This window comes from Eurytemora carolleeae, unplaced genomic scaffold (genome assembly GCF_000591075.1).
Source record: "Eurytemora carolleeae unplaced genomic scaffold, Eaff_2.0 scaffold994, whole genome shotgun sequence".
NCBI classification, from domain to species: domain Eukaryota; kingdom Metazoa; phylum Arthropoda; class Copepoda; order Calanoida; family Temoridae; genus Eurytemora; species Eurytemora carolleeae.
The window spans coordinates 60,676-132,764 of NW_019396907.1; the positions used below are offsets into that span (position 1 = coordinate 60,676).

The following is a 72,089-nucleotide window of genomic DNA, read 5'->3' on the forward strand; positions in this document are numbered from 1 at the left end:
GATTTTTTTGTAAAGGCAACACCAAGCACTTCAGCTAAATTAGAATAAATAATTTTAATAGACTTGTCAGCCAATGTTGATTATTCTATTCTTTGAAAGCAAATACTCTTATCTTTTTCACTTTTAACTAAATCTTGTCAAAACATTCACTTAAATAACTTAAATAACTGCGTAATTTGGGTAAACATATTATTAAAAGGGCGTAAAACATATGCAGTTTATTTATTTGGAAATTATATGTTTTAGTTGAACAAATTGCTAAAAGAACTCAACATTGCCCCAAGCTTAAATTTTCTAGTCTTTATATTTGCAACTTTTGTATTTTAAACTATGGTTTCTGCTATAGATCAAAAAGGGAAAGTTTTTTGAAATATGAAAGGTTTAAACACAGGTCAGTGGCAAGTGATTAGTTCCATGGCGTGATGTTTTGAAATTAAAAAAGTATGCCATATTTTTGGCTTTAAATAAAATGAAGTGTCCAATAGATAAAGGGGGGGGGGGGGTCCTTAAAGGGAGAAAACAGTGCTTAGAATTCATTTTATCTTGATGCGGATCCGACCTGTAAAAAAGGAACATTTCATTAATATTTACTTTTAAAACTTTTATACAAAAACTTGATGAAACATTTAAAAACAAGAAAGTTTTAAAATATGCTTTTCAAGAAAATAACACAATTCAAGGGAGTCTAAAACGAGTTTTAAAAGGGGGAACCACTGTCCACCCCCCCCCCTCCATTTCCCCACTCTTCCCCCTCTTTCTCCCCCCTCAGCTAATGAATCAAAATGTTTCCATGATAAATGATTAAAGTTAAAGATAGATTGTCAAGAATAGTGTTCTTTTCAGCTTAGAAATGAAATATCTAAAAATATGAAAAGTTTTTCTGACAATTCTCTCCAGAAGTCGAATATATTTGATCACTGCTAAAGTGCCCGCCGTTGCCCGTGGAATTTAAAAATCATATTGTGAAGAAAAAAAATTGGAATTTTTACTTTAAAAAAAGTTCGATCGAAAAAAAATTCATTTCCATTTGAAACAGAAAAAAAATCGAATTTTGTTTATTCTATGTCACTCCAGGGATACTTAAGGGTTCCATCAAAAAAAATTCAGCCCCTTCGGTCTAGCCGTAATTGGACAGCTAAAGCTGACTTATATAAATACATCTTTACAACCAAATGTATTTGAGCGAAGAGCTTTATTATATAGATATCTTACTTTTTTATTAGATAACACATTGATATTTATAGAGTATCGTCGGTTTGGAAAAGTTTATTGAAAGGGTTGTTTTTCGTTCATAAATTAGGGAAAACTTGGAAACTGAATCGAAAGCAAAACTTCGTTTCGATTTTTTTAAACACGCACATTATATTTTAACTTTAAATTTATTTTAATTTTTCGATTTCTTAGAAATGTAGATTTAAAAAAATCGTGGTTGGCAACTTTCCATCTTAAAGTTATTAATTAATCATTCTTTTCCTTCAAAACTTTTATTTATTTCGGTTCTAATCAAACTAAAGAAAGAAAATTAAAAAGCAATCTTTTAAGTTTTTCCTTGCATTTCCGTTTGTTTTCTATAACACAACTTTGATTACTATATCTTTGCAACCCGATGTCGTTGAGCTTTAATATGTCAAACAATTAATTAGCTTTTAAAACCTCCTCATTAAAGGGAGTGACTGGCAATGTATGTTAGTTGAACTGAGAATGTAGTATTGTGGACAAATTTGTTTAGATTTATTTGAGATAAATGAAACATTTTAATGATGTATAATAACTTAGTTTGAGCGCGAAGTCGACTTGTAAATCATCCATTTGGGTGGTTACGTTTTGAGAATCGATTTTTTAAAAGTTATTAAAGAACGACGACAAAAACTGTAACACAAATTCTACAGTAAACTAATTAGTTGTTGAGGAACAGGTTGTGAAATTAAAAGATTAACTTTTTTCATCGAAAATAAATAATCTTATTCAATTATTAGTTTCTGTAATCTCTCTTAGTTCACAAACATTTTCTGTAGAGTTTCTAAAATTTGTATTGAAAGACGAGATTTGAAGAATTTCTAGAAAGCTGGGAATAAATTCGTAAAGACAAAGAAATTCATTAAATGATGAAAAAAGATTATTGAATTTAACATTGATTTATTGACATATTTAAATTTGTTCCTTAACTTCTAATTAATGAACTCTCGAATATTTGATACTTTTTGTGTCATCGTTATTTAATAATTAAAAAAAACGATTCTCAAAACGTAATTAGCCAAATGGATGATTTTGAAAATTGACTTTGTACTCAAACACAGTAATTTTACATCATTAACACGTGCCATATGTCTCAAATGAATCCTAAAAAATTCTGTTTAGATGTGTGAAGATGGAGGGTGAGGGACCTGAGGACAAAGTTGGTAAATATTTGATTTATAGAATTTATTACTAACTCTGAAAGGTCCAAGATATAAAACAAAACAAACATGGTGGATTCCTCCAAATAAGGGTAAATGCAAATAGATTGTTGAAGTTGGCAAATCTTCAAAAGGCTCACTGTATATAAAACTTATTTTTATATCATCATTTATTCACAAAAACTCTTATTCACATATTCAGCCTCCGGAACGTTCTATATAAAATCATATGTTGATAAATTGAACTAGAAACAATCAAAATAAAAAGATTAAGACAGTAAATAAACTAATTGACAATTTGTTGTTTAAATATGTCAATAGACTCAATAGTTATTTGTTTAATAATCATAGTCAATTAAGATAATTTATCAACTCTTAGACCTAATGTTTGGAACTATACGGGTTACTTTGTTGTGAGCCAGGACTAGAAACCTTATAGTAACTCAAATGAACCTTTACTTCAAAAGGAATACTATATGTACAGGAAAAATCTCTACATAACATAATTTTTCCTGTACCATGGATACACTTTACTGTTCTTGAGAAGAATTTTTATCCCTGACTGGACAGTAGGCAGGTGTATAAAATACTGTCTAGTCTAAGCCATGGGTGCAATACAGGTTGCTTCAGAAATATTAAGAAATCTTCTGTATATGCACAGTCCAAACATTCCTAGTGTTGGTTTTTACTGGTTGTATTGACTAAACCAAGTTTATGTGAATGGTTGTGTTCATTTACTCAAGAATTGTAATGGGTTCTGTTCAATAAATCAAGAATTGTGTTTGGTTGTGTTCACTAGTATACAATTGGTTGTGTTCAATAATCCAAAGTATATGATTGGTTGTGTTCCACAAACCAAGTTTTATGATTGGTTGTGTCCATATAATCTAGAATCGTGATTGGTTGTGTTCATATAATCAAGAATCGTGATTGGTTGTGTTCATATAATCAAGAATTGTGATTGGTTCTGTTAATATAATTAAGAATTTTGATTGGTTGTGTTTATATAATCAAGAATTGTGATGGGGTGTGTTCATATAATCAATAATTATGATTGCTTGTGTTCATATAATCAAGAATTGTGATTGGTTGTGTTCATTCAATCAAGAATTGTGTTTGGTTGTGTTCAAAAACCTAATAATTATGAATGGTTGCATTCAGTGGCAATTATTATCTTTTCAATTATTCTATAATTAATTATAATTGGTTATTGTACAGAAAATAGTTAAATGTATTTTGTATATACATATTTTGTTACTGTCCTTTGGAATGTTTATTCGATTTAAATCAATTTTTAATTTTCTCAGTTCTACTATCTTTACAACCAGATCCGTGAAACTATGAATTCTGTTACACTAAATAGTCCAGGATTGAAATATCAAAGGTTTCAGGTTGCAAGGATTTAATGATTACAAAGCAAGTGTTTGTAGCAAGTAATCCTTTAAGTGACCCATCATCATGTTATTAGCGAAAGGGTTTATATTAATAATGTAAACCTCTTGTAAGCTAAATATAATAAAGTAAAAACAATAAATTGTTTTTTTTCTATTTCAGGATATCGATATCTAGTTTAATGCGATCAAAAAATATTGCGAAAGAAACCACTTAAGGACAAATTATTTAGTTTCTCTTCAACGTCCCTGACGTTTTATAAGCACAGGAATAGAAATAAATAAATAAAATTGTTTTGCCAAATAAACGATTTTTGTAAAAAAAATTTAGTTTCTTTTTAACCGTTCTTTAGATTTTATGAGCAAAGGGATGGATATTTTCTTATAAAATCATTTCCTTTTTGAAAATTAATGTTTTCCCCAATTGCTGTGCATTTCTTTAGGTTTTTAATCGGAGGTAAATAAATAATTGTCAAATAATTGTATATAAAAAACCTGCTCTATAACGTGATATTGCTCTATAAAAACCCTGCTCAATAACTAGATATTGGTCTATAAAAAGCCTGCTCAATAACGTGATATTGCTCTATAAAAAACCTGCTCTATAACTTGATATTGCTCTATAAAAAACCTGCTCTATAACTTGATATTGCTCTATAAAAAAACCTACTCTATAACTTGATATTGCTCTATAAAAAAACCTGCTCTATAACTTGATATTGCTCTATAAAAAACCTGCTCAACAACTTGATATTGCTCTTTAAAAAAACCTGCTCAATAACGTGATATTGGTCTAAAAAAAACCTGCTCAATAACATGATATTGGTCTATAAAAAAACCTGCTCTATAACTTGATATTGGTCTATAAAAAACCTGCTCTATAACTTGATATTGCTCTATAAAAAACCTACTCTATAACTTGATATTGCTCTATAAAAAACATGCTCTATAACATGATATTGCTCTATAAAAAACCTGCTCTATAACTTGATATTGGTCTATAAAAAACCTGCTCAGTAACGTGATATTGGTCTATAAAAAACCTGCTCTATAACGTGATATTGCTCTATAAAAAACCTGCTCTATAACTTGATATTGGTCTATAAAAATCCTGCTCTATAACTTGATATTGGTCTATAAAAAACCTGCTCTATAACGTGATATTGCTCTATAAAAACCCTGCTCTATAACTTGATATTGCTCTATAAAAAAACCTGCTCTATAACTTGATATTGCTCTATAAAAAAGAAACGTATAAAGATTGTCTCAATTAAATCAAATGACATTAAAATAATCTATATTTTGTTTTTCAAAATTTTTACCAAACAAACTTAATAGTTTTCCATATTTGTAGATAATATTAATTTTATTATATTTTTACTGAACCACTGTGAGACACCCTGTTTATTTATTTCATACAGTAGTTGATAAATATTATAGTCACTGATCATTGATCAGTGCATATACCATTAGCGTAAATCAATTCTGTCAATAAATCACAATTTTATGTTAAATATTTAAAACCTTCATTAATGGGACAGTTTACTTGATGGTCTATAAATATTTTATGCATGGGGGGTTTACATTTTTCATAATTCATAATTTCCATGCAGTTTATGGGGGCGGGGGGGGGGCAAGAATTGTTATGTTTATTCTAAAAAGTCATTAATATTCATCACAAAATCATTTATTTACCCCAAAACAAAAATATGGAGAAAAATAATCGTTGACATCTTAAGGAGGGGGGAGAGGGGGGTGATGGTATTGATTCATTTTTATCTAGAACATCCCTTAAAGATCAGAGTACACTGCATGTATAATTTTTTAGTTACATTTGTGTATTAAGGATTGAATGCCTGCAAGATGACCTGCGGAGAGTTTGGTATGGTTTGGCCTAGACCGGTCAGCATGGTTCACTCCAAACAGCTGATTAATTTTCTACCTGAAGATCTCACATTTGTCTCCAACTCCAGTAACAGTGAGGCAGTCTCCAACATGGTGAACAAGTTCAGCGAAGTGTTCAAGGAGTACCTGTTCATGAAGAGCCCGGAGTACGCTGGCAACTTTATCAACCCCTTCTCCAGCAAGCCATTCTTATCCAACTCAGAGATTAAGGTAAAAATTACTTGCATTTGCGAATTACTATATCATTTAAAACTTTGTTTGATCTAGCAGAAATCATAGTTTTAACATCAAATTGGTTTTAAAGATATAAAAATTATTTAATCAGAGTTTGTGGCGAGTTATCAGTTCCAATACAACATTTTACATTTTTTTTATTTCATAAATTCATTTTTTTCTTCCCTTTTTTCCCCTGCTGGTTACTTCTATCCGTATTTACTTATTATCATCCTGAAACCATTTCTTTTCTCACTCTTATTTTCACCTCTTTCTATCATTCTCTTTTTGTTTTCACGTCTATTGAAAGCACCGTAAATTATAGGTCATGGCTTAAAAGTCAGGAGTTTTAACTTTAGAACCCTTTTTATCCATTTATAAAAGATTTTTTTATTAATTTTTTTCTTTTTTTGTTGAATTTTTACTTTTTTACTTTTAACAGTATGTTAATAGAACTGAAAGTATACTTTTAAGTGACACTCCACGTACAGAGGGAAATGTCCGATTTACAATGGTACCTTTTAAACCTTTGATTGAAAACGAGGGTTATCTCTAAAATGGCGTTAAAATTGCTGTAAAACAGCAGTAAAAGCTAGAGTACAGTGTAAATTCAGCACAGCTGCCATTCCAAATAATCCTCGAAAATCCAGAATATTTTTATGCCCAGAACGGTTTTCAAAAATTTGAATGTATATTCATTTCTGCGAACCCTACAACGTAAATAAATTAATATTTTTTGTGCTTAAAACAATTAACAGTTTAAAAACAAAGTGTACAACAATTTAACGCGTTTCTGTAAATTTATATAAGGACAGTCCGACATCCTTGTTCAGTCAAAGGTTTTAAGGGTACTGTTGTGAATCGGACTCTACGGTTGCAGGATCACTTGAATATATAGTCACCATAAACTAGATATATATTAAAACCTTTTTTGACGGATTTTGAATGAGAAATCGAAACATGACAGATTTTGTTCCATAAATCAAGGATGTACCCATCTCCAGTTGTGCTTTTGTATTCTTATCTCTTTGTTTAGCCTTTTCTTGTGGAAAGTCCACTATTTTTGGCCTGTCCCTCCATCGTTAGTCCACCTGGTTATTTCCATGCATATATTTTGCTCCTTATCTTATTATTCAGAACTGTCTCTCTCTATTTATCATCATATTGGTTCTAGGTATTGTATATTGTATAATGTTTATTTACTGACCGAGATAGGTATTGTTTTCTAACCAGTATCCAATATACAGGAGTATATTCAGCTGGTTTTCCAATCTGTATCCAATATCCATGGAGTATATTCAGCTGGGTTTCCAATATCCAGGAGTATATTCAGCTGGTTTTCTAACCGGTATCCAATAAACAGTAGTATATTCAGTTGGTTTTCTAACCAGTATCCAATATACAGGTGTATATTCAGCTGGCTTTCCAATTTGTATCCAATATCCAGGAGTATATTCAGCTGGTTTTCCAACCGGTATCCAATAAACAGGAGTATATTCAGTTGGTTTTCTAACCAGTATCCAATAAACAGGAGTATATTCAGTTGGTTTTTTATTAACCAGTATCCAATATACAGGAGTATATTCAGTTTTTTTTTTAACCAGTATCCAATATACAGGAGTATATTCAGTTGGTTTTCTAACCAGTATCCAATAAACAGGAGTATATTCAGTTGGTTTTTTAACCAGTATCCAATATACAGGAGTATATTCAGTTGGTTTTCTAACCGGTATCCAATATACAGGAGTATACTCAGCTGGTTTTCCAACCTGTATCCAATATCCAGGACTATATTCAGCTGGTTTTTCGACCTGTATCCAATTTCCAGGAGTATATTCAGCTGGTTTTCCAATCTGTATCCAATATCCAGGAGTATATTCAGCTAGTTTTCCAACCTTTATCCAACATCCAGGAGTATATTCAGCTAGTTTTCAACCTATATCCAACATCCAGGAGTATATTCAGCTGGTTTTCCAATCTGTATCCAATATCCAGTAGTATATTCAGCTGGCTTTCCAATCTGTATCCAATATCCAGGAGTATATTCAGCTAGTTTCCAACCTGTATCCAATATCCAGTAGTATATTCAGCTAGTATAGTTGAGATTACTGTAGATTAGTAACAGGAAGTCCAGGGTGTACCACTAAACAAGACAAGTATAAAACGTCCTAAAAATATTAAAATTTGGTTTCTTTAAAAAAAAGGGAAATCTGAACGGTAATTATGAAAGCATTAAAACATTTTTGAAATGCAATAAAATGTATTCTAAGATGATTGATTTAAGAATTTGTAAAATTAGACATGAATGAATACTGAGACATATTTCAAGAATACAAAAGTTCTGTATCTACCTAGCATGGTTATTGAGACACCCTGTGTGTATTGTAAATAAATATAGATGATAATTAAAAATAATCCTATAATTACTTCAGTAAATAAATGAATTATTTATGTTTACAATAATCAATCTACATAATCTATTAATCTCCACTCTCTAGTAGGGTTGTTCGTAGATTTACAGGTTTAAATTATATTCATAGATTTACAGGTTTAGCTTAGAAATTCACAGTATTACAGACTTAGAGTAAAACATTTACAGAATTTAGCATAGAAAATCATACATTTTTATATATAGCATAGAAAATCATGCATTTTCAGGTTTAGGTTAGAAATCCATAGAATTACAGGTTTAGGTTAGAAATTCATACATTTTCAGGTTTAGATTAGAGATCCATAGAATTACAGGTTTAGGTTAGAAATTCATACATTTTCAGGTTTAGGTTAGAAATCCATAGAATTACAGGTCTAGGTTAGAAATTTATACATTTTCAGGTTTAGCATAGAAGTTTATTAATTTTTAGGCTAAGGTTAGAAATTTTTGGATTTTAAAGTTAGGATAGAAACTTAAAGATTTGCATGATTAGATTACAGATTATATAGTTTAGGTTACAGATTAAACTGTTTAGGTTACAGATTAAACTGTTTAGGTTACAGATTAAACTGTTTAGATTACTGATTAAACTGTTTAGGTTACAGATTTAACTGTTTAGGTTACATATTAAACTGTTTTGGTTACAGATTAAACTGTTTGATTACAGATTAAACTGTTTAGGTGACAGATTAGACTGTTTAGGTGACAGATTAGACTGTTTAGGTGACAGATTAAACTGTTTAGATTACAGATTAAACTGTTTAGATTACAGATTAAACTGTTTAGGTTACAGATTTAACTGTTTAGGTTACAGATTAAACTGTTTAAGTTACAGATTAAACTGTTTAGGTTACAGATTAAACTGTTTAGGTTACAGATTAAACTGTTTAGGTTACAGATTAAACTGTTTAGGTCAAAGTTTAAACTGTCTATGTTACAGATTAAACTGTTTAGGTTACAGATTAAACTGTTTAGGTGACAGATTAAACTTTTGAGATGACAGATTAAACTGTTTATGTTACAGATTAAACTGTTTATGTTACAGATGAATCTGTTTAGGTTACAGATTAAACTGTTTAGGTTTCAGATTAAACTGTTTAGGTTACAGTAGAAGTAGAATCTGCAGATGTAAGTTTTACAACTGAGACTGATGAGAGCTATTCTGTAGAGATAAAACGTGTAACTGGGAAGAGAGATATGGAATCTCTAATTGTGAGGTGAATATTTGAATATGTGTAGCTGCTTTTCTTTACTAGGTAGGAATTTAAACGAAACAATCCTCCCATTGGTCTTAAAAGGCACAATATTTTTAGGAATCTGTTTATTTTTAGCATATTTTAAAATTAAATATCACGTAAAGTTAAGTTCAGTTTTTTAATAGTTGTATAAACGTACTTAATGGAATCGAGTTTGCCACTTTGTCAAATTTTCTAATCCCTATATCATTGCAACCTAATGGTGTAAACCTTGGATATTTCAAACTTAGATTATTTGATCTAGTAGAATTCGTAGTATGAAATAGTTTGTTTCAAAAACTCATTTCGTCTATCTCTTAGAATATTTCCTTGTATGTGTACTCCGTGTTATAACCTATACAAAAAAAAGTATTAAAATCCTGTTTTAAGATTTCACTTTTTCTAATCTGATTTCTTGATTCTTTAACTTTCTACATTGGAAACCAGTTTTGTAAGTAATGTCTATCATCTTGTCTTCTATATTAATTCTGCTTGTTTGTTCTAAATGTCAAAACGTCAAAACCAACCAAATCCAGTTTTTCGTGGTATTTCCCATGAACCGAGAGCAAGTTTATGGCCGTCGAATTCTAAAAACTTTTGCAAAGAAAAATGTAAATTTTCCAAAAATCCCTAAAAAGTTTTGTTTTGTGATGTTCTCAGAAAAAATGTAAGCTCAAATAGTTGCATTTAAAAGCTGAAATTGTAAATTGAAAATTTTAAATAAAAATTGCCATAGGCCGGCGGTAAATTACAAAGAGTGGCGTGAAGCACTCTGGATATATCTTTGTCTGATACCTGATAAAATAAAAAGTTGTATGTAGAAAGTGAAGAATGTAGACAATATGTCTTGAATAATGTAAAAGAAAGAAAACTAAGGAAACCCAATATATAAATAATTATTGTGGTAACATTGTCCATTCCACACTACTTAGACCCAAAGCAAATATCGGACCACATTACTTTACATTAAGCTATATTTACAGTTTACACATGCACTTAGATACATTTTTACATTTTGCACATGCACTTAGATACATTTTTACATTTTTCACATGCACTTAGATACATTTTTACATTTTGCAAATGCACTTAGATACATTTTATATTTTGCACATGCACTTAGATACATTTTACATTTTACACATGCACTTAGATACATAAACAGGAGTATATTCAGTTNTATATTTTACACATGCACTTAGATACATTTTTATATTTTACTCATGTACTTAGATACATGTTTATATTTTACACATGCACTTAGATGCATTTTTACATTTTACACATGCACTTAGATACATTTTTTAATCTTACACATGCACTTAGATACATTTGTACATTTTACACATGCATTTAGATACATTTTTAAAATCAAGCGTTTTAAAGTTTTTTTTTGTAGATTTTTTTCTTCCGTAGATGTCCCAATTTTTTTGCTCAGCCATCGCAATGGTTTATAAGTAACGTTGTGAACTGATATTACCACTTCTGGTTGAAGGATCCCTTTAAATTTGAAACTACGTTGACACAACCTTCTGGTTGAAGGATCCCTTTAAATTTGAAGTTACGTTGACACAACTTTTTTAGTGTAAAGGGTAAAACCTACTACGGAGCACGTCATGGATTAGAAACGCTTTCTCAAATGATCAGTTTTGATGATAACACAGAAACTCTTCAGATCTACTCTTCAGCAATGGTAAGAAGAACATATTTTTTTTAAATGAATTTTATTCTTGAACTTGCTTCATCATTCCCAAGATGTAAGGCTAACATGTATACCAATTGATGCGACCTCATGGGAATATTTTGAAATTGTGATAATAAATTACTCTTTTCAGATTTTATACTTTTTCATTTCACACTTTTTAAATCTTAATATTATATTTAATTAACAGGTTGAGGATAAGCCATCTTTCCGCCACCGTGGTTTGCTGGTAGACACCTCCAGGAACTATATCAAGAAGAGCACCCTCATGAAGATTATCTCTGGGATGTCTTATGACAAGCTCAACGTGTTCCACTGGCATATCACAGGAATACATTCAATTATAACTTGAAATATGGACAGAACAATAGTTCAGATTCATATAATCAAAGTTGATAATGAAATGAGTTAAAGTTAGAATTGAATACTATCAGATACCCACAGTTTCCCGATGTACTCGCGCAGCGTTCCGCAACTCACTCTCTACGGAGCCTACAGCTCAAGGGACAATGTCGTCTTTTATATTTCAAAAACTTTTGACTTTTTATCGGCATGTTTCCTCAGCAACTAATTAAAAGTTTATAAGAAGTTTAGAAAAGAAATTACTCATTTGATTTGATAATTAAAAAGTGGGAACTGTGGGAAAGGAAATTCCTGGATAGAAATTTTAAGAAAGATGTTTATAATATAAAGCTTAATTAATAAACAAGCTTTACAAATAAATACCAAAAGAACGCCCAAAAGATCGTTATGAGATATTTGTTCTAGCCAAAATAAAGGTTTTAAATATTCAAATATGAACCTTCAATAAAAATTAGCTTTTTACCGATTACTAAAGAAGTTAATTATGGTAAAATCCAAACGTCATTTAGTTTCGCAGTTTAGTGCATGCAAGTAATACAAAAATTGAAGGATCCCTTCAAATTTGAAAATACGTTGACATAACATTAAAAATGATGAATTCTTTGTGTTTGAAATTCGTTTTATTTTTATTTTTTATTGAGTAACATAGAACATAAATCGGAATTTCATTTCTCAAAGATCCAATTTTGATCTTAACTTATCAAATTTTCTTCTCTTTTCTTTTTGTTAATCTCAGAAAAGAAATTATATTTATTTTTCAAATATAAAGCTTGACATAAACTGACGGAAAGTTTGTGGAAAGCAAATGAATAATGAACGAAGGGATAGAGGAGGATGGAAGATTAAGTTTAGACTTTCATTAAACAGACAAACAATTAATTATCTAGTTGGATCAAGTAGTTTTCTGCAATTAGCTCCAGTCCAACCATATCTTCAGAATAGTTAAACTCAACCTTCAAGGATCTAATTAGAACTGTGCCTTATTTTAAAGGGGCTCATTATGATCCAATTTTGTTTCTTAATTTTTATGATTGAAAAAAAGTAGTCATGAATTTCTACTTTCAACAGCAATACTTAGAAAGAAAATTACACAAAAAAATGCTATTTTCTTTGCTATTGTTTCACAGTTAAGCGTTGTGAATCGTGGAAGAAACTTATGTATTGCAGACTTGCAGGATAAATTTAATTTTTGTAAGCAACACATTTAAGTTTTGTTAGGTTAGGTTTGGTTTGGTTTGGTTTGGTTTGGTTGTTCTAGTTTTGTTTGGTTTGGTTTGGTTGTTCTAAGGCGTATTCTTTAACAACGACTCCCTCAGGAAATTTTCCAGAGTACTTTTACCCTGGGAAAAAATAAATTGGCCTCGGCACGCAAAGTTTAATTTTCTTTCAAGGATAAATAAATATGGAAATAGATAGTTAAATCAAGGGGTTAAGATCACAGATTATAAAATCAAGGATTAAGATAGTATCAAGGATAAAGATGGTTAAATCATGGGGGATCGTAGATTATAAAATCAAAGATTAAGATAGTTAAATCAATGGATGTATATTGAAGATTAGATTGTTAAATTATAGGGTTAAGATCTGAGATTATAAAATCAAGGATTAAGATAGTTAAATAAAGGGATGTATATTGTAAATTATAAAATCAAGGATAATGATAGTTAAATCATGGGGTTAAGATCGTAGAATATAAAATCAAGGATTAAGATAGTTAAATAAAGGGATGTATCTTGTGGATTATAAATTCAAAGATTGAGATATTTAAATAAAGGGATTTATATTTTAGATTATAAAATCAAGGACAAAGATAGTTAAATAAAGGGATGTATATTGTGGGATATAAAATCAAGGATAAAGATTGTTAAATAAAGGGATGTATATTGTAAATTATAAAATCAAGGATAAAGATTGTTAAATAAAGGGATGTATATTGTAAATTATAAAATCAAGGATAAAGATTCTTAAATAAAGGGATGTATATTGTAGATTATAAAATCAATGATTAAGATAGTTAAATAAAGGGATGTATATTGTAGATTATAAAATCAAGGATAAAGATAGTAAAATCAAGGGATGTATATTGTAGATCAAGTATTAAGATGGTTAAATCAAGAAATGTGTATTGTAGATTATAAAATCAAGGAGAAAGATGGTTAAATCATGCAGATCATAGATTATAAAATCAAGGATTAAGATAGTTAAATCAAGGGATGTATATTGTAGATTATAAAAACAAATAATTAAGATGGTTAAATCAAAAAATGTGTATTGTAGATTATAAAATCAAGGAGAAAGATGGTTAAATCATAGGGTTAAGATCGTAGATTATAAAATCAAGGATTAAGATAGGTAAATAAAGGGATGTATATTGTAGATTATAAAATCAAGGATAAAGATAGTTAAATAAATGGATGTATATTGTGGAATGTAAAATCAAGGATTAAGATAGTTAAATAAAGGAATGTATATTGTAAATTATAAAATCAAGGATAAAGATAGTTAAATAAAGGGATGTATATTGTGGAATATAAAATCAAGGATAAAGATAGTTAAATAAAGGGATGTATATTGTGGAATATAAAATCAAGGATAAAGATAGTTAAATAAAGGGATGTATATTGTGGAATGTAAAATCAAGGATTAAGATAGTTAAATAAAGGGATGTATATTGTGGAATATCAATTCAAGGATAAAGATAGTTTAATAAAGGGATGTATATTGTAGATTATAAAATCAAGGATAATGATAGTTAAATCTTGATTCTTGGGGTTAAGCTTGAGATTATAAAATTAAGGATAAACAAGGGTTTAATCAAGGGATGAATATTGTGGATTTTAAAATCAAGGATGGTTAATTCTTGGAATGTAGATTGTAGATTGTATAATCAAGGATAAAGATGGTGAAATCGTGGGATTTCGATAATAGGAATAACTAAATAAATAGAAATAATGATTTGAAATGAGAAAATTGTTATATCGTACAGATTTGGCCTGTTTTATCAGATATTCTGTTTTTTCTCTATTCCTCTGACAAGGCATAAATTGATTTCATTGTGTCTGCAGGAAGATCTATAGTCCTCAAGATATCAAGGAGATAGTGGAATATGCTAAACTTAGAGGAGTTAGAGTTCTTCCAGAGTTTGATGCTCCGGCTCACGTTGGCAACGGTTGGCAGTTCGGAGAGAAAGAAGGTAATCAGACAACGGTTGGCTGTTAAAGGAAGGTAACTAGACAATGGTTCGTTGTTCAGGGGGAAGGAAAGAAGGTATCTAGACAATGATTGGTGGTTCCTTGGGAAGGAAGGTAACTATAGTTCAGAGGAAAGGTTGGCAGCTAGACAATGGTTGGTAGTTCAGGGGGAAGGAAGGAAGGTAACTATACAATGGTTGGTTAATCAGTGGGAAGGAAGGTAACTATAGTTCAGAGGAAAGGTTGGCAGCTAGACAATGGTTGGTAGTTCAGGGGTAAGGAAGGAAGATAACTATACAATGGTTGGTAGTACAGGGGGAAGGAAGGAAGGTAACTATACAATGGTTGGTAGTTCAGTGGGAAGGAAGGTAACTAGACATTAGACAATGGTTGGTAGTTCAGGGGAAAGGAAGGAAGGTAACTATACAATGGTTGGTAGTTCAGAGGGGGGAAGGAAGGTAACTATACAATGGTTGGTAGTTCAGTGGGAAGGAAGGTAACTAGACAATGGTTGGTAGTTCAGGGGGAAGGAAGGTAACTATTCAATGGTTGGTAGTACAGGGGGAAGGAAGGTTACTATACAATGGTTGGAAGTTCAGTGGGAAGGAAGGTAAATAGACAATGGTTGGAAGTTCAGGGGGAAGGAAGGTAACTAGACAATGGTTGGAAGTTCAGGGGGAAGGACAGAAGATAACTAGACATGGTNTGGAAGTTCAGGGGGAAGGACGGAAGATAACTAGACATGGTTGGTAGTTCAGGGGGAAGGAAGGAAGGTAACTATACAATGGTTGGTAGTTAGTGGGAAGAAAGGTAACTAGACAATGGTTGGTAGTTCAGGGGGAAGGACGGGAGATAACTAGACAATGGATGGTAGTTCAGGGGGGAAGGACGGGAGATAACTATACGATGATTGGTAGTTCAGGGGGAAGGAAGGTAACTATACCTCAGATATTTCAAACTATGTTATATCAAATAATCTGAATATCAAAGGTTTACACCATCAGGCTGCAAAGACATAGAAATTAGAAAATTCGAGTTTGTGGCAAATTCCTTTTCCTGAGTTGAATTTTTTCCCGGACACTTTATAAACTGTAATGAAAGAATTGAGAAAGTAAAGAAAACTCTCTGAGGATTTTCTTAGATTAACTGTAAATTACAAACTTCTTTAAAACAAAATAAGAAAAATATTGAAGTACAATAAAAATTATATGAAGTACATACAGCAAAAAATTTGACGTAAAACTAAAGTAATATATTAAACAAAAGGAATTATATTTAGTACAATAATGATAATGTTATGTACATTGTACATTATAAAATATATATACAGGTAAAGGAAGACTGGCTGTATGTGTTAATCAGGAACCCTGGCAAGAGTTTTGTGTTGAACCCCCTTGTGGACAGCTAAACCCAGTAAACCCCAATGTGTACACTACCCTCGGTAAGTAAACCCTAATGTGTACACTACCCTGGGTAAGTAAACCCTAATGTGTTCACTACCCCGGGTAAGTAAAACCTAATGTGTACACTACCCTGGGTAAGTAAACCCTAATGTGTACGCTACCCTGGTTTAAGTAAATCCTAATGTGCACACTACCCTGGGTAAGTAAACCCTAATGTGTACACTACCCTGGGTAAGTAAACCCTAATGTGTACACTACCCTGGTTTAAGTAAACCCTAATGTGCACACTACCCTTGGTAAGTAAACCCTAATGTGTACACTACCCTGGGTAAGTAAACCCTAATGTGTACACTACCCTGGCTATGTAAAAAAGGCGGACCTTTAGAATATGGGAAGTAGTAGTACACTATTATGGTGTGTTCAGATTTCATGATCAAAAACGTTATTAGGTTATTGTAGTTAAAATTTCAGCACAAAGTTTTCATGGAGGGAACCCACAGTTGTTTACTTTCTCTAAATAAAAATGTTTGCATAAACTGTCCCAGAAAATTAGATTTTGAGGAAAGTGTTCAGTTTGCTTCGTGGATTTTAACAATCTTTCCGCACATTTTTTGTAAATAAATTCAACTTATTATTCTACTATCGTATACATTTCTTAAGACTGAGAACGTCACAATTATACTCAAAAATTGGTAAACTTTTCTTTAAAATATGGTAATCAAAACATTTTATTTAGGTAAACTGTATGAAGATTTCTTTGAGATGTTTGATACTGACATTTTCCATATGGGGGGAGACGAGGTGAATCTAAACTGCTGGAATACATCGCAAGAAATTAGGAAATTATCAATCAGTTTTTAGACTTATTCTTATTATTTTTAACCAAATCAATAAAATCGAAGTAGACCAAAGTAAGTTTAAGATTTGTGTTTTATTTATAACTAGTTGAAGGGCCTGGCGTTGCCCGTAAAGAAATTTGAAAAAATATATATTTTGAAAAAAATTCTAATTTTTTGTTTAGTTTAGCCTATAACACCCCCCGGCCACCCATGAGTGTCCGCAAATAATTTCAGCTCATTCGGTCCAGCCGTTTGGCCGGCTATTGGGAACATATAATACGAATGTCTTGTTTTATTATATATATATATTTTTAAGCTTTTTTGTTATTTTAACTAAGAATTATGATTATGAGAAATCCCTACGTCTTTTCATTATATTCTGCCTACACAGGTCTGAATGTTATGAAAAGGGAAAAAAGGGAATACAAACCAAATACAATGTCAAAAAGTCATCCTAGAAGACTGCTGAAAACTGGAAAAAATATTTAATATTAAATATTATTCTTAATTTATTGATTGATTGGTTCAGAGACTATTTGGAGGAACGGGGTGAGGTTGGAACTGAAGAGGAACTTGTGGAATTATGGAACGTATTCCAAACACAGGTTATTTTCTAACCCCCCCCCCCCAGCTCTTTAACATAAATAAATTTATTACTTATTGCTATGTAAATTTTTAATAAACCATTAGCGCAAATTCCTCTTTTTTATAAAAATCCTCTAAAATTCAGGCAGCTGAGAAAGTGTACACTGCAGCAGGGAAGAGCCTCCCCCTGGTATTATGGACCTCCAGACTAACAGAGAACGGGGAAGTTGAGAAGTATCTCAGTAAAGATGATTATATCATTCAAATCTGGACTGCAGGTGTGAATTGAAGACCTGAAATGAGTTAAAGATTTTACACAAGAGATATCGAACATTGTTGTCCGAATTGTAAGATGTTTAAGAGAGTGATAGTAATAATGAAACCACTACTTTCAGAATCTAAGGTTCCCGATATAAAAAAGCATGAACACTAAAATTTATAATTATAGTAAGAAGGATATAAATGATGACACTGATTTTGATTATGTTTCGATAATCTTTAATTGGTAATCTTTTTGGATCCAGTTGTACTTATTTTCTGTACAGTTGTCGGCGTTCATACCAGTAAATTAAAAAACGCCTTTTATAAATAAGTTCTGATTTTCATCATGCTTTTTTCAAATTTAAATTTACAAGTAAACCAAAAGAATCTCCTAATTGACAGCTTCTCTTTGTTTTCTTGTTTTTATGTATCATGTTGTTTGAAAGCGTGATAGAATTCATAATGGAAATAGAAAGTCGTCTTTAATGCATTGATATATACGACGACTGTAAGTCCGTGATAAAATGTTCATGTTATCAATATTGTTAAGGAGACGATGCTGTGATCTCTGAGCTGATAAACAAGGGGTACAGGGTGATATTCTCCAACTCTGACGCCTGGTACATGGACTGCGGGTACAGCAGCTGGGTGGGAGAAGGGAATAACTGGTGCAGTCCGTACAAGGGTTGGCAGATTGTTTACGAAAACTCACCTAGGAAAATTTACAGGTTGGATATTTTTTATAGAATTTTTATAGGTTTCTACGATTTTACCAAAAAATACTACATGAAAGATCGAGGTTAGAGGATAAACAATAATAAAATCATGAATCGACCAATACTAGTTTTATTTAATGTTTTTATATTGAGAATTTAAAATGAATTCTTCTCCACAGTCCCATAAACGCAGAGAAAGAATTAGTTCATTATATGACCATTGTTCNAATGCCAATGTTCAAATAAATAAACAGCAAAATGCCAATGTTCAAATAAATAAACAGCAAAATGCCAATGTTCAAATAAATAAACAGCAAAATGCCAATGTTAAAATAAATACACAGCAAAATGTCAATGTTAAAATAAATACACAGCAAAATGTCAATGTTAAAATAAATACACAGCAAAATGTCAATGTTCAAATAGATTTACCTTTAATAACAGAATATTCACACGAGACTGTTAATATGGATTAGTTAAAAACATAGATAGATAGATATAAAATAGAATAGATTTAATCTAATATTTTTCTCTGTTTAGAGCCCAGGGTGGGAATGCGGAGAATGAACATCTTATATTAGGCGGAGAGGCAGCTATGTGGACCGAACAGGTGGACGGTGAGGCAGTTGTTCACAAGCTTTGGCCCAGAGCCTCCGCCCTGGCGGAGAGACTCTGGTCTGATCTGGAAACTGATTGGAAGCAAGCGGAGATCCGGTAACAATTTTCTTAATACATTTAATATCAAACTTTTAGTAATCTTAACCGAGGTTGGAACTATCTCCATGATTGTGCAAATCTATGAATTAATTTAATTCCTTTTTGATATCCGTTGATGAGTATACCCTGCAGGGAAAACTTTAATCAAGGTATTAAACATTGATCCTCAAAAGTGCCAACATTGATATCGATATCAAGCGTTCAAGAATATAACAATAACTAAAGTTCCGATCTGTGATCTCTGGTCAGAATTAATTTTACTTTTTTAAGTTGTGAAGAATCGGCAGCATTAGAGTTTTTGTAAATTTAGTCGATTTGGTGTTAAAGAAACGAAAAGAAAAGACAAAAATATAAATATTATAAAACTATCCGTTCTGCTACCTACAGTAAGTAACAGAAAATTCTGAAATAGGAAGACGACTTTATAGCAATACTTAATATGTATTTGTTGTTGTTAAAGAGCAAATAGTTTTAACTAGACGCTTATTATATCACTAATTAAGTAAAATGGGGGTGTTTACACTGCATCCTTGCTGTGTACCAAGCTTATTGGACTATTTAATGTCACAACTTGAGTCTAAAGTCGTCTTCCTATTTCAGAGTTTTCTGGTTATAACTGTATCTTTTAGTAAAAAAACAGCACTAAATTCATGCCATTCATTAATAATATTTTTTTAGAATGGTTACTCATCGTGAAGACCTTGTTGCCCGAGGTATCCAGGCAGATGCCCTACAGCCTGAGTGGTGTAATCAGAACGAGGGTCTCTGCTACCTCAAGATTGATTAAATTCATTATTCTCTACATTAGAGCATTTGATTGTAAAGGGACTGTAGAAGGAATTTTTCAAGTGACTCGATACTTGTAGACTGTAGAGTGGCATGTCTGATTTACAACAGTACTCTTTAAACATTTGTCTGAGGAAGGAGGACGAAAATATCGATATTATTTAAGTAAATTGAGTTTTGGAAGATTTTTGAGATCAGTGTACTCTCTCGGTTTACAGTCACCGAAATAATATTATTTTCCTTGATCAGACAAAGGTTGAGAGGGTACCTTTGTTAATCGAACATGTCACCTCATACATGGAGAATTACTTAAAATTATTTCTATAGTACCTTCAATAAGTATTAATTTTTTAGTCGAATACTAAAAATCTTATTTTGATCAAAAATCTTATTTTGATTCATATGATTTTTTTTAAAATTTGACCATGGTTCTTGCCTATAAGGATACCCGTGTTATAATTTGATTCAATTGAATTTTTTATGTTGTGTTTTATTTCCGATTGAAGAAGGTGCAGGAGGTGTTTTATTTTCATTTCAGTTTTTTGTCTTTGACCTTGAACCGTGATAACTTTCATCCAGTATTCAGGAATATAACGCTTAATTAAATTTAGAAAATAGTTTTAAACCTTTCTAAGCTGAAAAAAGTGAAATTATATTTGAAGACTTATTTATTTTTATTTTTCTGATTATTCTATTTAATAGATATATGTGTTTTAACTTTATGTGATGTTAATAACTGCATAATAATTCAATAAAATGATTAAAATTAGACATTTTTTATCGTGGTAGAATTTTCAGATTACAACAATGTTTTTTTTTACTTCAAAATTAATGATTTTGCAAGTCTACAAACTGTGGGAGTGATTCACCGACAAAGAGTCAAACGACCTAGGGTAAAATGCCATAGGGTCAAACGACCTAGGGTCAAATGCCATAGGGTCAAACGACATAGGGTCAAACGACTAACTGTCAAAAACGCTACAAAGGGTAAAACGACATAGGATCAAAAAGGGCGACAAACGGTCAAAATTTCATTTAGTCTATTTTATTTTTGGTTAATTTCAAGCTATCTTTATGTTAATGAACCATTTAATCATTGTTACTCGTCTTCTTTTTACATAAAATCCTTTTGTGAATGCAATATGTCCAATTTCTTATTCATGTCACCATAGGTAAAACTATAGGTCGTATCTATCTATCTACACTGCTCTGGTAAAGCGTAACCAATGTGTGACTATGGTAGAACGTCTAAGAAATCGGGCAATAATAACTAGAATTCTAAAATATGACAATGGTCTCCTTGTCTCGGATCTACAAAATGTGGTCTGCAATTAGTGCTTATTTTTACCATACAAGATATAAGAAATTTGTCTAAAATCAGGCATAAGAATAAACAAATAATTAAATGTAAACCCAAATAGAAGTGTTTTAAGACCACATTTTGTAAGAGTTGTTTGATGTATTGTAGAAACTAGGTTAACCTACAAAATTGGTCCTTTCACATTGTACATTTAACTGAATTTAGTTATACTCTGTTAAAATATATATATTATTATTTATAGAGATTTAGCATTATGGGATATTTAACCCTATCCGCTGATAATTGTTTACAAAATTACCTACTTTTTTTCTTGAGGGAGATTACAACAAAAAGTATTTTTAAATGGTTCAGATAATAATATACTATAACTGGAACAAGCAGCTCAAAAATGTCAATGAGAAATCTCAAAATTTAATTCTAAATCCCCCCCCCCCCCCCCCATTATACACTTCAAGATTAAGTATAAATTCATTAATTTTTTATCTTGACAAAGCAGAAGACGACATTCAATTCTGATCTTAATGGAATTAAAAATGAACGGGACATTGATGTTGGCCATGATTTAAATTAAGAGGGATTTATTCGCAAAACGTAATTAACTTATTGGATTTTATGTTTTTTTGTCAGACTGAACTTTTTTTTACATTTAGTCTTTTTTTGGTAATTTTCCGGACATTTTTTTAATGAATTCTTAGAGTACAAACCTTTCCCACTTAATATAAAAATGTAGAAACTACCATGAATGATATTAAATAAAAACAAGCCCAATAAACAATAAACAATAAACAGATTCTTTCAAATGAGAATACTTTTTTTATGATATAGCTTTAATTGAAAAAAAACGTTAACTGTTGTTCAATTTTAGCCATTTCGATCGTGTGTTGCCAAAGGTACAGGGTGTCCCACGAAACATGACAGTATGCAAGAGGCCTTGAATGTCGTCTTGATTTTTGATATAATTTGCTGCGTTCATTTGTCAACCTAATTTTAGAAGTAAATTTCTAGAGATAATAATCACAAAATTCCCCTAGTCCTGCCATTTCCAAGATGTGGTCTGCATTTTTTGTGCTTTCAATATTGCCCGAGATATGAACAATTTCGTTTAGATTTCGACAATTTTGCTTTTATTTAACAAAATTGAAATCTGAACCAAATTCTTTATATCTCCGGTAATATTGAAAGCACAAAAAACGCAGACCACTTTTTGGAAATGCCAGGGCTAGGAGAATTATGTGATAATTGTTTCAAGAATCATACATGTTAAAGTAGATAGAAGACTAAATGTCACAAATAAATTCAAATATCAAAGACGACTTTCAAGTCGTCTTGCTATTGTCATGTTTCGTGGGACACCCTGTATGTAGCACAAAAATTGAGGATGTAATGACATTATGAGTTCAAATCAAGTTTGCCACTTTGGCCAGGTTGAAAATTGATTTCGAGATTAAAAAAAAGTTATCTTTTCATATTTGTGTTTTGATGTTCGATTAGAAGATGCCAAATGTAGAAAAAGGATTTGAAATTTTAAATTTGGTGATGGTGATAAATTAAATAAAGTAAATTTTAGTTTCACATTTTATTGAAATAACTATTTATAACTCTTATTTGGTACGCAGTGTTATAAAGTTTTTGGACAGAAATTTTCTCTTTATCGATATTTAATTTTGTCTTATTTCAATGGCTATTTCTAGATCAAATAAGCTTTGAAACAAAGCGGAAGTCAAAATATAAAGTTGAATTCAATTTATTTTGAGTTTATTTGAAAAAATTATTTTGGAAATGAATTAATTTTTTTGGAGAAAATCCGGGAACCAATCAAAACTTTATTGCACAGATGCTATAAGGTATAAGCTAATTTGACTTTATAGCACGTTCATTATGAAATTTACGATGAAGTGAGGAAGAATGATAAAGTACACAATAGTTTCATAAAATATATTTCGGTCTGGATTGACCCTCGTCAGATTGTTTCTGTCATGAAGAGTAAAAAAATTGATTTGAATTAATTTCACTTTGTTATTTTTATCATAATTTTATTATAAATGGTCTTTATTGTTTACGATATCTTTCGCAGCTGTTATACCCAGTATCACATTTTTGCAATGAATGTCCACATCAGCTTTATCAATTTATAGAATTTCAAATTTTTTGTAAGGATTTTTTTTTATGAAATACATAACGAATTCAACTAAGCCAAAATGGCAGAATTCAAACTGTCATAAACCCGCAATAAATGCTTAAATTTGTGTGCTAATACCTCTAGTTCAACCATAATGGTAATGGTAATGGTAATGGTAATGGTAATGGTAATGGTAATGGTAATGGTAATGATCACTGTAAATCTGAGATTTTACACTCGAGATCCCTTCCGCTTAAGTTAAGAGCCGAGTGTAAGTTCAATGGTGGGAGACAACCCTATGGCGATCTGCCATCGACACTTTTATGTATAAAAAAAAACGTTTTTAAAGACACCCTGCATAAATATATGAAAATAATAACGTGAAAATTTAGAAATTCTAGAAAAAGTTTATACAATAATGATTACTTCATGGCATGTCTATGATAAAATTTACCATGAAGTGAATATTAAATGATAAAGCACACAATAGTTTCATAAAATAGCTTGAATGTCCTCTACTCCTGAAAAATAGGTTTAGCGGAAAATGTTCAATAAATATCAGTTTTATAAAATATAGTATTTATTTTGCAAAGTAAAAGTATAAAATCTTCGTAGAATCATAATCAATAAAATCACAGATATATTCTTACTTTATGTAATGCCACATAACATATATATATTGTTTATAAAATGGTTCTTCTTGTGCTTGGGGGGTTTCGGAGCAATTTAGTCTCGCATCATAAATTTTAATATCCTTCAATGGGACTTCCTCATACATTAGATATATATATTTACAATACATTATATTATATAAAGGTTAACGAAGGAGTTATGAAGGATAAGTACAGAAAAGCATCGGGTTAGTTTTACTTCAGGAGCTTGAGCATTTTTGGAGGATTTTAGGAGAAGAAGGAGAATAGGATAAATAAGGAAGGTGAATTTGAGGTTTATGAGGAGATTCTAGTTGAAGGAAAACATATATTGAAGGATCATGATGAAAGGATTTATTGAAGGATCATGAGGAAAGGGTGAATTGAAGGATCATGAATAAAGGGTATATTGCAGGATCATAGAAAGGGTATATTGAAGGATCATGAGGAAAGGGTATATTGAAGGATCATGAGGAAAGGGTAAGATGAATGGGAGGTGTCAACTTTTTTCCCGAGACTAGTGGTTCAAGTCCTTCTCCGGCATAGCTGAGTAGAGGACAGATTTCTGTGAGGACAACCTCGGGTTCGTCCTCAATACTTTCAGAGTTATTGTTTCCTTCACTAGCCGGGCTGGTCATCAGAGGATACTCAGTACCTGGATTAAGTAATGTTAACTTAAGTTAACGCTAATCTAAAACGATTGAATTCCATGTTTACATGAACACTTTTAATTTAAAGCAATTAAGGGCTGAATCAGCTGTCACAAATTTTCGCGATTTCTTATCGACCTGTGGCAATAAAATTAATCCGTAGGAACAAATAAGAAACGGATTAGTTAAATAAAGAGAGAAAAATATTTTTTTTTAAATGGAACAATTACGGATTTTTTCTCTTTCTTTTCTTTTAAGTATAATTGTTAGAAATGTGCTATTTTTCTGAAGGCTTTTATACAATGAAAGATAGGGTTGAGCTCCGCCATTTGCCCTGGTCTATATGGGATCTAGTAATATAATATAAAGATAATAAATAAATATATTAAAACCTGATCCACTAACTATCTGTGCTCCAGCCATTTTTAGCCATTTCTGATGTAGAGAGAGAAGTGCATTTCTAAATAATAAAACATTTATTAAATATTTGGGTTTACAGTCTACATTACATAAACTTGATGACATTATGATATGAGGGAGAGAGAATGCTTTAGAAGGGAGACCAATAAACTAGAAGGGAGTGGATTGTACATGGGAGTAAATGCACGATAAGAAGTGCAATGCAGTGTTGGTAGTATGTGCATTAAAAGGGAGCACAATACACAAGAAGGGAGTAATGTACGAGAAGGGAGTGCAATAGTGATAGGTATTAAATGCATTAAAAGGGAGCACAATACACAAGAAGGGAGTGAAATGCAGTGGCAGGTAGTAGATGCATTAAAAAGAGCACAATAAACAAGAAGGGAGTGGATTGCACATGGGAGTAAATACACGAGAAGGGAGTGCATTGCAGTGGCAGGTAGTATATGCATTTAAAAAGAGCACAATACACAAGAAGTGAGTACATTTCACAGAAAGAGAGTACAATCACAAGTGAATCACAATCACAAGGGAATGAAATGCAATAGTTGGGAGTAATTGGATTAGAAGGGAGTGAAACTAACTAGAATTAAAAGGAAAATAGAGGGGTGTGAATGCAAAAGTATAAACTGAAAGGGAATAATCTATGCTGACCTGCAGTAAGAGGGAGTGAAATCTTTAGCTCCCTCAGCATTCTTGAGGGGAGCAAATTCCTCATCTCGGAGACATTCCCAAACCACGAAATTATTCGCAAACCTGAAATTTATATAATTTGATAAAATGTAATTAATAATTTTTGCGTCATTGTTTGAAGCAATTAAAATATGCAATGCATATATTTGATGCATCACTATTCTTACTTAATTGACGTTTGTACTTTAAACCCAGAAGGAAATAGTACGCGGGTAATCATGCAAGAGTTAAAAACACATTAAACTGGTAAATTTAGTTTCTTTATAAGACTCAGAATGATTGCCTAGTAGAACTGCGTTATAAGTTTTAAAAGAAATTCACAATCGTTCGGTTACTTTTAAGATAGATTTACGAATAGGAATATTTTTAACAATAACACTAATAACAGGGCAGTCCCTTGTTTTCCCGTTCAAAGAAGTTATCAATTTTTCGATCCCGATAACGAGAGTTTTGCTTCTTTATATTTGAAATATAGATATAATTTTGTTATAAAATCAATAGAAAAAAGTTATTTGTACATGCATCTTTTATGAAATTAAAACCGTAAGAATTAGCTGCTGTTAACTTTATTGCTATTTTAAAAAACATCTGTTCGTTCTTTCATAATTTCCATTAGTTTTTTTCCAGAACGGTTAATTTTGTTCATTGATAATTGGAAACTCAACTGTTTCTTAACGGTACGTTGCGCAGCTCAAGGAGTGATTTCAGCGAGGAAAATTATTTCAAGTTTCTTTGATTTGAAATTTAGGACATTAACTCTAATAGTTGGAAATACTAAATTTGTACGTTGATATATATATCTATAATAATTAAGGATCCAAAGCTGCAAATTCATTTATAAAAAAGGCTCGAAAAAATTTAAAAACATGTTTTTTTTCGTTTACTTTTTCCAATTTATACCTGAAGACATCAAAAACAAACTTTTCCATCTTGATTCCGTTTGGAGTTGACGGAGAGACAATCTCCCCAGATTCGTCAACGAACGGAATTTTCTTCTTGGCCACGTGATGCTGAAGAGATTTCTCGTTCTTTGTCACAACTCGTTCTAAACAAATAAATATACCGTTTATTTTTAATGAAACAGGTTGACCGCAAAATAACCAGATAACAAGATGACAGAAGAAAATGAAAAAAGATTATAGAATATTAATCCTATAAAATAAAAATAAAAATAAAATAATAATATATTTCAAGAAAAATCAATAATAATAATTAAGATAATTACACAATAAGATAAAAAATGTGATGGGTAGGGAAGAAATGTGCAGATAGTAAGATAGTTAGACAATTTGATAGTCAGATAACTAGATAGTCAACAACTTATTAGATAGTAAGACAACTAGATAGTATGATAATCAGAAAATAAAATGGACACAAGATGGACACAAGATGGACACAAGATGGACACAAGATGGACACAAGATGGACACAAGATGGACACAAGATGTACAAAAGACAGACACAAGAAAGAAAGATAAGAAACAATGATATTCTTCTGACCTAAGAACTCGAAGGTGAAGAAATGTATGCAGATGTTTGCTGCAGAGTACACCAGACTTCCATCATGGTTCTTTCGCTCCGCAGAACTATTCGTTATCTCAGAGTACTCTACCACCTAGTCAATTTTTTTTATCGATCAATTGAATTGAAAGCAAAGACAATATTAAAATAATTTGATAAAAAAAATCTTCTTTAAAAAATACACGAATTTCATATTTCATATGTTTACATTTACATATTTCAAGATAAAGGTAGACAAAGGAAATAGGATATATGAAAATATAAATGGAGTAAAGAAGGAAATATACAGCACGATATATTAAATACATAATATTAAAGTTATTTAGGAAATAATTGCAAGTAAAGAAAGTGTAAGATGAAAATAACAGAATTTTTTAAGGAATTAAAAAAAACATTAATAAAGATTAAAATTAAGAGGCTGAAATCTCTTTCTGGTACGACAATCTTTCAAGAGGGGAAGGGATGTAAAACTTTAATTTGTAGTGGAGGGGGACGTGCACCCAATTTGTCGGTAAATCAACTAAACTTAAACAAAATGTTGACCTGATAGTGTCCGTCCACTTTACATGTTATACCAACAGCTTCCGTAGGAAACCCTTTCCGTACAACCTTAACATTTATGTTTGGGAGAAATGAAAATATTGTTAATAATGTTTAATGAGATATGAAAATATTGTTAGAAATGTATGGAAGAAATGAAAATGTTGCTAGAAAAGTTTGAGATGAATGAAAATGTTTCATAAGAAATATCAATTTTTGAGTGAAAACTTGAGAAAAAAATGTTTGCAAATGGATGAAAAAACGTGTTTTTGTTTTGTTTAAAAAACAGATAATTCACTAAAAGAATGAAAGATCAGACATTTAACAAAAAAGTGAAAAATAAGTGATTTCTATAAGTTTGAAAGACTAAAACGTAGTTGGAAATATAAAATGTTTAAAAATGTAAAGGAACTTTGTAAGAGATAAAATTTCGTAAAATGTTAAAACGTTTTTTTTAGTGTTACATTTAAGATATTAAAATTATTTTCCTCATGGAAGAATCATCCATATTTGCTAGTCTGCATTAAAAATGTTTGCGAAAAAGTTAATTTACTTTGAATGAAAGGGGTTTTATCAACTGGTAAATATTTTTAGTTGAAAAATATTTAATGATAAGAAGATAATGATTCCACTTTTTTCTGGTCACCACTGTAAATTTATAAAAATTACCTTATTTGCACACTCTGCTCCCTTAGCTAGACAGTATCCCATGAATACTGGATCCCCAACCTTGACAAGGATATTATCTACACAGTACAGCTGGATACTCTTGATACCACGCTTCTTCATATCCTCTAGTACTCCTTGAACCCGGAGAGCACGGTACAGTCCTCCGTTCCCATCAGGAGCTCTGGACAGCTTGTGCTTCTCTGCCAGGAGGATCTTACCTTGGAACGTGAAGCAAGGGAGGGTTCCCTGTTGAAATACAACGATGTTCTCCTGCTTCAGCCCGAAGTAGTTGTTGGAGCTGAAGAAGGCCTGGGTGGGGCCGACAGTAGAGGCTGAGGTCATGATGTACCAGGTGATTTTTCCGTCTTTTCCTGTTCTAGCCGCAGCTAATCTTTCAAGCTTCAGAATACGCTCAGCCTGATACAAAATATGGATAAATTAGTTAGTTTTTAATTTAGCTGGATTTACTGTGCAATTGCAGATTTTTTAAAGAACATTTTGGAGCAAAGTATTTTTTGCATTCTTTTTAATCATATATTATACACTATACACAAAAGAATGAAAATTTTAAAGACGACCTAAACTCCTGCAAGACTATTTCGGGTTCCTGCCATAGTTATAAAATCATTTGGTTGCATATATATTTGATTTACAACTGCAGGGAATCTTAAATATAATAATTTAAAGACTAAATACATTTCGTGCAGTCGTCTTTAACGTCTTATTCTTTGTGGGTAACCATGAACCCCTTGGGTCAGTCCAGAGACCAAACTTAGCTAGAAGTAGTTGAACTTCAAAACTAATTCAAACCACTTCTTAAGAACTTAAACCGGTCATTTAAGAAAAGTGGTTCAACTAAGTCTAAGTAGATCAATTACTTCTAGCTATTCAATTGTATAATTAAAAAATAAGATAAGGAAAAGATCTGAAAACTCTCCCAGCTTGGAGAGCCTAGACCGCCATCATAGAAACATTATTATCATCTGAAGTTGGAGCAATGTTTTCCCTGATGGTAAACCAACATCATACAAACATTATTATCACCTGAAGTTGGAACAATGTTTTCCCTGATGGTAAACCAACATCATACAAACATTATTATCACCTGAAGTTGGAACAATGTTTTCCCTGATGGTAAACCAACATCATACATTCCCTTAGGATAACTAGTTCCCAGTCTAGTTCCTTGTCCTCCTGCCAGCAGTAGGATACCAACACGTCCTTCTCCGATCTCAGACATAGACAAGGACTCATAGTGGTCCAGCTCCTCGTTAGTTGATTTAACCATAGCTCCACATTGGTCCTCATCAAGGGGCTCCATCCTACATAAAAATTACATTTAAAAATCAGGAGAGAAGTTATTCATGGCAATTTTTAAATCCAAACTTTATATAGGCAACAATTGAATCTTCAACACAAACTTTGATGTTCGTTTCCCTGTTTCTTTGCAACGGAATGACATAGACTTTAGATATCTCAAACTATGAATCAAATTATGACAATACGTTCAGGAAAGATAGGAAACAAATATTATCCAATTTTTTTCACAAAAGTTAATATTCCAGGCAGTTAAACTTAATAGTATTTAAAGATTTTTTTATTATAGTCTTATCAGGCAATTAGTTATATTTATTAGAAACAAATATTGATTTTAAGCGAGTCAGGAATATATTCAGGGGAACAAAATTCCATTGAGCGACTATCATTCAAAAAGCCGGCAATAATTTAATTACAATTTATAATCTTAAATCACTTTCCACTAAGTCTTAACTCCCACTAGCTATTTCTTTGGTTAGAGTGCACATCAATGCAGTTCACACCGAAAGCTTAGTTGAGGGTGTTAAGTAGGAAAAAAGATAAATCATAAAAAATTGTCAAAAAAAATAAATTTTTTTGATTATGATAATTTTAAGTTCTCAACTTTTTCTCCCTGATTTTTTATAATCTGAGAGCTAGCGCGCTTTTTATTGCTTCTGGATTATTTTTATTATTTCAAGGTTTATTTTTTTGTGATAAGCTGGGTGAAGATGAATGAATATTTTATGCTGGAATGGAAGAGTCAGGGGGAAGAGGCTGGGGGAGGGGCAATACACCTGTTTGAGATTCTGTGTGTTATAAATTCCGACAAGTTCTTTCAATTGGTTCTGCAGCCAAAATTTAAAGTCATGTTCGAAAAGAAACCAAAAAATAAAACAAGATTTCCATAGCACTGATGTAAATCAAAAATTCAACTGTAAAAAAGGAGAGTTACTTGAAACTACGTCCAGAGTCCCTTTAAGAGTTGATTCAAGTCTAAATCAATAGAAATTTCCACAATTATGAGAACTGGAATCATCATCAGCACATTCAAGGTTACGCTTTAACAATGTTTATAAGATCTATCTGCGGAAATTTGTAACAGGAAAACCAGGTTTTAATATTTGGTCTTAAAAAACATACGTAGCTAATTTATGATAAAGACAGTTTCAAAGATAAATTGAAGAAGTTGTCTTTTCTTAATATTTTAGCTACCTGATGGCGTAAACCACTTCTATTTCAAACTATTTGATCTAACATGATTTATTAAAGGGAGTGTTCGCGAAAAACGAAAGGGGGTATAGGCTTAGTGCGATAAAAAAGCGCTTTTGATCGCTACTAATCTTACTTCTCTCTGTTGCGTCTATAAGGAGAAAATTGTTAAAGACGTCTCATACCGAATAACTTAGCGGCCATACAAATTGAGAAAATTGCAACATACGACTTGGACTGTAAAGAAATCAATTTAATTTGAAACAAATCATTCAAATATTACAACCTAAAGTCATCGATTATCTTTCGCCACATTTGTATACAGTTTATATTTTATAATATTTTTTTAATTAATTTGTTTATTTCTCTTGTCGCTTGCGCAACTATCTAAGAATGCCGCACACCACTCACCAACCATCGATCGAAATCCGTTGAAAACGTTTTTTAAAAAATAAAATATTATAAAATATAAACTATATATAAATGTGGCGAAAGATAATCGATGACTATAGGTTGTAATATCTAAATGATTTGTTTGAAATTAAATTGATTTTTTACAGTCTAAGTAGTATGTTATAATTTTCTCAATTTGTATGGCCGCTTAATTATTCGGTATGAGACGTCTTTAACAATTTTCTCCTTATAGACGCAACAGATAGAAATAAGATTAGTAGCGATCAAAAGCGCTTTTTTATCGCAATAAGCCTATACCCCTTTCATTTTTCGTGAACACTCCCTTTAAGATAGCAATATCAAAGGCGTACGACATTAGAGGTTGCTAGTTTAAAGCTAAGTCTCTATCTAAATCTTTGATACTGAACAGGACCTGACTTGCTGATTTTTTTTAGGGATTTACTGGCTTGATGTAATGGTCAAAACTGAAAAATAGTCCCAACATATCTCAAAGTTCGCACCTTACTGCAAAGACTACTTATTGAGACTACTTATAGCTCTAGGCTAGGGTAATTATTATAAAAAGCACTTCGATCATATACATAGACATTTATTCAAATGTTAGCTATAGCTGGCTAAATGGCTGCACCAAATTTGGCTGACATTTTTTAAGGAAATCATTGGGTTTTTAAACAAGATTTTTTTCTTTCAAAATTTGAATATTTTTTTCAAAATTAAAATTATTTTTTTATCGATAAAATAAAAACATTTCTATAATTTCTCGGGCAACGCCGGGCACTTCCGCTAGTTAGAATATATTTTTAACTAACCTATCATCCAGCTTCTGTCCAGCAGACTCCAGCTCCCCAACAGTTCTGTTGAAGTACTCGTTGAGCTCCTTGAAGTCGAGCTCCTGGAGCTCCTTCATCAGGAGCTTCTTCTCCTCCGTAGAGATAGAATCCCAGTGATTAAGGAGATGCTCCTGACCATGCTTAGCCAACTCAGCTCTCATAGATCCAACCTGGACAACAACACTTCATACAGTACCCCAGGTGTAAAAAAGGCAAAAAGATCTTCAAAAATCTGATTGTTTTAAAACTTGTATTTTTTTTTTATATTTCGAATTCATTTTTCTTCAAATTTCGAAATTTCGAAGTGTTTTCAAAATACAACGGGAAACGCTGGGCACCTCACCCAGTATTTTATAAAATGATATATAGGGAGTGTTCGCGAAAAATGAAAGGGGGTATAGGCTTACGTCGAAAAATATTCGATGGTGATTGCTACTAATCTTACTTCTATCTGTTGCGTCTAGAATGAGAAAATTGTTAAGAACGACTCATACTGAAGAACGTAGCGTTCAAACAAATTCAGAAAGTTGCAATATACGACTCGGATCAATTTAATTCCAAAGAAATTATTCAGATATTGCAACCTATTTTCATTGAGTATTTTTCGACGCATTCGTATATAGTCGATATTTCAATTTCTCCGCTAGGTGTCTCTCTGACGTGGAACCATGCAATGATATGCAGAAACATCGAGAGCAGAGATACCTGGCGGCCAACTAATTAAATTCTATCATATAATTTAACTATTTTAAAGTTTTAAGACACATCATAAACAAAATTTGTAATCGCAAAACTATATTAGAAGAAATCAAAAAAGTTTTGTGTGTTATATCAAAGAACAAAATATATTATCGGAAACTACATAAGATTGAAGATTAGAAGCATTTCATAAATTTTTAAATATTATGTTTTCAAGAACATTTTCTCAAATCAAAATTGAATAATTTCTCATTTATTTTTATAAAAATTGTTCGTAATTTAGAAAGGCAAAATTGTAAAAATTATATACCTTAAAATATCATATTTTTCTAGATTGTAAAAAAACAATGGCCTCCGAAACCCCCCCCCCACCTCCCCTCCCAATCACAATTTTCATGCATTTATCACGCTAAAAAATTGAAAGCTGTGACTAACATATTTTAAAGATGAATTACCTCCATATCTCCTTGCATAGTGAACCCAAGTTAAGACACGACTGAATGCGAATTTCCAATATTTCTTCTCAAATCTAAACAGGGAAAGTTTTATATGTTTTGAAACAGGTCCACCCATGAAAACCGTAATGTGTTTTTACTATTAGTATTATTTTAAATATCTACTCAGTACTCAGCCAAGTATTATAGACATTTGTATGCTCTCATAGAACTCAGTTCTGCCCTTTCTTGTTATGCACGGTATACATCTAATTTGAAGGAGTTCTAAGAACAGATCAAATCAGACTGTAGAACACTAATCTGCCGAAAAAAAATGGATCAAGAAAGTTCGACAGAAAGACATCCTTAGTCTGTATATGTCCAATAATTAAGTAATTTTAAAACTTTTTAGAAAGAAAATTAAATATTTAAATTGTACAGGGTTACCAACAAGGGATGAGACTTCATAGACGACTGTACGGCATATACTAAGTCTATTCTCTTTGGTATTCTAAACCTGTTTTTCTTTGTCAAATGATTAAGTGAATACCTTTAAAGCTATAGCAACGCAGAAACCAAATTTCGACCTTCAGATCGTTATATTTGAGAATTTTAGGTCGGCGTTCAAGTCTCTTCGTTTGTGGTTAAATCTGTATCTTGATAAATGTTGATCAATATATAAATTGATTTTATTATGAAATACAATACTTATCATTTCAAATAAGTAATTACATTACACTCGGATATTATTCCAATTATAATAAATATAGTTAGGCATTATTCTTACATATATTGATAGCTTTTTTTATCTTCGCAAAATGTAGTTTTTTGCATATAAAATTATGCTGAGCACATTTTCAGATAATGCTTGGATTTCAAAATATTTGAACATGGTTTTCAGACAATTATATCATTTCTCAAAATTTATGAAATATTAATTGGTTAAGATAATGATATATTGAACTTTTAATTATTAAATATCAATCTCAGAACCAAATATGACTTTGAATGGCATACCAAGAAACAAGTTTTTAAATTTATATATTTCAAGTTTTCCTTCATAAACGCAAAATATGTTTGACATGGAAAATTCCGCAAAACATTTGATAAATCCACTAACTTAAATTCCTCTATTTCAGCCCCAAATATTCCAATTTTTCAATCTATTTCAGATCATTAAAAAACTATCATTTGCAGTATGTAACATTAAACGTTTATTGTAATTATATATCATATTTTAATCCGTCGTAATAAAGCAAATACTTGTATCTGAAATACAACATAGAACGTTTAAACATTTTTATCTAAAATAAACCTTCAAATATTTTTCTTTGAAGCAACTAAAAACTTTAAACCTTCATTTAAATTACAATTTAAACCTTTATACCTTTTTCTTAGAAGCAGCAAAAATCTTTAAACCTTTTTACATAAACTATAAATTAAACCTTAAAACCTTTTTCTCAGAAGCAACTGGAAACTTTAAACCTTTATCTAAAATACAAATAAAACCTGCTAATCTTTTCTTATATCCAACTGGAATCTTTAACAGTTTTATACAAAATACAAATTAAATCTTCACACCTTATTTTTAAAAGCAATGGGATACTTTTAACCTTTATCTAAATTACACATTAGACCCTAAAACTCTTTTCTTATATCCAACTGGAATCTTTAAACAGTTTTATCTAAATTACACATTAGACCCTAAACTCTTTTCTTATATCCAACTGGAATATTTAAACCTTTATCTAAATTACACATTAGACCCTAAAACTCTTTTCTTATATCCAACTGGAATATTTAAACCTTTATCTAAATTACACATTAGACCCTAAAACTCTTTTCTTATATCCAACTGGAATCTTTAAACAGTTTCATCTAAAATACAAATTAAAGCTTCAGAACTTTTACAGAAAAGCAACCGGAATCTTTAAACCTTTATCTAAAATACAAATTAAACCAATAAACCTTTTTCTTAAAAGCAACGGGATACTTTTAACCTTTTTTAAATTACATATTAAACGTTTTTTTAAAGCAGCCGGAATCCTTAAACCGTTATCTTAGAAATGTAGTAATTAAACATCTTTCTCGATTAAAAACAGAGACAGATCAATCGTTAATTTTAATTTTAATGTTCTATGGTACTTCTAAAATGAGGGAAATAGCCTTCTAAATGATAAAATGAATCATAATGATATTTGAGAACGCAAGACATCCCTGCCTAAATACCGGTATTGTTATAGTGGGTAGAGTAGATACAGTGGATACTTCCTGGGTTAGGGTCAATACACTGAGAGTCAGAAACTTATGGTTGAGATCAAGGTTGTAGTGCAAGGAAAGTTATTTCTGAGGTGTACGCATCTTTTGTACTGCAGTATACTGCCTATGGGCGGTAATGTAAACACAAGACGGATGTCGAAGCCTGACATGGGATCCATCTTTCACATAAAAAATCAATGAAATATTCTGGCCATAGGAAACTATTATGTGAATTATCAAAATTATCAAAATTATCACAATTTAATGATGTTAACCTCCTCGGATACTAAACAAACACTGCATGCATCTATTCTTGTTTACAAATTCTGCCAAGAGAGAACTGGGTTCAATATGTACGCGAGTATACGCAACTGCAATTAACTTTCCTTGCATTACAACCTTGGTTGAGATGCAGTCTTGTAATTTTAAGTGACCCTCCATGGAGCATGTCCGATTGACATAACCTTTACCAAATAACATAGAAAATATCGTGTGCTTTTTTATTTAACAAACTCTTTTATAGTTTCTGCAGCAGAATCCTTTAGTGTAGAGTAAACATTATTAAAAATTATCAATTTTTTTAAAGAACAAAAGCATGCTTTAAAGCATGCCATGCCCTTCAAATTGATCAAGGTCTAAAATATCCTAATTTACGAGTGTAAAAGATGAGGAAAAGACAAGATTTTGAGATTTCAGGAGAGTTAGAAAAGATTTAAATAAAATCTGAATGGTTCAGGGGGGGTTTATGGAACGAGGTTAGTTTGTTAATGTTCCGTCATTAAAAAATGTCCGGTGACCAAATTTAGATAATTGGATAGGTCTCTAAACTACCTACCCCTTGTTCAAATCCCGGATCATCGATTCAAATCCTCAAGAATCTTTAATTTTGAATTTGAGCAGGCAAAGATGGTTCAACCACCTAGCTCAAATTCATTCAATTTGGTCTCTGCTCTAAATGATGTGCCTACTATGTAGCCTAGAAGAGGTTTATATTAAAAAAAGCTGGGCAATTCTGAATTTAATGCAGATTCGTACGTTTAATAGTATTATCTATACGCAAACAAATATTACACATATCTTTAACCTTTGCTATTCATTAAATCAATTTAATATGCATTTTTACCAAAATTTTTAAGAAAAAAAACTTCAAACAATCATTATTTATTCTGAGTAACAAGAGATAAAAGGTTCATTGAAAACTCTAGACATTCAATCATTATTTTAATCAGAAAAATATCGTTTTTTCACAAAGTTTTTAAAAAAATGTATCGATATTTTCAGCACTATAATGGACTAATGTAAAATTAGGTCAGTTAATTAAGGGTCTAATGAAAAAAGAGGGTTGTTTGCTCTTATTATGGAAAATTTTAAAAAGGCCCTAAAGAGGCAATTGAAAAAATATTTTGTTTGTTAACTGCTCAGCACCATTTCATGATATCAACGCAAAGTCTGTAGGTGTTAAAAGCGTGCCAAGGTAAAATATATGTCCAATAATGACGTAAGATTGATTGAACATCTGTGCGTACGGTGACAAATTCCATTCTAGCGTTGACCAAGGTTAAAGCTGGATATATAAACCCGGATTCATTTTACGAAGATAAGGAATTATTTTAAACTTAATAAATTGTCATAAACTCCAATGTTTGATTGGATTAAAATAAATATTTATTAATGTATAGTTCAAATACAAGCAAAGTTTAAAGCCGTGGTGATAACACGATTTAATTATTACTCAAGTATATGTTTCAGAACCAAGGTATAAGTTCTAGAACCAAAGTATAAGTTCTGGAACCAAAGAATACGTTTAAGAACCAAAGTATAAGTTAAAGAACCAAATTATAAGTTCTAGAACCAAATTATAGTTCTAGAACCAAAGTATAAGTTCTAGAACCAAATTATAGTTCTAGAACCAAAGTATAAGTTTAAGAACCAAAGTATAAGGAAAAAAATTAGTCTTATAGGAATTCTTTTTATTTTGGTTCTAAAGTTCTAAAGTCATTGTCTAAACGTATTTCATGCCAGTACATAACCAGAAAACTGTGGCATAATTGTCGTCATCTTATTTCAATTAATTAAGAAATATCGCTTAGAAATTTCTAATTGTTTTATCTGATAAAGGTGTAAAGTGTAAAAACTATTCATAGCACATTTTCTGAAATAAAAAAAAACTATATCCTTATTTGCTATTCATTAATAAAACAAACAATATTCCTTTGTATATGTTAAGAATCCTAAAAACTGGAACCTGAACATATTTCATGATGTTTTTAGTAATCTCAGTCCCAGACTGTGTTTAGTAAAAACATACTTTCTCCTTTCAAAACTTCAGCTTTCTCTGTAGAAGAAAGCTGGTAGGAAAGGAGAAAGCAGTCCAAACCCATGGAGCGATATTAAAACATGTCATCACAAAGAACAAATATTAAAAATTCTTAAGTCGTTTTTTCCGTCGATAGCTTGTGCATGGGTGAAGCAGAGAAATTGGGAAAAATAACTTCAGATGTTTTCAAGAAAGAGAGCCGTGAACAGAGTAGGGTCAAGTCTTATTCCCAGAATCTCGATTTATTATAACATTGTACAAGTAACCATGATCTATAATCTATGTTATTTTTTTAGGAAATAAAGATTTTGTTATCGAATTTCTGTGACGGGGTTACTCTGTTGTGTGTGTATTGTTCGGCCATCGGGAAAGGATTGTCTGGGGATAATAAACACCCCCATCAGAATCCTAACCGGCCTATTATCCGGATTTGTCTAGCGTGTTGCTGTTATCTGTCAACAATGGTATATTTAGACACTAGAAAGAATATAACTGTTAAACAAATATTACACTAGACAAAATATAACTGTCAGGAAAAATATGGAATATAGACATTAGACATAATATAACTGTTTAACGTATATGGTATGTTTAGACACAAGACAGAATATAACTGTTAAACAAATATGAAATATGGACACTAGAAAGAATATAACTGTTAAACAAATATGAAATAAAGACACTAGACAGCATATAACTGTTAGGAAATATATGGAATATAGACATTAGACATAATATAACTGTTTAACATATATGGTATGTTTAGACATTAGACAGAATATAACTGTTAGGAAACATATGGAATATAGACATTAGACATAGTATAACTGTTTAACATATATGGTATATTTAGACACTAGACAGATTATATCTGTTTAACATATATGTAATGTAGACATTAGACACAATATAACTGTTAAACATATATGTAATATTATAGACACTAGACATAATATAACTGTAAAACATATATGTAATATTATGGACACTAGACATAATATAACTGTAGAACATATTTGTAATATTATAGACACTAGACAGAATATAACTGTTAAACATATCTGAAATATAGACACTAGACAGAATATAACTGTTGAACATATATATAATATTATAGACACTAGACAGAATATAAATGTTAAACATTTATGTAATATTATGGACACTAGACATAATATAACTGTAAAACATATATGTAATATTATAAACACTAGACAGAATATAACTGTAAAACATATATGTAATATTATAGACACTAGACAGAATATAACTGTTAGGAGATATATGGAATATAGACATTAGACATAATATAACTGTTTAACATATATGGAATAAAAACACTAGAAAGAATAAAACTGTTAGGAAATATATGGAATATAGACAATAGAAAAAATATAACTGTTTAACATATATGGAATATTATAGACACTAGACACAATATAACTGTAAAACATATATGTAATATTATAGACACTAGACGGAATAGAACGGTTTAAACATATATGTAATATTATAGACACTAGACAGAATATAACTGTTAAACATATATGTAATATTATAGAAACTAGACAGAATATAACTGTTAAACACATCTGAAATATAGACACTAGACAGAATATAACTGTTAAACATATATGTAATATTATAGACACTAGACAGAATATAACTGTAGAACATATATGTAATATTATGGACACTAGACATAATATAACTGTAAAACATATATGTAATATTATAGACACTAGACAGAATAGAACGGTTAAACATATATGGATTATACAGACCATATCCTGTTAAAATCCAATCAACCATTAAAGTGACCTTTCTTAAAACCAAGAAACTATATACAGGAACGTCCAACTCAGACGCATGTTATGTACTGTACACTGTGGGAGGAATGTAAACAAACCCAGTGCCCCCACAGAAGTTGAAGGGAAAGGACTTAAGCTCTGATGTGATATTACAGTCTAACAAAAACAAGTTAATATCAAGTTAGAGCGAATACTTATGCTTTTTGGCTTTCTGATCAATATGGAAAATACAATAGCAATATATTTGTATTCCACCCCTTGGGCCATTTTCCCTCAAAAATGATGAGTTGCCCCTGAATTCTTTGTTTTGATCTCCTCCCACTGCGGTACACAGATTTGACGCATGAGATGTGGTGGTTCCTGGTCTATATATTTCTTGCTCAAAACCATCAAAAATATTGATCTAAAATTAATTTTGGTAAAAAAAATGTAAAATCGTCTTTGATTGTGTTCATTTTATAGTAAATATTATAATTCATGTTTGACTATTATTATTAGCTTAGAGATACCTTTCACTCCTATTAGCTGAGAGTTAAGCAATATATTTGCGTACGCCTGTATTCACGGTAACTGATTACAGTAAACTGAACTATTCAAACCCTCTAACCCAGGGTTATATATATTTTCAAAACATTTTATTTAGAAACTTTATTACCATTAAGATAAGATTAAGCAAATATAATTTGTAATATTGAGTAAATAAAGCATATTTACCCATGATTGAACTTGAAATAAACCCTTCAAGAAATATGAAAAGCGGGAAGCATCATCGATTTGAATATCAGGAAGTATCATAAATGTGGAAAATATGAATAGTAGGCAGTATCATCAACATGGAAAATATGAATTACAGGAAGTATCATCAACTTGGAAAACATGAATAACAGGAAGTATCATCAATTTGAAAAATATGAATAATAAACATTATCATCAACATGGGAAATATGTATAACAGGATTTACAGGAATTATTATCAACTTGGAAAATATTAATAACAGGATTTACAGGAATTATTATCAACTTGGAAAATATGAATAACAGGATTTACAGGAATTATTATCCACTTGGAAAATATGAATAACAGGATTTACAGGAATTATTATCAACTTGGAAAATATTAATAACATGATTTACAGGAATTATTATCAACTTGGAAAATATGAATATCAGGATTTACAGGAATTATTATCAACTTGGAAAATATGAATATCAGGATTTACAGGAATTATCATCAACTTGGAAAATATGAATATCAGGATTTACAGGAATTATTATCAACTTGGAAAATATGAATATTAGGATTTACAGGAATTATTATCAATTTGGAAAATATGAACAACAGGAAGTATTATCAATTTTGTAAATATGTCTCCGGTAATGGATACGAGATATAAAGACCATCACAAAAAAAGCATAAACTTTAGTAAAAAAAGAATTAAAACCCTGATTGTGCATAAATTTCATCATTGGCAAGATGGCTCTCATAAACATATGTGTAAGGATGAACCTGCCAGTACATGTACCCACCATGCCAGTAAATTCGCCCACCATGCCAGTAAATTCGCCCACCATGCCAGTATAACATGTTTCCATTGTGCCAGTACGTGTACCCAAAGTGTCAGAATATGTACCCATTTTGGCAGTACATGTACCCACAGTGCCTGTACTTGTATCCAGATGCCAGAACATTTACCCACCATGCAATTGTACATCAGCCGCAGTTCTAGCACATGTTCTCACCGTTCCAGTACATGTACCGACCATGCGATATATGTACTGATATTCTGTACTCAGTCAAATGCTTCAAAAACTTTATATCACGCTGTAACCTCCGGTTCATTTTAAGTAAAGGGCCGACTTTCAAGGAGCTAGAGCAAGCAGTACGTTACACGGACAGACTATTTAAGGCAAAACGGGACGGTAAGCCAAATGAAGCATTCCCTTTTCGGTAAATTTATGTGATCAGCGCTCGTGCCAGATATGAAGTTTTTTTGTAACTTCCTGGTGTTTATATTCCTTGTTCAAATTCCATAACTTAATCTTAATCCTGATGTACACTGTACAACTACGTGAATTTACTAAGCTGACTTATTTCTTTTATGATTTTTTACAAGGAAATTGTAACTTGATATTTTAGAATTTATTTACAGGGTTATCCACTGAAAACGAAACTTCAGAAATAGAGTGTTTTTATTTGAGGAATGTTTTCTTGCATTTCTGGTTTATATTTTTGATGTGATTTCTTTGCATCATTTATCATTAGCTGTAACATTTTTATCACAAGGTTTCAATTATCTCAATTCATACAGTGATAACCGATAAATAGCACACAAACGATGGTTGTCTCTACTATTTCTGTAAATAAGAAAATACTAAAGAGTTTTGCAATTTGCTTCGCGCCCATCTTCTATTTCAATTGTTAATATTTTCTATTAGTAAACATTGTAAAACAAAAACAAACAAAAAGTTTGCAGATTTTATGAAAAAAACTTCGTCGATTTTCAAAATTTAATGAAAATATAATTTGAGATTTTAATCATCCATAAACCTTCCTTGGGGTCATTTGAGGTCCCACAAAAAGTTTGGACCCGATCGGTTCAGCAGTTTTGACGTTTATTGGATACAAACAAACAGACAAACACCCAGACACCCACCCTAGTATATATATATACTAGGCTTTTATGGCGCTTCACGCCCATCTTCTATTTTAATTGTGAACACGTTCTCTTGTGTACATTGTAGAACAACACAAAAAAATTCGCGGATTTCATAAAAAATTTCGTTCATTTCATAAAAAAATTTCGTGGATTTTCAAAATTTTTGGAAATTTGATTAAAATCAAATTTTGTTGGAGGCAAATTCTTGAAATTTTGATCATTCATAAAATATGGGCCCGATCGGTTCAGGCGTTTTAAAGTTTTTGGATAGAAGATATGGATACGGAGAAATTCTTAATGACGCCCGCCGGTAATATTGACAGCACAAAAAAGGCAGACCACATTTGAAAGCGGCAGGACATGGGAGAATTTTGTAATTATAGTTTCAAGATCCATACATGTAAAAGTCGGTTGACGAATAAATTCCGCAAATAATTTTAAAGGTCAAGAACCGATGAACCTGTTTTGCCCTATAGACATTTACGCGTATATTTTAGTTAAATGCCAATTTTACTAGTTAATAACTTCATCATTTTCACGTATAGTTTAAGAAAATGGTGTTGACATAAATTTTTCATCTTTTTTGCTTCAAGGCACAGGCGGCAGAAATCAAGAAAGCAGATTTTTTACTGTAGTAATAAATAAAAGATCTAACATTGGCGTCATTAATTGTGCTTAATTATCTTAATTGTAGTTATTTCATTCTTCATGAAAATACCAGATGTCGATTATTCCTGATTATTAAAGAAGAAATTGGAAAATTTCTCATAGATTTTTGCTTAAGAGTTTGCATCCCTCTGCACTGTGGACTGGATTGCTTACTGTCAATAAATATATAGACCAGGAACCAGACCAGATATGACGGTTCCTGGTCTATATATTTCATGCTTACTGTTAAGTTGCAGAAAGCAAGCCCGGGTACACTAGACAAGTTGGTACGAGTAAACACTAGACTGGTATCATGCCCGGGTACACTAGACAAGTTGGTACGAGTAAACACTAGACTGGTATCATGCCCGGGTACACTAGACAAGTTGGTACGATTATATAAATGTATCAAATATAGCTGGCTAAATGAGCAACGGCGTGACCTAATCTGTGGGTACCCTGGGGGTAACATTTAGGCTAAATATTTGAAATTCCACGTGCAACACCGGACCCTTCAGCTAAAATCATGATTTAATATGAAGCCCGGGTAAACGGCGGAAGTAACTATGAGTAATAACTAAAAATATTAACATAGGCAAAGCCGGGTTCTCCAGCTGGTATTTACGTTATAGACGTTATATTTATTACATTCAAGACTGATGCAAACGTTTTTTTTTATAAAATTATATCTTTTTAAATCTACATTATATTCCTTGGACGTTGGCCGTTGTGTGTATTAATCAATAATTGTGCTAAAACTACAATTTAAACACAAATTATCTTTTTTTTTCTTTGTTTCACGGTGTTAGTTACCACAAAAAAATTGGACTTTTTTTAGAGATTTTAGACATTTATTAGATACAAACAGACAGACAAGATTAACTAATTTCTTAATATTGAGATTTTAAAAGAACTAAAAGTAAACTGCAATAAGAAATATATTCCCGTGTAACTCTGATTTATAAAACCAAAAGTCTAAAATCTCATACCTTATTGGAAATGCGCCTTTCACAGTATTTACGATTTTAATACAGTGGCAACCAGAAAACAATGGAATAAGAAGACGACATTATAGCAATACTTTATTTGATCGTGTTAAAAGGCAAATAGTTTTACTAAACACCTATGAAATTTGTGAAATGGGGTTGTTTACACTGCACAATTGCTGTTTTTAATGGCTATTAAACTTTTTAAAGTTAAAACTTGATTCTCAAAGTCGTCTTACTATTCCAGAGTTTTCTGGTTATCACTGTATATAAAAAATCTATGATAGAAACACAATCGAATTTAAAGAACTTTGAACAAATTGCAATCTGGATTTTGCAAAGATCTGCTATGACAACTAAACCGATGAAGACGACATCACAAATAAGAGAAACTAAAGCTCAGAATGCCCGGCTAGTAAGAAACAAAAAATGAAAATTCAATCACATTTTGATCATTTCAAAATACATTCATCCAACAACAAAAATTCGAATAAAAATAAAAGAAATTCGAATATTTCTGAGAAAGAAATCTTGACCATTCAGTTTTCCTTTAAATCTTTGGGAGGAAGAGGTGGTTACGGACCTTCCAACCCCATGGGAGAGCTGGGTGAGCACTACCCACCCACCTCTGCCCTCCAACCCTCTGATATTAAATGCAAGATCACCTGACCAAGGTTTGATTGAACCCTCTGTCAGATTCTTCCCTCTGCACTAGACCAGGGTTCAGATTAAACTGTTGAAGGGTAATTGCTTCAGGTTATTCTAAGAGCAGAAAACAAAACCAAAATGTTGCCAAGCATTTTATTTTAATTCAAGGTCATTTTAATCATCCTAACGGATTAAAAGTTTTCTCCGCCTAAAAACAAAAGATTATTTCTTAAAACGTAAATTACAATTTATATTTAAAACCCTTGGAGCAATCGCTCACCCCTGGAAAATTGTGCCCCCTCAAGCATTGGGAGGAGCTACGAAAAATGAAGAGAATATTATGAATTGCCCCTATTATTAAATTACTGTATCCGCCTCTCCCTCCCTCAATCCTCTCCATATAATCACTTCTTGGTTCGATTTTGAAATTTCCATTAAAAGTTTTGATTAAAGATTTAAGAAATATATTGCAAAAGCCTTGGAGGAAAACTGTTAAGAAGAAAATTTTAGAAATATTCATAGATCGGGAACCATTTCACTTTTCTGACAAAGAAAAAACGAAAAAGATCACTTTTTAAATAAAAAAGGAAGGATCCATTTTTCTTTTTTAATTGTCGTCTCGTTAACGATTGTTGGTGGTTTTATTTGTATGTTTGACGATTGCTAACAATCGTTGACTGATAACCGTTAACGGTGAATCTTCGTTAACTTTCCTTTAGTTGTTTTGAAACAGATTTAAAAAATCGTTTCCATCTTCAAATAGATTAAAAACAATCAAGGAGTGGACGTAAAGTGTACTCTAACAAATTATCAAGCAGTTTTCGGGAAAAAATCATGAAGTTTTATACAGTTAAACCCTAAATGAGCCATACATCGAAAGAATTTATCAAATGTCGTCAATATTTCGGAAAAAAAATAAATAGCCATGAATATGCGGGAACAGTTTTAGAGAGCTCTATATAATCATTTAATTAAAAATCTAAATATCTGCAACATTCCATTATCAGAAAGTGAAAATGCGACATTTGATAAGGAATCTAAATACATTAGAGATTTTATGACTGAACTCAGAGGAATGAACAGAAAAAATAATTTTATTTAATTGTAAATTGTAATTCAGTATCATTTTAAAAAAAGTATTGTTTATGTCAAATTCTTTAAAAGGTTTAAATACTCCCTCCTGTAACAAGCCGCACCCCCTCACCCCTCCCCCCGATTTACGTCAAAGTTCGTTAATTTTTTTTTTAAATAATCTTTTTTGTTTGTTTATTTTCTTTTGGTTTTTAACAATTTTATTTTTTTTATTTTATCGATTTTGATGGTTATTATATATGACGAGGGTCAACCCAGACCTAAATATATTTTCAATAAATGTGGAACTAACATTTACTTTTTTACTCTATAGAGGTTTGGTCCATCACCATCACCGAATTTTAGTTCTTTCGATGTATGGCTTATTTAGGGTTTAACTGTAAGTTTAACTCTCATTAGTTTTAATGGATTTATCCACTACAACCACGCTATCCAACACCTAGCTAAACTTATACCTTTTCTGGATATAATACAATAGTAGATCAGTTTCCTATATCATATGAAAGAGCATTCATCAACTTATTAACTACAATACTTTCAATACTTTTTATAATTAAAAAATTCAAATTTTTTCCCACAGTAGTTTTTCATTGTCGTTCTGTTTTTCGTGTTCAAAAGTGCAAAACTAACATGTTGTTAGCTTTAACCCTTCGTTGTGTTTTTTACAAGAAAGGTATGTTTTTAGTATAAAACGTTTATAAAAACTATAAACAACCTTATGCACAAATAGGACAACCGGATATGTGCTTTGTATTTTTTTAGTATCCTTCTGCACTTTTTTAAATAATATATTTCAAAAATATGTTTACGAAATATTGAAGCATTGATTTTATGTATACTTTGCTAGTATATCTGTCTGTATGTTTGTGTGGAATAAACGTCAAAACGATTATACTGATCGGGCCAATAGTTTTTGTGACAATTCACATGACCCCATGGGAAAGGTAAGACAGGAAAAGGAACGGGCAGCCGTTGTACATTTGAGTTTCCGAGCCGTGTCAACCTTTCCGGTCCCAGTTCTACTGTACCTCGCTCTGAAGAGGACTAGCCGCGGTGCAAAAAGATTAACGCGGTCAGACGTTATGCTTCATAGAATTTAATTTTACTGAAGGGCAAAGGTGCGTAAAGGCCAAATTTAATTTATTTTTTATTTATTTATAGTTTTATAGTTTTATTAGTTTTTCTTCTATAAACGAGTGAGTTAGGCTTAGTTGTGATCTTAAGTTCGTAAATTATGGTATTATTATGTTTTTTTTTGTCCTAAATGGTGAACTATCCTTGAAAACAAATAAATCTTTAGAGTACATTGTTCAATAACATTTTTGTCTTTTTATCTGAAACTCAATGTATTTACAAGATAAGATCCTGTATTATAGGCTTTCCCAATTCCAATGATTTTATGTTATAGGACTAGGCAATCAACCAATCATTTAAGGAATGACGTGATTTTCAATGACCCCCCCTATAGAAGAGCCCAATACAAACAGATATCTATCAAACCTTTTTCTCAGCAAAAATAATGAAGAACATTATTGTTTTTTAAATGAGGTTTTATGCAGCAGAACAAGAGAGAGAGATGGACAGGATTAATTTCCTTTGAAGATAGAAAACTACGATATTTTCCTTACTTTTACTCAGACTAGGCTTACCGGGCATCTGCTATTTTAATTGTGAACATTTTTCTTTGTGTACATTGTAGAACAAAAACAAAAAAATTTCGCGGATTTTATAAAAAGATTTCGCGGATTTTCAAAATTTAATAAAAATCGAATTTTGTTGGAGCTAATTTAGGAAATTTTGATCATTATAAACCTTCCCTGTGGGCCCGATCGGTTCAACTGTTTTGACGTTTACTGGATACAAACAAACAAACAAACAAACACCCACCCAGACAATCAAAGTATATAGGTAGATAAAAGTTTTAAAGATGGAGAATTTCTAACCCGCAGAATTAAACTTTAAAAGCATGAATACAAACTCAGTTTGAAAACTTTTTATTCTCCATAAATGTATTTATATTATTAAATTGAAACTTGAAATTTAATTTTTATGCATTTACTAAGCATTTCAAAAATAGTTTAAACTGTGAAAAATAAAGATTTTAAAAAAATGAAACAACTTTGAAATAAAAAAAAATTTATCACAATTAAAAAGGTATCGAGCCCAAGGTACTTATGCAAGGAAAGTTAATTGCGGTCCTGTATACTCTGCGTACATATTGAAACCAGTTCTCTTTTGGCAGAATTTGTAAACAAGAATAGATGCATCAGTGTTCGTCTAGTATCTGAGGAGGTTTAAAGCATATTATTTTGAAAATTTTTATAATTCTACATAATAGTTTCCTATGATCAGAATATTTCATAGATTATTTTCGTGGCAATGGATTCCATGTCAGGCTCTGACATTCGTCTTGTGTTTACTGTTCCGCCCAAAGACAGTACACTGCAGTATAAAAAATGAGTACACCTCTGAAATAACTTTCCTTGCATTATTACCTTGATCGAGCCTAACATATTATGTAAGCTTTGTAAACTTACGAAAAAAATCCTTTTTTTCATCGAATAAAATTTTTTTTATTAATTTTGAATTTAGCGGAAAAAATAAAATTATAATAAATTCCCTGATCTATCTTGAAGAACCCCGGCCTCTAACTCATTTATAACGATTAGAAGGAGTCAGCATTAAATCACTAGATTGGAGCCAAATAATTCAGTTCAAGAAGAAATAAGAAAAAGAATTTCACAGTTTAAATTTTGCTAAATTCAAGACATTAAATTGGCTTTAATAACTTTGGTGGTTAAATAATAAAAATTACATAATGTATTTTTTAAATTTAATATTTTATATCGATATTTCTCGTAAAATAAAGTACATCGAGCAAATAATATCAAAAACAGGATGAGCAAATTATTAACAAAAATCAACCCAAAGTAAAAATTAAAAACATGTTTACGTCACCATATTCTTATTTATTGTGTTGAAATTATATCAATAGGACCTTGTCCTATACTTGAACTATGAAACTGAATACTTGCCCCGTACTCTAATTTTATAATTTTGAGATATCTTTGATGTTTAGAACTTTGATTGTTTGATCAGCAGAAATCAAATGTTTAGGACACGAGGTTGCAAAGATTACAGGATTGAGAAATTATAATTTGAGGCAAGTAATCAGTTCCTTGTAACAAATATAACTTAAATAAATATATGAGTTTGTTTGTTTGTTTGTCCGATCATAACTTAGGAACCTCGTGACTGATTTGCCTATACATTTGATTGACGAACTCGTTTGAAGTGAACCAGAGGAATGTTCTTAGCTCATGGTTAGAAAGTGAGTTGAATATTTTAGAGAAGTTTTAGTTTTAGAAGGTTTTAAGCTAATTCACAAATAGATACAAAGTTCCAGACAGTTTTTTGTTCTTCGTTCATCTAACTCCATTCAACCCTTAATGATTTGTACAGTGCACACTTCAATAATATTCCTTGTTAAAGAACTAGTTTTAGAACCACACCCTTCCTATACAGTCTTTCTTTAAATACCATAACTACGGTAGATAGATTGATTAATAGATGGAATTGGATGGATATATGATGGAAAGATATAATGATAGATAGATAGATAGATAGAAAGGTAGGTAGATAGATAGATAGATAGATAGACAGATAAATAGATAGATAGATTAATAGATTGATAGATAGAGTGCAAAGAATTTGTGTACTAATTAGTAACACCCTCATGCCAACTCTTTAGATATTATATTATACAACCAGAAGATATGAGACCGGTTTAGAAAATTGAGTTTTCCATGCAAACTGTGTTTTTTTTTCTGTTTTACTTATCCTCAATGTAACTGCAGTTTTATTATTTTACTAGCTTGGGAACCCAGTGCTGTCCAGGTTACTTAAAGGGAATTCCGCCGTTTACCCGCACTTGAATGATTTTACCCTGGAAACTAAATTTTCGCAATTAAAGTCGACCCACTCAACTTAGAATCTCAAAACCAAGCTAAGAACATTCCCGTTGGTCTCCCGAGTTAACCAACCAAAATTTGAGGAAAATCGGTCCCGGGGTTCCTGAGTTATGATCGGACAAACAAACAGACAGACACACAAACAGAGATTACAATTAATTTTACATAGATATGTTTGGCCGACCCTGCTTTGTTCTGGGTTTGAGGAATCCTAATACCCGTCAAACATTCGACAGAAAACGACTCCACCACCTAAAACGAACTAGCTGAATGACCTCCTCCACCTAAAACTAACTAGCTGAATGACCTCCTCCACCTAAAACGAACTAGCTGAATGACCTCCTCCACCTAAAACTAACTAGCGAAATGACCTCCTCCACCTAAAACTAAATAGCTGAATGACCTCCTCCACCTTAAACGAACTAGCGGAATGACCTCTTCCACCTAAAACGAACTAGCTGAACGACCTCCTCCACCTAAAACGAATTAGCTGAATGACCTCCTCGACCTAAAACGAACTAGCTGAACGACCTCATCCACCTAAAACGAACTAGCTGAACGACCTCCTCCACCTAAAACGAACTAGCTGAACGACCTCCTCCACCTAAAACGAACTAGCTGAACGACCTTCTCCACCTAAAACGAACTAGCTGAATGACCTCCTCCACCTAAAACGAACTAGCTGAATGACCTCCTCCACCTAAAATGAACTAGCTGAATGACCTCCTCCACCTAAAACGAACTAGCGGAATGACCTCCTCCACCTAAAACGAACTAGCGGAATGACCTCCTCCACCTAAACGAACTAGCGGAATGATCTCCTCCACCTAAAACGGTCTAGCTGAAAGCATATTTTCAACAGAACCTCCATGCATGTGGCGATCCAACATTTCCCAATCCTTAAAACCTTAGTCTCTGATCAAGTAGGAATTAGATAATAGCAATATTAATAATTTTGAAAACGGATTATTTTTATTTGTGGTTTCTCTACAAAAATTGACATTTCTAACTGCAGGAAACATTTAGGAATTATCAAAACAATATGAAAAAATGGCAAGCTTCAATTTTCTGGACGTTTTCAGAAAAGTAAACTTTCCATGGCCGAAAAGTTATTTTTTGTAGAAAAACTTGATATTTGTATTTTCTGTGGTTTATATGTATATTAAACAAAATGTTGTGTATAAAGTTCCTTTTTATTTTGACATAAACAAAGTTGCGAGTTGCACAGGATTATGTATTCTACATTGAGATGCAAAATGATGATGATGCAATATTAATAAATCGATGCAAAGCTTAGTTTAAAGTAAAATTTTCAAAGAATAATTCGGAATATTTTTGTAAATGATGAAAATATATATTTGTCCAAGTTTTCCTTTTAAAATGAAATCCGAAATGTAACTGTATGTATGATTAATAATAAAAACAAATAAAAACTTTATCTGCATTTCCCTTAAAAAAATACTTTTTCGATGATTTTGACAATTATTCATTTCATTAGATCAAATTTTATTTTTGTAATTTTTGTAATTTTCCAATTTAAAAAATTAAATCTCTCAACTTCGGACTAAATGTGAAGACATTTTTAATTTCAATACAATAAATACCAAAAGAAAGCAAAGAATTAAGTCTTTACCACAAACTCTGATGTTTAAAATATCTATATCTGAGCATACCAATGTTGTAGACCTTTAAACAATGAATTCTGTTTTATCAAACAATATAAGTTTGAAATGTCAAAGGTTTACACCATCAAATTGCAAAGATATAGGTATTCAAAAATTCCAGAGTAAAACGGAAAAGAGATGATCATGGGTAAGAAGAAGAGATATTTCTTAACAATATATAAAAAAGGAAAAACACGAAGAATTAATGGAATTAATGACATCATTAGTGAGATCTGGAGCAGCTTAGCAGTTAGAAAAAACATAATATATGTAGTAAATGCCTTTCTCCAATATATTTTCTTAAGTCTGTACTAATCCATGGGTATGACTTGGGTTTCCAGCGAACGAATTGTTTCGCGAAAATTTTCGGTCGCATTTCGCAAACTTTTTCGCAAAAATAAATGAAGTGAAATTTCCATAAAAAAATGTTTGCAAAAATGCGAAAAATATTTTCGCGAAATGCGAAAATTTTGTGAAAACCATGAGTTTTATAGCTGCAACAGTTAATTGCTCAGAAGAACTTGTAGAATTCTCTGCTCTGATAGCTGAATATTTTAAGTTTTATTATGTCATATAAATTATTTCTCTTCCTTTACTTTGGATGTATTAAGTTTTGATTACAAATAGCCTTAAAGGGATTAACTGTGTTATTTCAAGTGATCAACCATTGACACCACTACCCTTCAAATATATATAGGATTAATAGTATCGTTTTTTCATTGTTAATCACGTGCATGTGCCTCTTCTGCATTAAATATATTTTTTAAGGAACAAATGAAAACCTTGGGGTAACATCGGCTTTAAAAAATCGATTTTTTTTACAAATCTTTTTTAACATAACATTTTTTCTATTTCACGGGTAATGCCTGGCAGTACAGCTAGTATTTCATGAATAAATAACAACTTATTTACAAAAAAATCCGCAAGCCCTGTAATAAAGAAGCCTCAGTTGGAAATCATTAATTTTTAAATAGAAAACCCATCATTGAAGCTCGGAGAACGGATTCCGTGCGATGTAAATCAATCATTCTCCCTTTTCAATCGAGTATCAATTGAAGTTATGGTTACTGTCTTTTTCAGTTGATTTATCAATGTGTAGAGAAGTATTAGAAGTATTAATTTTGATAAATTATATCAAGAACTTCTCTGCATATAACAACCATTTATATTCATTCAACAATATGAAACTGAAATGTTGGATAATATTAGATTTATATTTCAAAATTTTATATCAGGTTTAGTTTACTAAAGCATTTGTGGAATAATGGTTTACAAAGTAAATTCAATCTTTTTAGCAATGAAAAATTAATTTTAAGATTAAAATGTAATTGACTTCAATTTTATTGTCAATTGTCACTAAGTTTCTTAATATTAAGCAAATTAGATTCTGATGATCTGTTAGAAAGATAAAAATGTAAAAAATTTAGCATATTTAATTGAATCAAGATCTTCAAGTATCTGAATCAAGGATTAAAAGTATCTGAAACGATGATTAAAAATATCTGAATTATGATTCAAAAGTATCTGAATCAAGATCTAAAAGTATCTGAAACAAGATCTAAAAGGTTCTGAATCAAGATCTAAAAGTATCTGAATCAAGATCTAAAAGTATCAGAATACAAGATCTCTAAAAGGTTCTGAATCAAGATCTAAAAGTATCTGAATCAAGATCTAAAAGTATCTGAATCAAGATCTAAAAGTATCTGGATCAAGACCTAAAAGGTTCTGAATCAAGATCTAAAAGTGTCTGAATCAAGATCTAAAAGGTTCTGAATCAAGATCTAAAAGTATCTGAATCAAGATCTATAAGAGTATCTGAATCAGGATCTAAAAGTATCTGAATCAAGGTATAAAGGTTCTGAATCAAGATCTAAAAGTATCTGAATCAAGGTATAAAAGGTTCTGAATCAACATCTAAAAGTATCTGATACAAGATCTAAAAGTATCTGAATCAACATCTAAAAGATCTGATTCAAGATCTAAAAGTATCTGGTTGAAACGGATCCATGTTCTCTAAATCTGGATTTCTGAGTTCTCATTTCTCCATCCTCCTAAAAAGTTAAAGAAATAAATATTGAGACAGTAAAATAGTAAAATGTACTTTACTGTTCGGTACAGCACTTTACCGTACGAAATTTTACTGTACAGCACTGTACTATACTGTACTGTACTGTATTGTACTGTACTGCACGGTATTGTACTGTACTGTACGGTACGATACTGTACTATATTGTACTGTACTGTAATGTATTGTAAAGTATTTACTGTACTGTACTGTATTTTACAATATTGTACAGTATTGTACTGTACTGTATTGTACAGTATTGTACTGTACTGTACTGCACAGCTAGTGGTGTTAATCATTTTGATTCGTATATTTTAAATATTTAATAAAACCAAGATTTAAATCTATATTAAATTCTATCAAGCTTTCCTTAAAAAATGGAAAAATGATCTAAAAAGTCGAATTAAATCAAGTTTCTTTTTGATTGTTTTTGGTTATTTTTTTTGGCATATATTTTATGTCAGCCTGTTAGGGTCAAAATTTTTCATAGTGTATGATAAGCAAATATTTAAGCAATCTTAAAAACATCTATTCTTTTTGGAAACCTGACAAATTTTGACCTGGAAAGGAAATATAGGCAAAACCAAATCAAAAACAAACTTGAAGCACATCACTATATACAGTGAAACCCTTAATAACGAAAACATCGGAAGAATTTATCAAATGTCGTCTTGACAATTTTTCAATGAATTTTATACTACAGGGTGTCCCAAAAACATGGGAATTCAGTGACGAATTCGATATCGTCTTTTCAAATAATTCTTCGATTTTGTATAGTGATACCTACTGAGAAAGCTGTAATCTGTCAAAGTGGTTAAATACTAAAGTGGACCAAACTCCTAGTTGGATGGCGACATTTTATGTCCCAAGTATTTAAAAATATTATTTATATATATATATATATAAATTGGTCTGTACAGAGTGCACAGTACAATAGAAACTGGACTCCCTTTGTTTACAAACACAAACTTAGAATTTGTATTTAACCTAAATATAAATCAACGTAAAATTAAGATTTCAGAAGTGAATTTTAGCCATTTTACTGCACAACAAATAATTTCAGACAGCATAACAATGCCTGAATGCATAATCTGTAAAACAAGGAATGTACAATTTGTGAAAATAAAGATCTTTGAAACATATCTTTTGGTTTTCACTTTTGTATTTTGACAGATGTAAGAGTGGTTGAGAACTAAGACATACAGGGTGTCCCACGGAACGTGACATTTAATAAATNTCCAGGTGTCCAACGGAACGTGACATTTAATAAATCGTTATTTATAGTCAAAAATATCTTTTGCTTCATTATCTTTTACGTTAAAATCAAGTTTAATATAACACGACTCCCATATAATATTTTTATTGATCTTTGGTATCAAACAACTTGACAAATTATGGAAAAAGACATTCTAAACTATTTACCAACTGTCATGTTTCGTGAGACACCCTGTATGCAAAGATTGTAAGAGAGGCGTATATAGGTTTTCTTCCCAGGAAGGGCTTACATTTCTTTTTCTTTTAAGAGGGGGGGGGGAAATTAGAAGTGCCATGCAAAATCAATGTACTGATTAAGCGACTGTTATAGTATTTACATATAAACCACATACAAACATACAAAATTTTTAGATTTTTAAATATGAAAATGTCGAAGTTCTAACTGAAGACGATATTTACATGGGTCTTTAGTCTATTTTTTCTAGTCTTTACTTTCCATTAGAAATATTTTCATGCAATTATTTCCAAACCAAATAAAACCTTATGGCCCAACCTGTCGTCGTTGCCTTAGTCTGTTCCACTTTAGTATTTATTCACTTTGGTTCTGCCCCTGAATGTGTATACGGTGTTCTGTTGGAGTGCGCTCTGGAAAGTTCTGAAAAAGTCTAGTATAAGGAAAGGTTATAGCAAGGAACTATATACTGGGTTATGGTATATAGTAGAGATGTCAACGTTTTTATTTTTCTAGATTTTAGCTTTCGTTACGATAGTGTTCATCAAAAGTATTAACGTTTGAAACGTTAGGTTGCACATTATGAAATTGTATGGCATAGAGTAACGTTACGTAATGAATTTTCTGCACTTGAATATCTTAGACTACGTTAAGCTTTAGTAAATGTTAGTGAAAAAACAGTAAGCTCCGTTACGCTTTTGCATTTCCCGTTTTAAAAAACTTTCCCAACGTTGTGTTAAAGCTTTAGTAATATAACCACAATTTTTTAACGTTCCACTTTCATGCAAGGTAAATGTTTTCAGAGACCTTGTTACATTTCCACTTGGCTTGAAAACTAAAAGGTGACAAACGTTTTGATTTAATAAAACGTCATTTAGGCATAGTTCTGCACGTTGCAATGCATTTCAGTGCAAAGAATATTTTTTGTTAACGTTACGTTTTATTTTAACTTTTCAAATATAAACTCTTTTAATTAGGTTTAGAAATTTTACTAAAATGCAACTTTTCTTACGTTACGATTTATCGAAACGTAATTGTGAAAACTTGTGTGTTACACTTTTTTACAACTGACAATCAAAACTCTTTATTCGTTTCGTTTCTATGAAAGATTTGAAAAAATGTTCTATACGTTGTGTTGTATTAAATGTTCAAGCCTTAACGTTTCTTACATTACGCATCATTAACATAATATTGTTTCTAAATTAAAGCATTGCAAGATTTTTTCCGTAAGAATTACATTCCTACTTTAGTATTTTTCATCCTAAAACATGAACCATGCAAAAAAATGTGTTGTTAATCCCTTTTTTACTCACCAGCTTCAATGTTGCTGTTGTATTGTTTACCTTTTTAGAGAATATGCAATATGCAATATAAAGATGTTATAATACTATTATTTTTAACGGGTTTTAAAATTTATGAATGAAAGTTTTTAGCAATAGTTTTTCAACTCAAGGGTGTGTCTCAAAGGGACTAGAGACTAATTTCAAGCAACCTTCCATTTATGGAGTGGCATGTCCAGCATACATTTACAAGATAGGAAAAAGCTGGTAATCATCAATCAGATAAAGGTATACACGTTTCCATAGGATCAAATGAAACTATCATCGTGTATTTGACGAGCTTAAATATAGAGATGTTTTGGGACAAAATGAGTTAAAATTCGGCAAGGCAAACCACTTTGGCATATGGAACAGTAGTTCCTAAATTATTTTACGTTAATTTAGGGTTAATCTTTTCTTTTTTTACTCAATGCAAACTGACCCTCCGGTGGATATTCTTCTATCTAACAGAAGTCATATTTGAAATATGAAAAGTCTACAACACCAGCTTGCACAGATGTAGAGATTAGAAAATTATAACTTGTGGCGAATTTTTAGTTCTTTTTGTGTTTTTTTTTTATGTTACTTACAAAGTGAGTAAAAATGCGGCATTAGTTTACAAACTACAATAAAAATGTTTTCAGGATTCATGTTTGGGGTTAAAAAATATCAAACAAAGTAAGACAAATGCTATTTTTTTTAACACAAACAAAATAAGATAAAATATTTTTTCTTTGTTTAACAAATCGATTAAAAAATCAGTTTTTTATTCTATTCTAAAGTTTAATAAAAATCTATTGATGAATATAACAAAACACGCATTTTCCAATTGATCAAATAGTTTTGCATTTTTGTAAGTATCTACATTTCTAAATTTGTCAACCTAAAACATGAACCATGCCAACTGAAGTTATGATTTCAATTAGTCAAATAAACATGTTCATGGCCGGACAATGCATATGTAAAATTTCTTAAATGTCGTCTTCCTTTTCCAGAGTTTTAGTGGGATTCATTAAGTGATGGCAAATCAAAAACCTTTAATGTCCAAGAAAAATTTTCAAGATTTGAATTTTCACTAATAGCATGTTACAAAAAACTCGTTTACACTTTAGAAAGGATCTAAGTTTATTTTTAAAATATACTAATCCCTGTATCTCTCCAACCTGATGGTTTAAACCTTGTATATTTCAATAGTAATGGTCTATGACATCGAGTTTTATAGATATAGTAAATAAAAATTAGAGTTTGTGGCATAAACTCATTTCCTTTAAATTTGAAATGAAAAACCATTAGTCTTTGCTGTCATAATCATCAGTCTAATATCTTACATTGATAGATTAGAGGTGTTTTGAATGTTTTGATTGGCAGAATTATTGTTACACTTTGAAATTAAAACTCAGCCCTCATAGCCTAACGTTTTATGAACAACATTTTCATCAGACATATATCTAAAGTTAGATTAATCAATTTAGTATTCAGAGAAAAGTTATGAAACGTTTTGATTTAAAGAATTACATTTTTTTAAATATTATACGTTACACTCACGTTTTATACTCTGTAAAAAAACTTCGTTTCCTGATTATTAAAATAATGACCCATTTCTGAAACGTTGAATTTTTTCATTACACTATAAGGGAATACGTTTCAAAATGCTTTCATAAACAGTAATGCATTTTTCAGCTATACAACGTTACACTTTTTATAAGTTGAATCGTTACGATATTCAATCAAATCATACTTAATTTTTCAAACATTAGGTTTTTCAGCTCCCCATGGAAACAAAACATTTCTTCACGTTATGGTCAAAAAAATTGTAGATATTAGAAAAATAATGATACATTACCACAAAACGCTAACGTTGGGGGTATGTTCCTCTAAGGTTAATGCTTAACGTTAACGTTAGGTATGAGCTCCGATAACATTAACATTTAACGTTAAGGTTAGGTATGAGCTCATATAACGTTAATGTTTAATTTTCATGTTTTGTAGATTATATCCAAACGTTCCACGATCTGAGACTTAGTGCTGGTTCCAATCAGACCCCAGAGCAGATTATGATTAGGTTAAAACTTTAAGATATTTTAAACAGGCCAGATTTGGTTGCAAAACATTCACAATTGATAAAAAAAATATTGTAAAACTTTTATTATTGATTTCTAGCTTCAATTCGGTTTTTGTTTGCTATTTTTAATGCTAAATTTGCACATAAATGTATATTCTTTTAAAGTATTACTTCTGACTATGTCACAATAGTACCAAGTACAGATAGCAAAGAGTGTACTCTATGCTGATGTAATAAGTACTACTGAGTATGTCACAATAGTACCAAGTACAGATAGCAAAGTAGACTTCTCAATCAGAAAGAATTCACACCCAGAAAATGTTTCCTAAAGAAATTCAGGATGAACTTTGTTATAAGCAACTGGCCTCAAGAAAAAGTTTTTCAAAAAAGAAAGGGTCTGGTAATACGGTTACAAAACTTGCTAATGAACAAAAAAAGAGTTTAACAAACAATCAGAATGTCAAGAGTAGAACACAGGTACTTTCAACTTTATTTCAATGTTTAGCAACTCTATTTACTAACTTTTAAAAATAGATCTAGTTCTAACCTCTTGTTGAATCTCCAGAATGAGGAGTAAGTAATCCATCTTAACTTCAGTTGTCTCCATGCTGCATGCAGTCCTGTAATAACATTGTATGAACAGGTACAGCGCACTCATTGATCCAATTAGCCAACATAATGGGCATAGAACTTGCTTTCAATACATTACTTCACATTGGGTACACTAGACTGGTTAGTACAATTAAATACATATGGAGTTTGTGGGGTATATTATGTTTAAATTTTCTAGTACCAGAGAAGAGGTCTTAGCCATAGTTTGTGATCAAAGGTTATCGCTTGCACACATGCAGAAAAAGATTACAAAAAACAAAACATACGTATATTTAGGATGGAAAACGCTATCTTACACAAAGAATAAATTTCTGATTGGAATCAAGGAGATTATGTATAGAAAAAAAATATATTTGTTTTAAAGGAAATTTTTAACCTGTTTTACTATAATCTAATTTTCATTACTGCAGTCCAATGATAAATAATTGCCCCAAAACATTAAGACTGTAGTTATCTGTAACTAATTTTCTTAATTGTTCATTACAGTGATAAATCAAAAAAAAATCAATTTTGTATTTAAATGATTTTACAAAAGGAACAATTTTGAATTAAGAAAAGGGATAAAAAGAACAAAGATATACAACTTTATCTTATTTCTATAAAAGACTATTTGACTTTTAAATTTGAATTTTGTTTGCCAAACAGAAAACAGTATTTGAAATCAAATAATGAAACTAATCACAAAATTAGCTGATCACCATGAGTTAATCATTTCAAAAATGTAAGTTTTGCAGTTGATATATACCCAACTAACTAAATCTAGCTAATGAAGAACTCTTGAACATCTTGTATATTTTTAAATCTTTTTACCAGGGCAGTTAGATGTAAGGTACTTTCCCAAATGATTTTCCCAAGTAGCAACTTCCCAACTGTGCAATTTCCCAAGTGGCAACCTTCCAAGTTTGTCCCAGTCTCATCACTTGCCCCCCCCCAGCCTTGTTCTAACTGCAGATCTTAGCCCCCTAGCCCAACCTAGCCGCGATGCTCAGCCCCCATTGTTGCCTGCAGTGCAACCTAACCTTTTGGAAGTTTCGTCTTGGGAAATTGCACATTTGGGAAATTGTCACTTTGGAAGTCACTCTAAGGAAAATGCCTTAGGGAAAGTACCTAACACCAGCAGTTGAAGAGGTTGGGCATCAAATAGCTTTGATCTCTGTATTTACGGATAACTTATGTAACAACTAACTTTCTGTATTTATTTATCCTTGCTTATAATAAAGTACCTCAGAATTGGTAAGATATTCTGGAATTTTGAATGTGCACTTTTGGCCAATAGGACTGTGTACAACAATGGCAATCCAGTAAAGAAGATGATGAGTGCAAACGATATTAAGACCTGAGTATTAACTCCTTCCTTCCAGAAGTCAACAGCCAAAAATACTATAGCAACCAGAGCCAGGGTATGAACTGAAAACAGAGCAAACAAATATGGTCCAAAACCAGTTTTAAGTTTACGAAACATCTCCAAACGCTTCTGGGCAACCATGAGAGTATTTTTAGGATTGCACTCGAAATTCTCCATCTTTGATATAAATCCAGTGACTACAGTTCCAAACAATACCAAACCAACCAGTGATTTTGAGACAAGACATACTTGAATTACTGTCCAAAGTATGATGATATTTAATCTTCCCTCAAACAATAAATCTACCTAAATGGTCATCAAATAGTGTTGATTATTTCATTTTTTTTATAATTTTCCCTGCTTTTTCTTCATTATGCAAAATATGAGAGAGGCAAAATTATTCAATATTCGAATATTATGAAGCAATTGTCCGAGTTGGGTTCTTGTACTGCATAGTAAGAAAAGCAAATTTCAAATATGCTGTAATTTGCCCTTACAGATTGACAAAATAAAAGTCTAAAAGTCTAATGGCCAATTTTGAAATGCTTTAGTACAGAGTGTCCCTTAAAAAACATTGGAATTCAATGACAAATTTGATATTGTCTTTGTTATAAATTAGCATTGTAATATGTTAGACCTTAGGTCTAATTAAATGATATGTGGTGGGGTTGAAAATGTTTATTGGTAAAAACTTGTTACGGAATATATGGGAGCGTTAGGACTGTGGAGTTAGTTTCTGTAGGAGAGATTTAGGGAGCTTCTCAACTGCTGGTATTGATGAATCTTCAGAACACGGAGCTGTCTGGAGCAGAACTGTAGAAGGCTGCTTCTGTAGGGAGCTGCTTGAAGCTGGTGTAGATGAACCTTTAGAGCTGTCTGGAGCTGAACTGTAGAAGGCTGCTTCTGTAGTGAGCTGCTTGAAGCTGTTGTTGATGAATCTTTAGAGCTGTCTGGAGCTGAACTGTTGAAGGCTGCTGCTGTAGGAGAGCAGCTAGAAGCTCATTAAAATAGAATCCGGGATTTGGATATCTGATTTTAGAGTATCAAAAAAATGCCCTTTTTGTTGGTACAGAATTGATTTGTGAACTCTGGAGCTGGACAAGGGACGGCATCAACTGTCTATATAATGTTTTCAAGATTTCAAGGTTAGATTTCAAGGTGTAGTCTTAACCTTGAGCCTATACGTAAAAATATACAGTAATCACAGGATGTTCACAAAAAATACAAACATATAAATACTTTTTAACTATTCATAAAAGCACAAATATCAATTCTTAAAGAATCTGTTACATTCGTTTGTGAATTTAAAAAAAAAGGAGTTTTAGTTTATGTAAACACCCTTCCCATATACAGAGATAATTGATTTTAACCATGTTTTAACATTCTTTGTTAAAAATACGCACTTTGAACTCCGTTACAATTACCTAATTTTAAAGCCCATAATATTATTATGTCTGCTAGAGTTTATTTTATGAAAAGGGTAAAAGACTGTAATAATGTGTCTATAATGTCTCTGCAAGATGAATAGTGAAAACAGACAAGTTTACTCTATTTGTATACTGCATTTTTCTTGTTTTACTAAGTACAACCGTATGCAGTCAAAACATAAACAAACAAAATGTGATCATAGCAGACGAAACTCTTACAGATTACAGCTTTCTCAGTAGGTATCACTATACTAAATCAAAGAATTGTTTGAAAAGACGATATCGAATTTGTCACTGAATTCCCATGTTTATTGGGACACCCTGTACTTTCAAATGATAAAGTTTATTTTATTACCGTATTTCCTACAAATCCCAGACACACTAAAAAGAATACAACTAGAACCAAGGGTTTTCCAGGAGTCTGGCTTCCTTTGTAACATTCTGTAGCATTCTCCTTCATGTAACCCAGCAGAAAACTCATGGTAACAGATAGAAATTCATAAACAATACAGACAGCTGAATCTATTACATCTCTTGTCTTAGTGTCATTACTCATTCGCATCCAGATATATACACAAGTGCATCCTTAGAACATTAATGAATAAAAAGTTTATGTTAACCACCACACTGTTCTAAAGATTTAAAAACAATAAAGGCACTTATTGATGATCGAATTGGAATTTATGATTTCAAAACATTAAGAATAAACCCGATGCCTATGGTTTCTTTTTAACTTTTTACAAAAATTGGAAGATCTGAAACTTTTTTTGGGGGGGGGCCCCCTCCCCCCCCAAGAAAATAAAAAAATCTGCTACAAATTTTTGATGAAAAATTGCCAATTGCTGCAAATATTAAATTGCAATTGCATATTAGATTGCACACCAAAATTTCCTTAGAATTCTGCAAAATTTTCGACAATTTTTCCATTCCACAGGAAACTCTACAATTTTGCAGAGCCCAGACCGTATCACATCAACATTGATTCATAGATTCAAACTTTAGAATTAAAATGATATTAATAACATCATTCTTGTTCATATGTTTTATTCTTTTAGATTCATTTTCCTAAATGTAGAGCACTAATGAGAACGGCCAGAATTCTTCCAATCCAGGGGGTTCCATAGATAAATCCTGAATACTCCAGGCATGTAATAATCTTGCTCCAGGGTTTGCAAGGTGTGTTGAAGAAATTTCCAACCTTAACCTAGGGAATATCCAGAATCAACCAAATCATGTGTATGCTGCACACACAAAACAAACTGCATCAAAGTTGCATGATCAGATTATTTTCAGTCATATCTTAAGCTTCTGTTCAAATTCCATCAAAAATATCCCAAGAGACTTTTTTTACAAAAATTTTCAAAATACAAAATGGTTTTTAATAGCAAATATGATAACTTGCTTTTTTAACTCGGACCTTTAATTTACCATATTTAGGGAAGGGATTTTGAAGGAAATAATGTGTAAAACTAAACAGAATCACTAAAATCATGTTTACATTAAAGGAAAAACTTTAACTTGATAGAAGGGTAGCCTGTTGAAGAATTTCCAGTAAAAAGGGGAAATTGCTTCACGACAATTTAGAAGTATGATATGATAAATTTTCTGATGCTGAGCTCTCAGACCAGAGAATTCCACAAGTTTTTTTTGCGCAAAAAACTGTTGCAGCAACAGTAATGATTTTTTCCCGAAAATATTTTTTGCAAAATTTTGCATGGTTTCATTTGATGCGCGAAAAACTGCAAAAAAGTTTTCAAAATGAAAATAATTTTTTTGTCACCACAGAAGTTTTCTTTTTCTGGAAAACCTAATCCTGTCTGTATTGGAATATTTTCAGTCAAATTTTAAACTTTGTTCACTAAACTTTTAACCAGGTTCCCTAGTCTATACTGCTTGTAGTTGGAGAGAAGTACCAAGCATTATAGGCTAGGGTTTGACGGATAGGGAGATGAAAAATATAAAACTAAATGTTTTAAATGGAGTTTTTCCAAGGGCGACTTTCCAATTGACAATTTCCCAATTCCCAACATCCCAAAAATTTAATTTCCCAAGCGCCAACTTCTTAAATGGTGGGTTAGGCCTTCAATAACCGCAGGCTTCATTGGGGACAAGTGCTGCCGCTAAAGCAAGCTAGGGGGCTGAGTGCTGTGGTTAGGACAGACGTGGGAAGTTTCCACTTGGGGAATTGCAAATTTGGGAAGTTTCCACTTGGGAAAATACCCGTGGGAAGTTGCTGCTTGGACAAGATGGCTTTGGGAAAGTACCTAACATTATTTAAAATGTCTTAATCATCCTTCTCAACAATAAATATTTTTAAATACTTTGGATCAGGGGTTTCTTTGAATTATATCTTTGTCTTTACTTGAATATTTGCTGCACTAGGTTCCATCATGGTGTTGATGCGATTACTGTAACTATAACTATAACTTTAATATAGTTGTGCATTTCCACCATTAGTAAACATTTTTACATTGTTTAACTTTATTAATAAAAATTGTAAATCAATATGTTTCATATTCCCACCTAGCTGTGTAAAGGTATGAATAATACTACAAAATTTATCAAGGATCAAATTTGAAAAATATGTGTCCCAGTTTCCTCTACATGAGAAGTAGTACGAAATTAAAAAAAAAGGTTTAAATGTCAACTGTGGAAGACGATGCCTGGCCGCGTTAAACTAGTTCCACAAGATTCAACAGAATGAGATAGAACGGATACGGGGCATTAGTACTGATATCATCTCTACAGTCTACACGTGCGATATCGATATTGACTCTAGTTCTGAAGTCCCACGAAACATGATAGTTGGTGAATACTTTAAAATTTCTTCTCCCATAATTTTTTAAGTTGCTGGATACCAATTAGACAATAATAACATAATACAGGGTGTCCCAAAAAACATGGGAATTCAGTAACGAATTCGAAGTCGGCTTTGTATAAGATTTATGATTTAGTATAGCGATACCTACTTATATGAAAGCTGTCATCCCGGTGAATTTTTCGTCTGCTAGAGTTTAAAAATGGTTGTTTGTTTATGTTTTGGTTCAATACGAATGTACTGAATAAAATTAGAAGATTTCGAATAAAGTACACTGTTCATACTGCAGAAATTTTAAAGAAATAAATAATTATTGCAGAAAATATGCGTACAATCAAACAGAAGACCTTGATACGAGGTTTACATGTCTATAAAAGACAAGTAAAGCCAGGAGATATTTTAAGTTGTAAACTTGACCAATTCTGGATGTTGGAAAACCCCAGTCGATACAGCATTGCTGTCTAAGATTCGTTTAACCGAACGGTAAGCATGTCTTTACATTTCCTTAATTCGCCATATTTCTCTTTCTTTATTCCGCCATATTTTCGTCATTTCATTAACCAAATTCCTCGTCTTTTCATTTCCTGTTCTTTAACTTTAATTCTAGTTCCGTTCTTTCATTGAAGAGACTGTAGTGAGGCTTTTAAGTGACCTTTTATTTAAAAAAGAGTGGCATACACGATTCACAACAGTACCCTTTAACTCTTAACTAACAAGGTTTTTAAGGGTACTATTGTTCATTGTGAATCGGAAATGCCACTTTATAAATGGAGACAATTACTTGACAATTACTCAAACCCCTTAAATATTTCTTTTTGTATTATTAAAAATTCTTACTTCTTTTCCATTTCTTCAATTTCATACTGTAATTTTCATATTAGGTTGGACATATTGCCAAAGAATGGGAATATTCCTTGGGCCCTTTAATCGAGTTTAAAAGAAAGGAGGTGGAGGTTAGAATTCCTCCAGAGGCCAAAATTCACAACTTTGGCGAGGGACCCCAAATTGGTAAGTTTTTTATTTTACTTGATTGCATTGAAACCTTTCATTGTTATTGAATTTCCTTTTTAGAATGCGAGATAAGCTTCCCGTTTGACAAGAACCTAGATTTTGTCTGGCTAAGAGTGTACAGGGAGGAGGTTCGGAAGCAAGGAGGAATAATCCTAGGAGTGAGGACTAAATTCATTTTTGACCAAAATCTACTTATTTAAACAATTGATGTAAACAACTATTTTTTATTTAAACAATAAATTTACAATATAGTTTTATGCATTCTTTATCTCAATAATTCAAAATGGCCCCCTATTTGCTCCATGCACATCTGTGCACGTCTCCGCACACTGACGTGACATCTTTTAATCAGCTCTGGATCTCTGTTAAGTTGATCTACCACCTCTGTGATTCGCTCTTCAAGTTCGTCCAAGGAGATGGGGAGAGGACTGGTGAAGACCATCCTTTTCATTATGGACCAGATTCTAAAGTCCAGGAAACTCAAGTCCGGGCTCCGTGGAGCCGAGCTGTGGCCCCTGAGACCTCTAAGGTCAGCACCAAGGCCAAGAACTCGACCATCAAATTGATGGTCTAGGTATTCCATGAATCTAGGATTTCTGTGGATGGTAGCACCGTCCTGTTGCCAAATTATTCCTACGTTAAAACCATATTTAGATTTTTTAAAAGATCATAAGAAACTTTGAAGTTTTAAAGTAAATTTTTGGTAATCATAAATGTAAATTTTTGGTAATCATTACAGTTAATTTGGTGTGTTTTAATTCTTTAAAGGCTAACTAAAAAAAGACCCCACCCCCCTTATAGAAACAGCTCATTTTTAAACACTTAAAAGAACAGTAGACATAATTTTAAGCATGGCTAAACCAGAAGGTACGTTGAAATTACGAAACTGGTCAAAGAAAATTGAGCCAATACATATTTTTCCTGTGGGGCCCTACTAAAGAAACCAAACAGCTCGATATAAAATGGAATACCGTCTGCAAAGCATGTATAATCATATGGTAGGGCGAACCGCGTCAGTTGTCTCTCCCTTCTATTCCTTGCTCCCTGGTTAAGACACAGAATAATTACAGCATTTTATTAAAGTTTACGTAAAATATACTCTAGCAGACGAAATTACATAATATGTCTTTACATCAGGTATTACAATACTGATCCTTAAAAAAGACGACATTGAATTCGTCACTGAATTCCCATGTTTTTTGGGACACCCTGTATATGGGAGTCATATTATAGTAAAATTGATTTCAAAGTAAATGTTACGCGACCATTTGTGCGTGCACCTAGTAGAAGAATGTGTGATGAAACCACCCTGTGAAATAAGCTGTTCTGCCCTAAAGTGGTTAAATACTAAAGTGGACCAAACTCCTAGTTGGATGACGACATTTTATGTCCCAAGTATTTAAAAATATTATATATGAGAACTTNNACAAGTCAATGGGGATGATTTCATTTTTCCAATCTTGTTTAACACTATTGTTGAGAAAAATCTTTTTGCATCCAAATTTTCCCCCAGGGCAGGAGTGTTGCGTTCACCTGCAATCTACATGATTAACCATAATAACGATATCTTTGTTCAGGTGAAGAAGGGAGAGAGCGTGGGGAAGTTGGTCAGCCTGTCAGTGAAGTACGAGAGCAGGCAGCCCGCTACCAGAGCAAGCGAGGCACAGGAGTGAACCAGTTGTTGTTTGTGGGAATCCTGGCAATACTGGGAGTACAGGTTATGGCCAAGGACGAGTACAAGGTGGAGGCCTATGACTGCTCCCAGCCTATGAATATCAAGATGTTCACCTGAGAGGCCCACTGCAGGTTCAACCCAGAGGTAGAAGGAGTGCCGGAGAAGGTTACAATTCTCCAACATGTGAGTACACAGACGGTAGCAGGATACAAGTGTCAAGTATCCTCTCATCGCAACATGTATTACTGTGGAATGTTCAGCTATTCAAAACCTATTTTGAGTGCTGAACAGGAGCAAACATTAGTGATAACAGCTCAATCTTGCGCTGAAATGGCACGTACTCGCCAGTTTGTTACTCCCCAGGGACGGAAGACAGAGTCAGTAGTAGTTCCTGGACGTACCTATATAATGGAGTTCTCCTCTGGTTTCCAAACTACCTCAAACTCAGAGATAAGGTGTCAAGGTAAAGATATACTAGTGGATGGCTCGATCCAGAAGGGCATCGTAACCCACATGGAATATGTGGTTACGATCGAGACGGAGATGTTTACGGTAGAAGGATCAGAGATCAGAGCTATGTCATCATCGGAGCGCCTAGCTTGCAACCCGAGAGGTCCATCACTAGGATGTGTAGGTGCTCTACACACTTATACCTGGGACCAGCCTGCGGATAGCTGCACATATAAGGAGATAAGAGAAGTGCAAGGATTACTAGCCTCAGAGTACTTTGCATCCACTGAAAACGAACTTTTCTATGAATTAAAAGGGGGTTATGCTCTGCCCATACCCTGCGGAGGATATAAAGCATTTTCCACAAATGTGAAAGACATTGTATTAGTGAGAACGTCTGATATGACTGAAGATTCCAAAATAGCGAAAATCAGGGCTCAAGATGTAAGTTATGCAGCAGAAATAAGGTCTCTGTCATTATTTCTAAGGTTCAAACTTGATGTTATTGAAGGAAGAAAAGAAGCACTAGGAAAGTCTGTTGTATGTGCTCTGAACGTGAAAGAACCTGGTCTAGCCTCACCTCACAGAGTGGAGAATGATAAGTTCCTATTCCGTAGATCAGATGTTATTTATCAATATACTTGTAAAAAAGTAATCGTGGAGTTAATAGATTCGGACCGATGCTACCAAGGAGCTCCTATAAAACCCGTGGGAAAGTTTAAATTTATAAATCTGGCTAATAGAATGTTGCAACAGGACTCGGCCAAAGAGCCATGTGTTGAGAATTTCCCACAGGTTTTAAAAGGAATAGACAGTTGGATAAGATTCGGTCCAAAAGTGAAAGCAGTTGCTCCGCCCAGGTCGGAGGAGCATGGGAATCTTGTTCTATCTCATCACGCTGACGAAGTTGGATTGTACACGGAACAAGAAGAGCGTGATTTTGAGCATGTGAGCACCTTACTGCATTACAAGGAACAAGTAACAGGTACCCTTGTACATGCAGTATGCTCGCAGGACGATGAATGTGATTTAAATCCCTTACCAGGAAGTCCATCATACTCACTATCCAAACTGGAGAAAGAGACTGTTGAATTTGTGGAATTAGGACCATGGGATTATTTTCTAGTGAAAATCCTAGGACCTATTTGGATGGGAGTATCATTCGTAGGAATATGTGGGGGATTGATCACGGCATTCCAACACGGAGCATGGGCTGCTAGATCCGGAGTACGAGTGTGCAAATCTTGCAAGAAGACTCAATCTGATGAAGAACTAAGGACAGCTCATTTACTAATGGAGCTCATGGGAGATTCTCAGTCCATGCCAATGAATAACAGGAGAGCCCCACCCCCAGATGTAAGATATACCTCCAGATTCGGGAACAAAGAGGAGAAGGTAGAGATAACAGAGCTACCTCGTATCTGATCGCAGAAAAGATCAGCGGGGCATGTAGCAGGAAAATGAGGGAATGATCTTTCCTGCGAACATAAATAGTATTTTTTCCTTCTTTCCGTCATTTTTAGTTTCTCCCCCCCACCCCTTCTCCCATCCCTCGTCAGAGCTAACGGATTTATTCTTGTTTGTGTTTGAATTCTATAAATAACCCAAGCCACTCGGAGAAACCGTTATCCCAGAAACCGGGGGCTGGTGGGTTAGCCGGCCAGCTCACTGTAAGAGTAGGGTTAAATGCGAATCCAGGGTGGAGCGAAATCTGGGGAAAAAGCATCAGTTGATCATCAGCTCCCTTAAACTGAGGTTTCCTTGAAGATTCCCCATCACCCTGAAACTGTTTCAATTCACAATATCTGATTAGTATAGTATCAATCGTATATTTTTTGTATCTTTGTAAATAATAAAGTATAAGAAAAACCGACTCGTCGAATATATTATTTACAAGTGTTTGCATTGAGTATTTTTCTTTCATATACAATAGTAAATAATGCTTCTTTTTTTTAGACTTTTTGAACGCGGAGAAAGAACGAAGAACAAAAGCTTTGGCATGTAAAGTCAATATCCTGAAGAAGTGCCAGGGTATTTATTTCATCAACATTTTAAAACTGTTCTTACATTTTTTTTAAATTTTCTCCTTGGCCTTAGATTCTCATACCACTGTTGTTACATTATCTTATATCTGTCCTTATATTATCCCTGTCCTTTCACCCTCTTATCCTTGTTCTTACATAATCACATACCTGTTCTTGCGTTTTCTTATATTCGGCCTTATATTAACTTATCCTTGTTCATAAACTTATTCCCGTCCCTACATTTGCTTATATCCGACCTTATATTATCCTTACATTCTCATATCCCCGTCCATACATTATCTTATTTCCATGCCCCATTCTCAATTAGTTTTATCCCTGTTCTTATCTCTTTATCCTTACATCCTTACATACACCTATCCCATTCTCATACTCCGGTCATTATGCTATTTTATCTTGTCCTTACATTCTCTTATGTGTGTCCATATATTATCGAATCTCTGTCACATTCTCTTATCCCCATCCTTACATTCTCATATCCACTTCCTTATATTCGGTTATATCCATCATCATATTCTGGTACATCATTCCTTATATTCCTCTACATCCGTCATTATATCTTATCCTTATATTCTCTTATATCTGTCATAGTATTACTATTATCTCATCAATGTCCTCATCTCATATCAGTGTCCTTACTTTTTCAAATTCCTTACCTTAATTCTTCTAACATCTGTCCGTATTTGACTGAATCTCTTTCTTTACACTCTTTTATCCGTGTCCTTACACTCTCATATCCCCGTCCTTCCATTTAAATATCCCTGTCCTTACACTCTCATATCCCCGTCCTTAATATCCCCGTCCTTCCATCGAAATATCCACGTCCTTTCACTCTCATATCACTGTCCTTACACTCTCATATACCCGTCCTTTCACTCTCATATCCCCGTCCTTACACTCTCATATCCCCGTCCTTTTACTCTTATATCCCCGTCCGTTCACTCTCATATCCCCGTCCTTTCACTCTCATATCCCCGTCCTTTCACTCTCATATCCCCGTCCTTTCACTCTCATATCCCTGTCCTTTCACTCTCATATCCCCGTCCTTTCACTCTCATTTCCCCGTCCTTTCACTCTCATATCCCCGTCTTTCCATCGAAATTCCTGTTACATTCCGTTTTATCCACCCTGACATTCTGTTGTCGTTTTTATTTTTGGTATATTGAGTACGTTGATGAATTAAATTCTCTGGCTAGATTTAAAATAACCATATATTAAACATTGTCATTGTCATTTATTAAAACATATTGTATGTAAATTAATTTAATTTTGGAAAAAACAAATAGCGTTATTGGCTGATATAGATTTTTACGGAACGTATCACTCTTTTCTATATTTAGTTTATTTGATTTCAATATTTAACTTTTTTCAAACTCTAACATTTCAGATATTTTAAACACAAAACTCTTCGGTCTATTTAAAGATTAAAAGTACAAGATTATAAATAAAACTCGTTTATAATTCAATTAAATGCTCGTTGATGTTTTATTGCATGAACATTTTTTAGTGTTTGATTATAATAAAAAATAAAACCGTAGTAATTTTGTTTTTAACTGTCGGATTATCTTTGATTATTTGTTTGAATAAAAAGAATTTCTGAAGATGTATAAAAATAGCTCTGTCTGTTAAAGCTTTTAAAGTTGGTTTGAGTGTGGAACTAAGAAGTCGATACATTTTTATTAAAATTTGTAATGGATCAATTAAAAGATTTAATTAAAAGGAAAAGTTAAGATTGAAAATCGAAATTATGGGAGTATCCATGAAGGGTTAGCATTCAATAATTACCTTGACTTTTTTAAATAAACTTATATGCAGCCTGGATCAACAATACCAAACTTTATTATCAAACGTACTTATTCTATTTTGGCATTTGTTCAACTATATCTATCACTTTTCATTAATGGTTCCCTCCAGCTATTTACGAAACTCTTAGAATCCTGTCTTCAGACCTGCGAAAGACTATTCTTGTTGAGATTATTTTCTTAATTTGCATTATAAAATTAATGGTTAATTTTATAAAGCGACATGCTAAACCAGAAAAGATATAGGATAATCACTGGATTTTATAAGACTTCATTTAGAGATTGTCAATTTTGGCCTCCGAAGAAAATTTAAAGGAATTTTTATATTCCTCTGGCATTTAAAGGGACTGTAAAGGACA

The 72,089-nt window shown here is 32.0% G+C and overlaps 3 protein-coding genes and 1 long non-coding RNA gene across 6 annotated transcripts in view; 2 read left to right on the top strand and 2 right to left on the bottom strand.

Moving 5' to 3' along the window:
- Positions 1–20,239, top strand: part of LOC111709967 (chitooligosaccharidolytic beta-N-acetylglucosaminidase) — a 22,913-nt gene extending 2,674 nt beyond the window's left edge. The window contains exons 3-16 of the mRNA XM_023483951.1: positions 2,359–2,399; positions 5,634–5,902; positions 9,438–9,553; positions 11,156–11,264; positions 11,464–11,602; positions 11,708–11,777; positions 14,702–14,829; positions 16,158–16,268; positions 16,967–17,069; positions 17,599–17,674; positions 17,800–17,932; positions 18,466–18,643; positions 19,172–19,345; positions 20,027–20,239. Of these exons, the coding sequence (XP_023339719.1) occupies positions 2,359–2,399; positions 5,634–5,902; positions 9,438–9,553; positions 11,156–11,264; positions 11,464–11,602; positions 11,708–11,777; positions 14,702–14,829; positions 16,158–16,268; positions 16,967–17,069; positions 17,599–17,674; positions 17,800–17,932; positions 18,466–18,643; positions 19,172–19,345; positions 20,027–20,135 (1,756 nt within the window). The 3' untranslated portion in view covers positions 20,136–20,239. The remainder of the gene's footprint in view (positions 1–2,358; positions 2,400–5,633; positions 5,903–9,437; positions 9,554–11,155; positions 11,265–11,463; positions 11,603–11,707; positions 11,778–14,701; positions 14,830–16,157; positions 16,269–16,966; positions 17,070–17,598; positions 17,675–17,799; positions 17,933–18,465; positions 18,644–19,171; positions 19,346–20,026) is intronic.
- Positions 20,240–24,132: 3,893 nt separating this feature from the next.
- LOC111709966 (UDP-N-acetylhexosamine pyrophosphorylase) lies at positions 24,133–45,033 on the bottom strand. 3 transcript variants are annotated; one of them, XM_023483949.1, is made up of 11 exons: positions 44,946–45,033; positions 33,624–33,697; positions 32,449–32,639; positions 29,823–30,039; positions 28,718–29,134; positions 28,052–28,117; positions 27,488–27,602; positions 26,888–27,032; positions 25,949–26,050; positions 25,267–25,334; positions 24,133–24,879 (listed from the first exon to the last, which is right to left on the bottom strand). In XM_023483949.1, the coding sequence occupies exons 2-11, from the start codon at positions 33,639–33,641 to the stop codon at positions 24,692–24,694; spliced, it is 1,527 nt and encodes a 508-aa protein (XP_023339717.1). In that variant the 5' UTR covers positions 33,642–33,697; positions 44,946–45,033; the 3' UTR covers positions 24,133–24,691. The 3 variants fall into 3 exon arrangements, with proteins under 3 accessions (XP_023339717.1, XP_023339716.1, XP_023339718.1); XM_023483948.1 differs by lacking the exon at positions 44,946–45,033 and adding an exon at positions 40,499–40,606; XM_023483950.1 differs by lacking the exon at positions 44,946–45,033 and adding an exon at positions 38,107–38,130.
- A 13,507-nt stretch (positions 45,034–58,540) lies between these two features.
- On the bottom strand, positions 58,541–60,798 carry LOC111709970 (uncharacterized). The gene is made up of 3 exons (XM_023483953.1): positions 60,384–60,798; positions 59,096–59,168; positions 58,541–58,873 (listed from the first exon to the last, which is right to left on the bottom strand). Exons 1-3 carry the CDS (start codon positions 60,680–60,682, stop codon positions 58,769–58,771), a joined length of 477 nt encoding a protein of 158 aa, XP_023339721.1. The 5' UTR covers positions 60,683–60,798; the 3' UTR covers positions 58,541–58,768.
- A 4,074-nt stretch (positions 60,799–64,872) lies between these two features.
- LOC111709969 (uncharacterized) lies at positions 64,873–66,012 on the top strand. The gene is made up of 3 exons (XR_002766972.1): positions 64,873–65,233; positions 65,632–65,758; positions 65,822–66,012. It is a non-coding gene; the product is annotated as an uncharacterized LOC111709969 (long non-coding RNA).
- Positions 66,013–72,089: the final 6,077 nt, after the last annotated feature.

What these genes read in the sequence shown, in the direction of transcription:
- LOC111709970 (XM_023483953.1), bottom strand. Translation starts at nt 60,682, where the DNA reads ATGGAGAATTTCGAGTGCAATCCTAAAAATACTCTCATGGTTGCCCAG. An exon ending in AATATCTTACCAATTCTGAG is followed by an intron (nt 59,169 to 60,383) that starts GTACTTTATTAT and finishes ATGTTATTACAG; the next exon opens with GACTGCATGCAGCATGGAGA. An exon ending in TTCTGGAGATTCAACAAGAG is followed by an intron (nt 58,874 to 59,095) that starts GTTAGAACTAGA and finishes GAATTTCTTTAG; the next exon opens with GAAACATTTTCTGGGTGTGA.
- LOC111709966 (XM_023483949.1), bottom strand. An exon ending in AAACATTGTTCCAACTTCAG is followed by an intron (nt 29,135 to 29,822) that starts GTGATAATAATG and finishes ATTTTGTATCAG; the next exon opens with GCTGAGCGTATTCTGAAGCT. An exon ending in ACAGATAGTTAGTGGATCAG is followed by an intron (nt 24,880 to 25,266) that starts GTTTTAATATAT and finishes TACTTAATCCAG; the next exon opens with GTACTGAGTATCCTCTGATG.